General features: G+C 34.6%; 1 protein-coding gene across 2 annotated transcripts; it reads left to right on the top strand.

Annotated features, from left to right (window-relative positions):
• Positions 1-9,983: 9,983 nt before the first annotated feature.
• Positions 9,984-37,807, top strand: Mtpap (mitochondrial poly(A) polymerase). Of its 2 annotated transcripts, none has more exons than XM_027928549.2 (9): positions 9,984-10,161; positions 14,803-14,975; positions 15,489-15,722; positions 17,189-17,413; positions 21,926-22,137; positions 25,679-25,905; positions 35,322-35,414; positions 35,569-35,642; positions 37,094-37,807. In XM_027928549.2, exons 1-9 carry the CDS (start codon positions 10,005-10,007, stop codon positions 37,454-37,456), a joined length of 1,758 nt encoding a protein of 585 aa, XP_027784350.1. In that variant the 5' UTR covers positions 9,984-10,004; the 3' UTR covers positions 37,457-37,807. The 2 variants fall into 2 exon arrangements, with proteins under 2 accessions (XP_027784350.1, XP_071456040.1); XM_071599939.1 differs by lacking the exon at positions 9,984-10,161 and adding an exon at positions 11,896-12,004.
• Positions 37,808-56,214: the final 18,407 nt, after the last annotated feature.

Raw genomic sequence — 56,214 nt, 5'->3', positions numbered from 1 at the left:
GTGCATGTTTTAAATTTAGTTGAACCTTCATGTTTTCTGAACATCAGCAATTGCCAGTGGTCCTGGTTAACACAAAGCATGTCCATAGGATAGCGAAGATACAAAACCTTTTCAATGAACACATTTTTTGTTTTTTAGATCAGAGCTGTGACAGAAGAGTTTCTTTTGGTCCTAATAGACATATTTCCCATAATTTGAGCCCTGCCCCAAATCTCGGAAGTTTATGGGTTACCTTTTATTTAAAGATTGGGGATTTTAGTCAACTAGTTACTATTTTTTTTCTCTGCTTTCAGACTTTCTGACCTTGGACAAGTTATTTAATCTCTTTGTTCCTCAAGTGTCTTGCTAATAAAATTAGGGATGATAATAACAATTATTTCATATTCTAATTTAAAATATTTTATAATAAAATGATCATATCTATTCTAATATGAACATATTTCACATTTTAGTATGTTTAAAATCAGAATGTGTCTCACCACTTACAATAAACAAGCCCTGTGCCTTAATTGAATTAACAGCATCTTTTTTTCTTCCTTTTTTTGGTGGTACTGCAGCCTCATATATGTGAGGAAGATACTCTTATCATGGAACTACATCCCCAGCCCCAGCTGCAGCATTTTTCCTTTTTTGTGTGTGTGTGGGAGGGATTTACTGAGGATTGAACTCAGCAACACTGAACCACTGAGCCACAGGCTGAGGCTGGCTTTGAATCCACCATCCTCCTGTCTCAGCCTCCAGAGCTGCTGATATTACAAGCATGTGCCACTGTGCCCAGCCCTTTTTTTTTTTTTTTTTTTTTTTTGTGATGGACACAATACCTTTATTTGTTTTTATCCAGAGCTGGGGATCGAACTCAGTGCCTGACATATACTAGGCAAGTGCTCTTACCACCGAGCTACAACCACAGCCCCTGCATTTTTCTTATGGATGCAGAAAATAAATAATAGTTTTTTTTTTAATGATGTCTTAGAACTAGGATAGATATGATGACACTGTATCCTAGGGTTTTGTGGAGATTAACTGAGTCAAGAAACAAAAATGCTCAGAACCATGACTAGCTAATACTAATCACTTTATTATAATCTCACCTGTGTATAGGTTGTGAATTAACTCATCCTCCCCTTGTTGGGCCTGAAGATTGTTCCCATTTTCCTATCATATATGGCATTGAATATCCTTGTATGTCCAGCTTTATATGGATCTCTAATTAGGACAGATTTCTTGAAGTGGAATTACTAAATCCAAAAATCATGGACATATTTATGGGATGGACTCAGAATCATAGTGATTAGGAAGTCAGTCAAACCTGGGTTAGAAACACCACTTTCTCTGACCTTGGCCATTTTACTTAACCCTTTTCAGTTTTTGCATCCATAAAATGAGAATGATAATAATAACATTCATAGGCATCTTTTGATGTTTAAGTAAGATGATGTAATTGGATATAACATAATATTGGCCACATAGTAAATTCGTTTTATTGAGACATCAAGAGGGGTGCACAGCATCTCTTCATCCCAGCTTTGGATGAGAACTCATTGGATTGTGTAAAACCACCGGTTGTCAACAGTGACTCTGTGTGGCCATAAGAGAAATTGCAGCAGCACAAAATAGACACGAGTTGTTAGAAATAGATTGATCAACTCATTAATTAAAAAAAAATTAGTTATTGATAGACCTTTATTTATTTAAGTATATGCAATGCTGAGAATCAAACCCAGCACCTCACATATGCCAGGCACTACATGTGTGCGCTACCACTCAGTCACAGCACCAACCCCCAACTCATTAATTCTTTTTCTTGGTCATTTGGATGGTAGAAGGTTGTGCCAGGGATCTTGAGTAATCTAATACAGATTCACCTCAGGAGAGAGAAATGATCCTGCCAACTTGCATATGAGATTCTAAGTGGTTTCTTTAAAGATCAAAGAGGATGATCATCACATTTGGATCATGTGTGTGTGTGTGTGTGTGTGTGTGTGTGTGTGTAGCTGTGCCCCATCTGCATGGTTTCAGTTACCCATGATCAACTCCCATCTGAAAACATTAAATGGAAAATAAACAATTCGTAAGTTTTAAATTGTGTGCTGTTCTGAATAGCATGAGGAAATCTCATGCCATCCTGTAAGGTTCCATCACCATCTTCCCTGGACGTGAATTAGCCCTTTGTCCAGCTGTGTATCCACACTGTGTATATCACCCACCCATTAGTGACTTAGTAGCTGTCTATTAGTGCTTGCATTCAAGTAATTGTTATTTTACTTAATAAAGGCTCCAAAGTACAAGATAGTGATGCTAAAATTGAATACATTAAGCAAGAGGCTTGTCTGATGATGCATATACATATTGAATAAATCTCATTTCAGAGAACATCATACCAATCTATTAGGCAATTCCATGGTTTCTACAATCTACTCAAATATTAAATAAAATACGACTTCTTTTTTTTTTCTTTGTATCAGGGATTGAAACCTGGGGCACTTACCACTAAATCATATACCAAGTCCCCACTTTTAAAAAATGTTTTATTTAGGGACAGGGACTCTCTGAGTTACTAAGGGCTTTGCTAAATTGCTGAAGCTGTCTTTGAACTCACAATCCTCTTGTCTCAGCCTCCCAAGCCACTGGTATTACAGGCATGAGCAACTGCGCCCCTCAAGAAAATATGATTATAAAATAAGCTTCTACTTTTTAAAGAAGAGGTTTCACATATCCTTTACCTGAAATTCTTAGAACCATAACTTCATTGAATTTTGGATTTTTTTTCATACTTGGAATATATGTACATACACACACACACATCCTGATATATCTTGCCAATGGAACCCAAGTCTAAACACAAAATTCATCCATGTTTCATACACACCTTATATGCACATAGCCTTAAAGTAATTTTATAAAATATTTTTAGTATGGCTGCATTTTGGCTGTGACCTACTAAATGAGGTTAGGTGTGAAATTTTCCATTTTGGCATCATGTTGCAGTTTTGGGGGTATTTCAAATTTCAGATTAGGGATGTATTGAATAGAATATCTAAAACAAAAAAATAGAGCTTTAAGTAGCAGTTGAAAATTATTATTGGCAGCAAGATCATAAAACACAAAAATATGGTGTGAATGGTCAGTTGGAATTATAATAAATTTGAAATAGGTATTTTTAAAGTCAACCATTTTTTTCTGTACCAGGGATTGAACCCAATGGCACTTAACCACTGAGCTACATACATCTCCAGCCCCTTTTAAAAATGTTTTATTTTGACACAAGTTCTCATTAAGTTGGTTAGGGTCTCATTAAATTGCTAAGGTTGGCTTGGAACTTGGAATCTTCCTGGCTCAGCTTCCCAGGCTGCTGGGATTACAGGTTTGTGCCACTACATGGACTCTTAACCATGTATCTTGAACATAGTTTCAGATAAAGAACCTCCCCATTCCTTTAGGTTGTGTTTTATCTCTTTTTAAAAATCAGCTTCAAGATCAAGAAAATATATCTACAGCATGTATTACTGTAAATGTCTTTCTGCACCCAAGGCTATATGCATTTGTAATTTGCATATAAAAATAATTTGTAGTTATTGTCAAAGCGTCTGAAGAAGATTTTTTAAGTCTTCCTCTTTAAGTAGTTCAAAAAAACTTGGACACAGACCACATTTGAATTTTCTTTGCATATCCTGGCTTCAAAAATAATGGAAGGCAAATTTTAATCTCTCTTCAAGATTAAATTCCAAATTGGTAGAATATCAACATATTTCTTGAAGAACTAATGTCAGTGAATTCTTTAATAATTTTAAATTTTATTATAATAAAAAGTCTGTTTAAATGGAAGAAAATGACTATTGAACCAAGTTAAAATGAAAGACAATAAGTAATCAAGCATGTTTTCAAGTTCATGAACATATGTTGTCAGCAAAAGTTCTTTATATTTTAGGCTATACATATATGTTATACCCCCACACACACACATACACACATACCAGGGATTGAACTCAGGGGCACTTAACCACTAAGCCACATTCCCATCCCTTTTTTACATTTTATTTAGAGACAGGATCTCACTGAATTGCTTAGGGCCTCTCTAAGTTGCTGAGGCTGTCTTTGAACTCTCAGTCCTCCTGCCTCAGCCTCCACAGCTGCTGGGATTACAGGTATGTGCCACCATGCCTGGCTAGGCTATATTTAAAGTGTTGCAAACCTGCTGCTATGCTGTTCAAACAGGATTGAATAAGTCATAACTCTAAAATCAAACTGCTCACAGTACTGATGTGTATACACACACACACATAGATGTATACATTTACCTACTCTTATAAGTCAATGACTCATTCCTACTGCTGTCCTTCACTCACCCCCCCCCCCACCTCTCTCTTGGAACAAATACTTTCTATGTCTTCTCTTTTCATAGCATTTACAGCTAGACCACACTTACCTATCAGCTAGTGAGTTCTCGGCAGAGGATGGACTCCGTGGGGCATAAATATTATTTATGCTTTATGTAACCTGCATACATACAACTTTCTAGTTACTGGCACATAATTTTAACAGAATATGTCTTAATTGAATTCTAAGTGCTTGTGTTGTGAGTAAAGAGAAGATCCTGTGTTCCCCTTCTTGCTGGACAAAAGAAAGATGTTGAGGGGCTGGGGCTGTAGCTCCATGGCAGAGCACTTGCCTAGCGCACAGAAGGCACTGGGTTCAATCCCTAGCCCCACATTAAAAAAATAAACAACAACAAAAAAATAAAGTCATGCATGCTGTCTATCTACAACTACAAAAAAAAAAAAAAAAAAAAGATGTTGAATTCCTTCCCTGATGCCACTTATGTTTCTGGTAGAGGCAGGACTACAACCAACGAGTCCTGATTCCTTTACACTATCATTTACAGCGCCCTTTACACTATCCCTTGGTGCTTCTGCCTGATCTTCAGTTAATATTTAAGGGCTGCTCTTGTGCAAGGAGCTGGGCTAAGCCCTGAAGAACAGCTTTTGTGGTGAATGGACACATGAAATAAATGTCAACATATATTTCCACTTACTCAATATATAAGTAAATTTTTTTACAAGGATTAGTCTAAAAAGCCAGTGAAAAGGGCTTGAGAGCTTTCCGCATTAGTGTGAACAGAAAGGCTGTGTACATTTCCCTTCCATGATTTTAAAGATAAAAAGCACAATTTCAAAGAATTTCATAGCGCATGTCTATCAAAACTTCAAGAAATTATAGGTTTGCTGTATTCTACTAGTAACATTTACCTTGAAACCTTTGCGGGCTGACCAGAAATACATTATTTGTTGATGTTGGCCTTCAACATGAAAATCCTCCTTAGTGACTCAAGCAAAAACTAGGATCTTAAAGACCATTAGTTAGATAACAATGTAATTTATCATTCAAACCAGAACACGTTTGAGAGTAAAAGTGGGTACTACTGGTAAGTACATGGGCATGACCTGAATATATGGTCACACAAGTCTTAAATCACATGTTCCCAATTTATCTATAGACTAGCTTACCTTAAAATGAATATTTTAAGTGAAATAGGAGCACAATCCAAGAATTTGTTACTTTTCTACTGGCTTTCCAATCTAGAATAACACTTTTTTATTCTTTTTTCTTTATTTATATATGACAGCAGAATGCATTACAATTCTTATTACACATATAGAGCACAATTTTTCATATTTCTATTTGTACACAAAGTATAGTCACACCAATTCGTGTCTTTATACATGTACTTTGGATAATAATGATCATCACATTCTACATCATTTATAACCCCATGCCCCTCCCTTCCCCTCCAACAACTCTGCCCTATCTAGAGTTTGTCTATAGAGTTAGAGAAGATAATGCTAAGTGAAGTTAGCCAATCCCAGAAATCCAAATGCTGAATGTTTTCTTTGACATAAGGAATCTGATGCAGAGTGGGATAGGGAAAGGGAGCATGAGAGGGATAGACAAACTCTTTTTTCTTTTTAATGATAAAAAAAAATATATTTTTTAAAAGCCAATAAGTTAAAAGTCCCTCTAGGTACCTCAGCTTCTAATTTCCCTCCTCAGCTATAGCCACTGGGGACAGGGTGGACAGTAACCTTCTCATTTCCAATGTGTGTGTGCGTGCACACACATATATACAAAACAGTGAGCTGCCACTCATGCAGCTGTATTTCAGAGAATCTTTTAAATAGAAGATAAGTATGTTGGCTTAGTGGTGTGAAATACACTGAATCTGATAATTATGATTTGATGTCAAGATAATATTTATAATAATTATAAGTTTTAGTTTCCTAGGCAGAGTACCACAAACTGGGTGCTTTCAAATAACAGAAATATATTATCTTATAGGTGGGGAGACTTGCAGTCTTGTCTCAGAAGTCCTGTGCAGCTGCATAACTCCATTCTCTGGCTTGCCATCTGAGATGTTCTCCCAGTGTGTTCCTGTCCTCACAAGTTCATATTCTGACAAAGACAGCAGTTACATGGGATTAGAGGCCCACTCTACTCCATTAGGACCTCATCTTAATTACATTTGCAATAACCCAATTTCCAAAAGAAGGTCACATTCTGAGTACTGTGGGTTAGGAGTTCAACGTATCTTTTTTTTAGAGAGGGACACAATACCATCCATATCAGCAAGTTATCTTTGTACACCAATAAATTTAGGCTGTAAAAAACTGAGAGTTTTTTCTTCTCATGTTTGAGAGAATCTACATGGATTCTGATAGAGAAAAACTTGAATGAACTGACCGTAGTTCAGTCAGTTCTCCAACTCACTGAAAAAAAATTTATTTGCACTAGTCTTTTTCTTTTTTAGTTATAGATAGACACAATATCTTTATTTTTTTAAATTTATTTTTATGTGGTGCTGAGGATCAAACCTAGTGCCTCAAATGTGTGAGGCAAGCACTCTCCTACTGAGCCGCAACCCCAGCCCTGCACTAGTCTTTTTAAAAGAGTAATTATTACATAAAAATAATCAGGTATCATGAGTATAACTTTTTATTAAATGAAGTATATACAAAACAATATTTATAAATATGTGTACAGACAGAATAATTCTAATAAATACCCATGGCCCCACAATACAGTTTTAAAAAATAAAATACAATTATTCTTCTTGAATTTTTAATTATCTAAAATTTTTTAAAGCATTTTTCACTTAAGATATATTTTCAGCATGTTTGTTTTTAATGACAAAATTAATATTGGTATATGTTGTTTATTATAAAAATATATAATTCAAAATTATTTGGGGTAAAAATTAAAAAGTCTTCCCATGTCAGCGATATCTTCTATGTGTACATAAACCTTTGGAATAGTGACAGGGAGTTCCATATTATGTCTTTATCCTAGTTTACATAATCAATCATGTGTTTCCATTTTCCTGCTATTATGAATAATGCTGCAGTGAACAACCTTCTACAAATAACATGATCACTTTTGCAAGTATATAAGGTAAACTCCGAAAGGTAGAAATGATGAATAAAAAGCATGAAAATACCTTTGAAATTCATATGAATTTGAGTTGGATTCCTGGTATGTGAAATGAAAATGGTTCTAAGTAAAATAATTGCTGTAACAGTCTCCAGGAAATCAACAAGTCAACACTTGAACCCAAATTTTAATATTCTAGTCTACAACTCATTTGATTATATTCCATAAAAATATGGACTCTCATCACAAAAGCAATCAGGGAAAGTCCCACAATGCTAGGCCACCAGATGAAATTTCCTGGGGTAAGAACTTCAGTATGTATGATGATTTTCTTTTAATCACATAACAATTATTCCACTTCAATAGATGAGGGGGAAATATGACAAAATCCAAGACTCTTTCATGATAAAAACTCTAAGTAAACAGAGAAGTGAACTTCAACCTGGTAAAGGGAATCTACAAAACATCCACAGCTAACATCATACCTAATGGTAAAAGACTGAAAGTTTCCCCCTAAGATCAAGACCAATACAAGGATGTGCATTCTCTACTTCTATTCAACATTGTACTGGAGGTTCTAGCCAGGGCAATTAGGCAAGAAAATGAAATTAAAGCTTTCAGACCTGTGTTCAGAATACATACAGAACCCTTTAAACTCAATAACAACAAAAAAAGTGAGGAAAGGATCTGAATAGCCCTTTCTCAAAAAAGAAAAGGAGAAACCCGAATGTCCAACGATTAAATTTTAAAAATGCTCAACATTCACAGTGAAATGCAAATAAAAAAATATAATACAACACTCTCACTTACTTGGATGGCTAAAATTAAAAACAAAGCAGAAAATAAGTATTGGCAAAGATGTGCAGAAATTGGAGCCATCAAACATGATGGTGGGAATGAAAATGGTATAGCCCATTTGGGATTTTGCCTGAGATTTCCTTAAAAAGTTAAACATTGTTACCCTTTGGTCCAGCCCTCTACTCTTAGGTATATACCCAAGAAAAGTGAAAATGTACATTCACACACAAAAAAAATTGTTCATGACTGCATTATTTATAGTAACCAAAAGGTGGAAACAACCCCAATATTCATTACATGGTGAATCAATAACAATACATGGCATGTTAATACTATGAAATATTATTTGGCCAAAGAAAGGAATGAAGTGCAGAGCTGATAGATGTTACAACATGGATGAACCTTGACAACATCATTCTAAGTGAAAGAAATTAGTCTCAAAAATCTCATATTGCATTTACATGTCACATCCAAAACAGGCAATTCCATCGAGAAAGACAATATATAAGTAGGTGCTTAGGGTTGTGAGGAATGGGGTGACTGAGGTGACAGCTACAGGAAACTTCTTTTTGAGGTAATGAAAATGTTCTAACAATGATTAGTGATTATTGTAAAACTGTGAATACAGTAAAAAAGTCATCGGGTGTAATACTAAAAAAACCCACAAACGGTACATCTTAATATACAAATTAAATATCAATAAAGCTATCATTAAAAAAAGGAAAAAATAAACACTATCCACCTGTGTTTTAACTCCAATATCTGCTCCTGACTAGCTAGGTAACTTTATGAGTATCACTTAACTTTCTTACGCCTAGTTTCCCTGTAAATAAATGGAGATAATAATGTTTTCTGTCTCACATCATTGTTATAAAGATTAAGAGAGACAACATGTATAAGAAAAGTGTCTAGTTAAAAAAATGTTGTGCCATTTACTATACCCTAAGTTATTATTGAAATCATTGCACAAATACCTTACCTCCCATTACTCCATCATTATAAATGACAGGGATCAAAGTCTCTGAAGTTCTTTCTTAGGAGGAGTTTTAACTACACTGCGTTCAAGACATGATATGTCAAGAGCTTTGTAATGTTTTGAACAACTAATAATAATTTAAAAAAAAAGACATCTTAGAAATTAGGTGCCGTGTTCATTTTGAAATTTTCAGTCTTGTCTGCTTTTCTCCCCACTCGTGGCGTGTATAGGAATTAGCTTTTTGAAACTTTCCTCTTTTATGAGAGGGGGTGGTAAAGAAATGTAGTCCAATTAGAAATTTGCACTTAGAAACAAAAGGAGAAATTATTCAGGGGAAGGGGAACAAAGAATGAACTCAAAACGGAGCCAGTCATATAAATCATTTTATAGTCACATACAAACCGATAAGAATTGTAACGCTTTTGAAAATAAACAAAACTCATCTTTTGTAGGAGACAAAACAATAATATTGGGAATAGGACCTTGGTCTGACTTCTGAATCTCATTAATTTTCCTTTTCTGTAAAATGAGAATGAGCTGTAAAAATTAAGTTACACTTTTCAAAGTGGAAATAATACTACTTACCTCACAAGAATACAGTGAGACATACAAACACTTAAATTTGGATAACATAAATGTGCTCGAAACTTCAGGCGATTTTCTGGCTTCAGTTTCTTGTTTTATAAGCCAACGTTTTCCTTCTAGTTTGGCCCTTGAGGCTTCCCGTTGTTTTTGTCTCAGAACGCATGCGCAAAAAAAAAAAAAGAAACCATTGACCTTTGAGCTTGGCCCTTCCGCTCCTTTAACTATGGCGGTTCGCGGCGTGGGGCGCTTGACCTGCCTGTCCCTGTGTGCCCAAAGAAACGCTCGATTCCAGCGTCCTGTTTTTAGGCCTCTCAGTTGTCCAGGAACTGTAGCCGCAGACTTCAGAAGAGAAGAGCAGCCCTCTGGGAGCGCGGCGACAGGTAATGGCTCTGGGTCGTCGGTTCGCCATACCTCCGTCCCACCGCGAGCCAAGAAAGGGAAGAGACTGGGCATCGCGGAGAACCCGTTGGCGTGTGGAAATGGCCGTGGATCCTTTGGCACAGCTAAGGCTGTGTCCCGCCCGCCTTTCATTTCACGAGGGAGACCTAAGGCCGCCTCCTTTGCTGAAGTTGCTTGTGTGCCGTTTTGAGGGTCCGCTCCTGTGTACAATAATGAGATTGCCTAAGCCTCAGTGAAGCTCAGCAGGACTACAGTTAGCCAGCCCATAATAATATGCCTCCTGTCAATCAAAATCCCTAAGATGTTGCCGAAGGCCGAATGTAGTGAAGCCTAGTGAATTACCAGGACTTCTGGCTCCCAGAAATAGGGCTCTACTGATAAAATTTTCGGCTGTTTAGTTTTGGGCTGTTTTGAGCAAACTCTGTTTTGTAACACATTTTCATTCACTGTTATGGGTGGCACGAGTGTTCTAAATTTGTATATGCTTCTTTGTGTATTGAAAAGCCCATTCTTACTCAACCCCTCTTGTGGCCCAAGAGCTTGTGTATGCTATTTATAATTCTTAAAACAATCTTGCTACAGATATATGCTTGTCTTCATTTTACAGGTAATAGGAAGAGGCTTAAAGAACTAAATAGCTTTTGCATGACATACAACTTAGATCTTAAGTTGCCAAAGAAGTATTTATTTTTACCATTTCTTGGAGCTAACGTTTTAAGAGATGAAGTTATTTCTAGCCGCAGTTCAAAAGCATATTAAACAAGTAGAATATTGTTCTTTTATAAGTTATTGTCTTCATAAGACTCATGGACAGAGTGCAAATACTCATTACATCTCATTGAAATATTGATTGGATTCTATTTAGTAGAAGCTGTTCCATAGAAAATTTTTCATTAGTCCTGCAAATTTGAGTAAGGATTTTGCCAAAAATGCTACTGTAATTTAATATTTGTATAGTGCTTTAAGTTTGAAAGTATTTTCATGTGCTCTTTGAGATCTTCCATACCTGTGGACTAGGTATGAAAGGAATTATTATTTACTACATTTTATAGTTGAGAAGACAGACTAGTTCAGCTGGCTTATTCAGTTCTTCCCCATTTACATATGGCACAGATTAAAGTAAAACCCACTTTTGATTTCAGGGCTTTCCTCTTCACTTAGTGGCAAGAGAATAAGAGTGTTATTCAGGACTCTTTTGAATGCAGGTGGCAAAACTTAACTCAAATTAACTTATTAATTCCCATGTTCCTAGATGTGGGACACCTGTAAAACTTTAAATTGAGAGCAAATATACCACCATGGTAGCTTTTGAAATAAAGGTTGTACTTTTTAGAGTTCTATTATTTTGAAAAATAGGTGAATGTGTTTGAAATGCATATATGTATACATGTATATGTTTATATGTAAGGGATGCCTAAGCTGTAGATTATGATTTCCAGCCTATTTTAATGCACCCGTGTCAACTTCATTGACATTCACAGAATTGAAAGCTTGGGACTTAATGGGTTAAGTAGAATAGAGAAGATATACCAACCCAGGTAATCCAGCTCCAGAAACACGTTTTTATTGCTTTAAGGTCTGTTTGATTAATGTAGTAGTCCGTGTGAGCCTCATCAGGTATTATTTGGTGGCCTTGTAATTTCAGATTCTTCTACATGAGGTTTTTATGGTGGGGATGATAATGGGCAACTCTGTTCACATGCTTGCAGCTTTTCCAAAAGAAAGAGTAAACTTTTACCTGAATTTGACAAATTCCATGAAAGAGCTTTCCATTGATGATTTGCCCACCCTTTGGACCAAAAGGAAGTTTCCAAAAATTGTCTGGTAATCTTGGCCTGGCTCATGGGGTGGGAGTAAGTGTGATGGGTAGGATAATTGTATTGACACTTCTACAACTACACTGTGTGTGTGTGTGTGTGTGTGTGTGTGTTTTAAACAGGGGTGTGCTGATATCAGAACAGGTGGGGATGCATACCAAGCAGCCAAACAACAGCTAAATTCTATAGGAGGCTGTGCAGTATATTAGATGTTTGTTTTTATGAAACTTTTTTGTTGTTAAATCTGTAATGATACCTGCTGTGCCTATCTAAAGGTTCTTAGGAGTTTCAGAAGAGAACATATATGTGACTGACTGGAAAACTGTCAAGTGCTGCTCAAAGAGAAGATGTCATAGTGTATTTGAAGGCAACGTTTAGCTTTTAGGTTCTCATTATAATGTTTTTTTTTTTTGTGTGTGTGTTTTTGTTTTTTTCTTCTTTCCCAGGCTATAAATCGTCCCTTTATGTATAGTAATTCTCTATTATAGTTTCTAGTCTTTCTGCTACTTCTTTCTGAGTGCTCCCTGGCTTATTAATATTCATATCCATTATATTTAGAATGGAATATATTTCCCATATGTGTCCTGACCAGAAAATAGCAAAGGAATGCTATTATCCCTTGGATTAAATGTCTTAAAGAACTACTGCTAGTTAATTTATATAGTGTCTTTATTTTGTTTTAATATGCTTTGAAAATGTCTGGTTAGTTATCATTAGGGTAAGAGGTTCTGAGGAGCATTTATACTTTTACATTATAAACTTTTGTACTATTTGACTTTACTTTTATAGTAAGCAGGTGAGCATCTGTGTAGACTCCGTGAAATCAGAGGCAAGAATGTATACAAGTGGTAATTACAACTGAAAAAGTATCAAGATGGACTAAGCAGAGCTTGTAGCATAAGAAGAGAAGGAAATAGGGACCGGTAGGAAGGAGGACAATCAGCAGGGACTGGTAGGAAGGAGGACAATCAGTAGACTGAAATCAGATTAAACAAGAATAGAGATGTCTGTGTCCTAAACATGGAAAAAGATGTTCTTCTGTATTGTTAAATAAATGTTTATTTATTTAACTGCTGAGACCTCTAGTGTTAAATATATATTTAAATTGTAGTAATAAACAACGCTACAATTACATTCCTTCATAGAAGCTGAGGTAAGGTAATACAGAGATGTAAGAGATTCTACCATGGATAGTCAGAAATCTTTACAGACCTGAGCAAAATTTGAAGGATGAATGGGAATTTACCAGATATAAAATGAGAAGATGGGCATTTCAATAGAGGGAGAAGACAAAAGAGAGTCCATAGTATGTGACAGTATCATGTGTTTACACTGCTGTGTATGAAAAGTGCAAAGGGAAGAATAGTAGAAACTGACATTGAAGAGGGAAGATGGGACAAAGTGTGAGGAACTTTATAACTGTGCTGTGGAATTTGGACTTGATCTTAAAGGTAATGAAGAAACTGTTTAAGGATTTTAAACAGGCAAATTAAAGAATCAAGGCTTTTATAAAAATATATTTTTAGATGTTGATGGACCTTTATTTTATTCATTTATTAAATGCCATGCTGAGGATTGAAACCAGTGCCTCACACGTGCTCGACAAGTGCTCTAACGCTGAGCCATAACCCCAGCCCAGAATCAAGGCTTTTTAAAAAACAATTTTATAAAGATTATGTTGGCAGCAGCATGGAGATTCACTTGAGAAAGACAAAGCTGGAATGACTGAGAACAAATTCGGAGTCAAGCTATTGTGACAATACAGGACTGAAATAAGAGTTTAGCATTAAAGAATTGATACTGGGAATGGAGAGAAAGGCTTATATTCAAAAGGATGTATTTTCAGCATCTAGTACACTACGAATATCAAACACTTTGGTTTGATCGCATGTTAAAAATGATGAGCAGGTCAGGGACAAGAATTTTCTGATTTGCCATTAGAGATTTGCCCTTTAGCTAATACTTCACGATTCAGCCAGCTTCTACTGTCAATAACCCATATTTATCTGTCTTGTCCATGAAGATGTCTTGGAGTTGCTGAAATTCAGTGATAGTGTAGGTGGAATATTTCCTTGATCCATCAGTTTTGTGGCTGTTTGAAAGAAAATGAGGCTAAAAACTCCTGATTTCCATATAGCTAAAAGAAGCACTTTAAGCTACTTAACTGGAAATTAAATATCTTGGAGGCAAAATGAGTTGTTAAAAAAGAAAATTAGTGTTTGGCTTTAATGTTTTCTTAGAACTTGAGTGATTTCTTTTTTCTTTATATATGTAGTTCATTTGTTGATCTTCCTTTTGTGGCCAGTAGATGATTAATATTTATTTCTTGACTATCACAGTTCTTCATCCTCTGTTTGTAAAACTCCTTGTCTGTAGAAAGGTACTTAAATGGGGGGTGGGGAGAGAAAATGCCCCAAATCCTTAGTGAAATTATTATGAGCTCTTCTTGGGTAGCAACTAGGTTTTAAATTCTTTAATTTCTCTATAATATAGGTCATATGATAGATAATAACTTAATTGTTAGAGACTGATCAAGACCCTTGAAAAAGAAAAAAAATCCTTAAAAACTTAATTCACTGTATTGAACTTATAAACTCATTGTCTCAATACATTAGGCTTATGATAATTTCTTGTGGGAATGCACCTATCATTGTATTAAGATGACTTTAATTCTTCAGGATAAATACTGAGGAGTGGTATAGCTGGGTCATATCATGGTTCTATGCCTAGTCTTTCAAAGTATGTTATAAATTTTACATGTAAGTATATATATATGTCATGGAAATGTTTTTGTTTCATTCATAGGCTCTGAAGACAGAAGTCCCAAAAAGAGATTCACTGAGGTGCAAAAAGAAAGACGAGAACAGGCACAGCGAACTGTTTTAATTCATTGCCCAAATAAAATCAGTGAAAAAAAGTTTCTCAAGTATTTATCCCAACATGGACCTATTAATAATCATTTCTTCTATGAGAGCTTTGTACGTATTTGAAAAACAATCTAATTTAATGTTCATGCTTTTGAAAGGTAGATGTTTTTTCTTGTTGACTTTTTGTAATATGGTAAAGTTAGATTTTCTTTTTATGTCCTACATCTTGCCTCATCTAAATTTTTTAATTAGGTTTTTCTTTTGACATGAGAATAAAAATTCATAACAGCAGTATTTTAGAATTATAAATAACATTTGAATGATCCGCTTATTTGAATACTTTTGATAATCTAATATGCTAGATAAAGTGCAATGGGAGGGAATCTTTGTTTTACCTTTTAATTTTCAATTTCAGCATTCTTTAAAGTTTCTCTTAACTGAAATCTTTGTTTTCTTAATCTATTTATAATGACCAAAACAAATGCTCATGTTAGAATCATATCATTTGTAGATTTTTAAAAAGTAGTTTTTATAGCATTATGATAATTATTTTGACGATACTATATTAAACATTTCATTCTGAAGTGCGTTTTGTTTTTCTCCTTTTTTGTATTTTTGGTATAGGGTCTCTACGCTGTTGTAGAATTTTGCCAAAAGGAAAGTATACGTTCACTGCAGAATGGAACTCATACTCCAAGCATGGTCACAGAGGCTGCAATTCCATTCAGGTCACGTTTCTTCAATTTAAAGCTAAAGAATCCATCAAACCAGACTTCTGAACGGCCATGTATACAGTCAAGTAATCAGTTGCCTCCTTCAAGCAAGAAGCTTTTTGAATTACTTTGTTATGCAGAAAGTGTAAGTTTATAGGTATACTTTAAAAATATTTATGACATTATTATAGAAATTCTTACAAAATATGCACACTGTAGTATTGTTTAATGGGTATAGAGCTTTAGTTTTACAAGATGGAAAGGGTTGTGGAGATGGATGGTGGGATGGATGCATATGCACAACATGAAGAAGAGTTTTCTTCCATTTCTAGCTTTCTAGGAATTTCATCAAGGCTGAACACATCAAGTAAATGTCAGGTTTTTCACACTTCAGATTATTTGTCTTGATAATTGGTATATGATCTTGAGATCATACAATTTTTCTCCTTATGTCTTTTTCACAGAATAAACCTAAACTTAAAGTATATTTTTAAAAAATGCATTAGTATTATTTTTTTTGCCAATTTTTTACAGCTTTACTGTTAATAAATTGGATTATATAAAAAATTCAAACTACAGAATATGTTAAGAGTGAAAGTAATCCTCCATTCCACACCCCATGCCCTCTTGTACTCCTCAGAGGTAATCAGTCTTCCAAAATTTTGGGCCTTTTTGGATGATTCAAATTTTCTTTCTGTTTTCAACATAATGAACGTTGTGGCCAGTGGATGATTAATATTTATTTCTTGACTATCGTAGTTCTTGTCTTTGTCCTCTGTGTTTGTAAAACTAAACAACATGGGGCTTGCAAAAAGTAGTTTTAATAATGAATGTAAATTGTACTTGGTATTATGTAAATTTTTAAAGTGCTTATTTCTAGTTTTGTCTCTTTTCTTTGTCCTAATATTGTTTTATCTTGATTTTTCTAGACTCTTGAACGTTTAGCTAGTTTTGTAGCCCTTAGAAAGAATCAATTCATGGTTTTATTAAAATATTGCCATTTTTTGGTTTGATTTTCTAACTTTTGAATTCTGTACTTCTAATATATACATTTATTTTCACTTTTTTTGAGTTGAATGTTTAGTTCACTTATTTTCAAATATTGTTTTTAAGTAAGGGAATTTGAAGTTATGATTTTTTTTTCTTTTTTACTTTAAATACTAAAACGTAGCATACAATTTCAAAGTCTGATTATTTTAACACCAATCTTCTGGTGAATGTACAGGTTGATTATAGATATGTAAGCCTTGGGTTTTTATGACTTGAGTTGTTGGTTGCTTCTGATGTTTCTTGCTCTTTAACATTGGTTTCCTAGTTTTGTGATTGTTTTGACCTCCTCTGGAGCACTTTGCTTACTTTTTGTTTTCCTAAAACAGCTTTCTACTCATTTCTTGCAAAAAGTAGTTTTAATTTTAGTCAGCTTTTATTTTGCTAGTGTTTTCAGTGCTTTTTTAAAAAATTGTTTTTTTAAAAAAACCTACTTTTAAGACTGAAAGAAAAAAAGTGTATTTTTAAGGTACGTCTCTAAAGCCGTCTTTAGAAGTAAAATGACAATTATTTATATGACCTGTACATTTTCTATATTTTGTGGGTTTTGTTTTGGCCAGCTAGATAGATGATCAGTTAAACACTCTCCTGAAGGAATTCCAGCTAACAGAGGAAAACACCAGGCTCCGGTACCTCACCTGTTCTCTTATTGAGGACATAGCAGCTGCATATTTTCCAGACTGTGCAGTCAGACCATTTGGCTCTTCAGTGAACACTTTTGGGAAATTGGGATGTGATTTAGACATGTTTTTGGATTTAGATGAAATTGGAAAACTCAGCACTCATAAGGTAATTGTATTTTTGTTTTTCATTACTATAATCATTTAAAGTTAGGAAATTAGAAAAGTGAAATCTTTGGACTTAATAAAATTTTAACTTTATTTTTAAACAGTAACATTGTGATTAAAGAATGTGATTTATTTGCTATTGATTCTTAGGAATTGTAAAGTCTTTGTATTCATTTTATATAGGGAATCACTTATTGTCACTACTCTATGCATAATTTGTTTTTTTTTAAAAAAAGCATTCTTTTCAATGGTGCATCGGTTTTTCCTTTAGGTAAGGTTGCTTATGTTACATTGTATGCATCTTAACTAATGTTTTTATCTGTGATCTTCCTATTGAAATATTTCTAAATCTCCTTTTTGGCTAAGTTTTTCTTGTTTTGATTTTTATTTTATTCAAAGGCTTTGTTCTTTAGTTTCAGCCTTTATTGTTAAGTTTGGGGTGCTTCTTATAAATAGTAGGATACTTAAGATTTTTTGAAAATATGTGCTTAAGAGTTTTTTAAGATATATGCTAATTAAAGATCATAATAGCTTTGCTATGGAAACATTAGCAATGAAATATAGTGTAGAAATTAATGACTCTTAAATTCATCCAGTTCTTAAAGCCTTATTTTGTACATTAGTGAACTCTTCTGTTGCTTCCTGTTACTTTGTTATCTTTTTTGGCACTCCACTTTGTTGTTTAACTCCTTGTGTACTTGTTTTATTCTTCTGCCTAAATTGCGAGGAGTCAGGTAGAGTGTGTTAGACTTTTTGGTATGTCTACAGCACTGTGTATGCTACCCTATGTGCAACAGTTACCAAACTGATTATTTGCTGATAAATAAATGAAGGTTATTTACTAAGTAGATTTTAGATTTATCCATTATCTCAATGCATGAGAGATGCGTACATGTGAAATGTGTCATTTAACAATCATTTTAGCATAAAAATCCTAAGCTAAAATCTGGCTTTCATTTTACCTTCAGCCTTGCTTTTTCTAGTAGGTCTCTGGCTCCTAAAGGATTTATGTAATAGAAGTAAAAATTAATGGCTGAGTCCTATTTTCTGTTGTATAGATGAGTGGTATGTGCAATGTGCCTCTTTATTAGATTATCTGCATTTAGGTAGTGTTAGAGGAATAGCAAATATTAGTAGGAATTGTCTGTTGAGTTAACTGTTCCTTTTTTTTTTTTTTTTTTGCAGTTTTTATTTGTTTTAATTAGTTACACATGACAGTACAATGACCTTGACATATCATACATTTGAATCAGATGGGATATAATTTCTCATTTTTCTGAGTGTACAGGTTGCAGATTCATATTGGTCATGCAGTCACATATATACACACAGTAATAATAATGTCTGTTTCATTCTACTATCCTTCCTATCTCCCCATCCTCTCCTCTCCCCTCCCATCACTTCTCTCTACCTAATCTAAGGTAACGCTATTCTCTCTCCCTTTTTTTTTCTCACATCTTCATTACATGTGTTTTGTATAATGATGAGGGTCTCCTTCCACCATCCATGCGAGTTAACTGTTTCTAAAGAATTTTTCTCTCTCAAATAAGTAAAAAGTGGAAAAACTTCTTAATTGAAGAATAGTTTTTGAGAGTATTCTACTTTTGCTCTTTATAGTTTTTTTTTTTTTCATCATCTAAATCTTCTACAATTGCATTGTTTTATTTCTGTGCACTGTCAATTTATTTAATTACCCCATGTGGTTCTTGTTCTCTTGTTTTTTATGTCTGTCAGATCAGGCTGATTTATGCTTTAGTAATAAATAACCCCCAAATCTCAGTGACTTAACCACATTGACTGTTAACCAAAGTGACAGCAAGAGGTTAACAGTCAATGTGGTAGGATATCACATTCCTGTGTTTTGCTTTGGCCAAAAAAAATGTTAGCAAAGGCTTCATCTGTCACTTCTAGGCATAATTCATAATTAAGTTCATAATTCTCCAATTTTCTGTCTGTATTTCCGTTACTCAGATCTGGTTTTTGTAGTAGTATTTTCGCTTCTGTTACCTCAAAGATTTTATTCTTTCATTTATAGTATTAATTTTGTAAAAATCTAATTATCACTTTTCTTGGGAGTAAGTCTAACCCTTCCTATGCTTGAGCTTTTGAGGCCTACATTACTCCTCTATCATCAAGTATGATAGTCCACTTCCAATTAATATTCTTTTACCATCTTGAGATGATTTGACCCAGATTGGGTTTTTTCTTTTGGTCCTGTTTAATATTCATGGAAAATGTTTCTCTTTCTTTGTTTTCCTGTAAAGGTACCCCATGCTTAATTTGCTGGTTGTTTTTGTTTGTCCTATTTTTTATTTAAATTTGTATGTGTTTGTATTTTAAAATAGAGTGGACTAGGGAAAAATATTAAAGATGTTAAACCAAAATGATTAAGCCAGAGTTTTGAAACTTTAATGTTTTTTAAGGAAAATGTGTTTTTATTCCCTTTAATAAAAAAGCATTCTAGTAAATAGGAATCTTTCTAGAGGGCAAAACTTAATAGAGAAATATAACATGTTTATAGGTGTTGTTTGTCTACATGTAATATTTGTATGTTTATTTAATCTATTTTTTCTGATTATAGAGTAGTAGATAACAAAAACATACACTGTGACTATCTCTGCTGATCTAGTCATCTCCAGGAATAACTACTGTGAATATGTACAATGTGTTTTATTACAGGATTTTTTTCTTTTGTATATATAAGTGCTTTTTTAAAAAACAATACTAACTCTTACAATTTGTAGAGTATAATTTAATCTATAGATTGTAACTTGATTTTTTTCCTGTTAATAGTGTCTTGAAATTCAGTCTACTACTTCATCCATGTCAGTGACTGCATAGTATTCTTTTAAATGATTGTATCTTAATTAACTTAACCAGTCCTCTGTTAGACAATTAGGGTGCTATCTTATCTTCTAACCTTTATTGCCAGTTATTTTAGTTAATGTTCCTTGGTTGTACACAACAGAAAGAAGCTCAAGCTAGTTTAACTAAAACCCAGAGTGAATAGTGTGGATGAGTCTTAGGAATGTTCTGGAATAAGGAAGTATAAACTAAAAAGAACCCATGAAGTATCTGTTTCTCTTCATATATTTGCTTCATTTATCTCTTTCTTTAACCCCCTTCACTCTACCCTCTCACTTCTGTTGATTTTCTTTACTTTTTCATGCTTGTGGTATAGAATATGTGCCCCAAAGCTTCAGAGTTACATATTTCAACTACATGGTTATCTCTCAGTCTTAGTTTTAATTTCTAGTATAGATCTCTGGGTGAATGCATGGTATGCTCCTAAAGTGCTTAGATAGATTAGCTCTCCATGATTTGTCTACTCAGCTGAGAAGAATTGGGTAGATTTCCGTGATAAACGTTGTTGCGGACTTAATCCCTTTAGGGGAGTGTGTTCTAGAAGAGGGGAATCTTATTAAGGTAGTTAGAGTTACCAAAAGAATTTACCACATGAACAGTGCTTTAGAGAATGGACATCTTTGTGAATTGACTCATTTATGAAACTGTTTATTTAAAATAATTTCCTATATACATTCAGCATTTCAATAGATACTGACAATTTCTATAAAAAGTATGTCTGAGTTTACACTGCCACCAATATTATATTCATTTCCCTATACCTACCAGTGCTGGAAGTCAGCTTTTGACAGATTGTTAAATGAAAAATTTCATTGCTTATCTTTTTTTGCCCATTAACAATGGCATCTTCCCCTCCTCCATTTGTATGAACTCTTCATGAATTACAACATCTACAATGCCACTGTTAACCTGCTTTGTGTGATGTGTATTACTGCTTTGTTTTGTATTTTATCTAGTATTGAATGTATGCTTTACTTTAATGTTATCAGTTTTTTATGTAACCGTATTACTTCTTTTGTATAATTTGGAATTTAGTGTCATACTTAGAGAATCCTTTGCTGTTGTAATATTTCATATCTTCTGCTACTTTACTGGTGCACCTTTACATTTTAGTTTTTGATCCATGTTGAATTCAATTTGGTTTTAAGACTAAGGATGTAGTCTATTTTTTAAAATGTCTTCTGGAGTCATCTGTAGAAGAGGGATTTTTCTCTACTATATATAGTTCATTTTATTCAACATCAAAAATTCCTATACATAATTGAGTCTATGTATATTAGTTTCTTTTATACTCTTTTACTCTTGTAGGCTTATAATTTTAGCTATTAAAATGTAATGGCTAACTGGGAGAGGGCAAATATATGTTCACTGAATTTATAGAATAAGTAGTTGTATGTATAGTATTGCTTTAGAAGTTAATTAGAAAAAGCCATTGATTTTTCAAGTATTTTATATTCTGGAGAAACAAAAGGCAACTAAGGATATTTTAAGCCAGCTTTTGGCAGTGATTGAATGAAGACTTTTATTTTGTAGATTTGTTTCCTTTTTGCCAGATATAATTTAGGGCAACCTTCTACAAGAAAAGTTTACAAATAAATTCCTTCTTACAAAAACCCCTTATTTACAGATTTTTTTTTTTCTTATTTAGAACATAGGAAATTTTTTGGTGGAATTTCAAGTGAAAAATGTTCCTTCAGAAAGAATTGCAACTCAGAAGATCCTTTCTGTGATAGGAGAATGCCTTGACCACTTTGGCCCCAGTTGTGTGGGTGTACAAAAAATATTAAATGCTCGGTGTCCGCTTGTGAGATTCTCCCACCAGGCCTCTGGATTTCAGTGTGATTTGACTACTAACAATAGGTATGATCTCTTAAGTTATCATCTTAAATATGAACTTTGTAAGTTATTAGTTCAGTTTTTTCATATACAGGAACAATGGCTTTGGATTCATTAGGACATACTTCAATACTAATTTTTTAAAAATTCAAAGAGATTGAAAAGTAGGAAATCTTTTGTGTTATATCTATTGATTATTTGGCGTTCCTGAACAAAGTATTGCATTAAAATGTCAGCTTACCTAACATCATAGGAGAAGATCTATATTTCTTTGTTCTAACTGATGTTGTAAAATGTACCTATTTATAGCATAAGTCTTCAAAAGTATACTTAGAAATAAAGTAGCACCTTGAGTTTGACCTTTGAATTGCCTCCAGTTTTGTGTACTAAATAAATATGGTTTATGCTATTGGGTCAAGAAGAGTTCTGTATAGCTTAAGACTTCTGCAGGATGTTTTCTTTTAAAAAAAAAAAAGTGAGATGGGAATGACAATTTTTTATATAATGATTACTTTTTCTAAGTTGGAAATAGGAAAAACTTCTCAATTCAGGAGTTTATTTCTTAACTCTAGTAGTCTCATTGGATGAGTTTGATTTTAATATACTATCTATTACATGAATAATCATAACTGAAAATAGATGCAGAAAATTCAGTCTAGAGCAGTTTAAACTCAAGTGTTCACTAACAAAAGCTAACTATAAGTATTTCTGAATTTCTTTCAAGTAGCCCACAGAATAAAGTCTTTTGGTTTCTTGCCACTTTTTTCCCCCCACTATTCGAGAGTGAACCCAGGGTTGCTTTACCATTGAGCTACATCCCCAGTCCTGTTTTGTTTTGAGAAATTCCTAAATTGCTAAGGCTGACCTTAACTTGTCATCTTCCTACCTCAGCTTTGTGAGTTGGTGGAAATTATAGGCATACATCACTGCATCCAGCTCTTGCCAAGTTTTAATATAATAATTAAATGTCTGTTTTTTTGTCTTATATATTTTCTTTATAGTATGTAAAATGACATGTCTTTTTGTAAGTTTGTTGTAGGTTTTTAAGAACTAGTCTTATTCTTTCTTCATGGTTTTATTTGCTTGCATTGTTTATACCAGATATTTTACACTATTGATATTTGTTTTTCAGCTTAATTTAGCTGTATTTACACATAGAAAACAATCACCATATATTTCTAATTTTCTATTTCTTCTATTTTAAATTCAGATGTAAATGCTGTAATGGTAATTTAGTGACAGTTTAAGTCAATACTCTTAAGTGATTTTGTGCCCTCTGTAGGTTCTTTGAGAAATTACAAGATACATTTTGATCAGTAGGAACTTAATCTCAAAATATTTCTGATTAATAATTCTTCAGATTTGTATTTTAAAATTTTGACTAGGAAACTTACTGAAAATAGGGTTTGGGTTTGGTTCCTTTTTCTTTTTTTTGGTACAAGGGTTTGAACCCAAGAGCACTTAACCACTGAGCCACATCTCCAGCCCTTTTTATTTTTTGAGACAGGGTCTCACTGAGTTGCTTAGGGCCTTGCTAAGTTTCTGAGGCTGGCCCTGAACTTGCAATCTGCCTTCCTCAGCCTCCAGAGTCACTGGGATTATAGGCATGTTCCATCATGCCCAGCTTGAGTTTGGTTTCTTAATAGGCATTTTACCTTCAGAGAGGTTTGATTTTTATAAATATTGGAATTTATTTGGGCTGTTTTAGAAATTATAAGAATTTTAAGATTAAATACTTACAGAATGTTTTTCTCTGTGTATGGGCTAATTCTTCTGCCAAAGGACTGAATGAACTACGTGTGATGTGTCTGTGTCTTTATTGATGGTTATAAAGTTATTTAAATAATGTTTAGGAACTTTGATTTTAAAATTCTGAGTTTTTGAGTAGAAGACACATGAACAAATTCACATAAATACAGTTATTTCATAACATAAAGGCACCATAAACATACATTGGAGAAAAAGATAGCTTAGTCAACAAATGTTACTGGGAAAACTGGAAATCCATATGTAGCAGAATGAAATTAAATCCCAATCTCTCACCCTGCCCAAAACTCAACTCAAAGGAGATCAAGGACCTAGGCATTAGACAGAGACCCTGTGCCTACCAGAAAGAAATAGGCCCAGTTTCCATCATATTGTCTTAGGAATTGAATTCTTCAACAAGACTCCTGAACCGTAAGAACTAAAATCAAGAATCAATAAATGGGATGGTATTAAATTAAAAACCTTCTTCATAACAAAGGAAACAATCAAGAGCATGAAGAGAGAGCCTACAGAATGGGAGAAAATCTTTGCAACCTGCACCTCAGGTAGACCATTAATCTCCAGGATATATGAAGAACTCAAAAAACTTAGCACCAAAAAAAAAAAAAAAAACCAACCAAATAACCACCCCTCTCCAAAAAAAGAAAAACCCAAATAACCCAATCAGTAAACAGGCTAAGGAACTCAACAACAAACACTTCACAGAAGAAGAAATATGAATGGTCAACAAATATGTGAAAAAATGTTCAATATCACTAGCAATTAGAGCAATGTAAATTAAAACTACACTGAATGAGATTCCATCTCACTTCAGTCAGAACAACAATTACCAAGAATACAAGTAACAAATGTTGGCAAGGATGTGGGGGAAAAGATACATTCATACATTGCTGGTGGAACTGCAAGTGGTGTAGTCACTCTGGAAAGCAGTAAGGAGACTCGAAAATTTGGAATGGAACCACCATTTGACTCATCTATCCCACTCCTGGCATGTACCCAAAGGATTTAAAGTCAACATACTACAGTGATATGGCCACATCAATGTTCACAGCAGCTCACTTCACAATTTTAAGCTATGGAATCAACCTAGATGCCCTTTAATAGATGAATGGATAAAGAAATTGTGGTATATATACACAATGGAATAGTAATATTACTCAGCCATAAAGAAGAATGAAATTAGGGTATTTGCTGTTAGATGGATGGAACTGGAGACTGTCATGCTAAGCGAGATAAGCCAGTCCCAGAAAACCAAAGGCTCTGATGTGCAGATGCTAACATACAATAAGAGGTGGGGTTGGGGAGAATAGAAGTTCATTGGATTAGACAAAGGGCAATGAAGAGATCGGAGTGGGGATAGGAATAGGAAAAAGAGTGGAATGAATGGGATATAACTTTCCTATGTTCATATGTGAATACATGATAACTCTACACCATGTACAACCACAAGAATGGGAAGTTATACTCCATATATGTATAATATGTCACAGTATATTCTACTGTCATGTGTATCTAAAAAGAACAAGTAAAAAAAACATTAAAAATCTGAGCTTTAAAATTTCATTGTGATTGTCAGTTTTTAAAAGGATGTTTTAATGGTAATAAGTGTATTTGATATTAGACCATTTACATTGAATTTTATGTTGCTGATACCTAATGCTTCTGATTATTTCATCATGGTGTTCTCGGTACATTCAGATGTAGTAAGGTATTTAGATAATTTCACATTTGTATGTTTACTTGAAACTTGGATAGTAACTTTGGGGGCTGAAAATTCTTTTTGTTTTCTTTTTTGAAGGATTGCCTTGAAAAGTTCTGAACTCCTTTATATCTATGGTGCCTTAGATTCAAGAGTAAGAGCCTTGGTGTTCAGTGTGCGATGTTGGGCTCGAGCACATTCCTTAACGACTAGTATTCCTGGTGCTTGGATTACAAATTTCTCTCTTACAGTGATGGTCATCTTTTTTCTCCAGCAAAGATCACCCCCTATACTTCCAACACTAGATTCCCTAAAAACCCTAGCAGGTAAGACTACAAGCAGTCTTCTGAATTTTCTCTTTTGACATTATGAATGAAGTTAAATTGCCATGCATTATTAAAGCCCTAAATATCTGATTTTTAGTCGTATAAAGTTATCTTTAAATCCAAAAGTTAAATTGTGGATCTGAAGGTTAAGTGCTCTTTTATTCTTTTTAATGGCCACCAGGGGTCATGAGAAGATTTGATTTACAGAGCCGGGGCTTTTCCAAATTTTGAGAGTTCTGTTTTATTTGTGTCAACTGCCTAGGTTGTTTACAATAGTCATGGGACAAATCAGAGCCTCTCCCTTAGTTGACTGAGTTAAAAAAAAAAAAAAAAAAAAAAAAATTTCCCAAATACAGCTTTTGATTGGAGCACAGTTTCAGAGGTGGCTTTCTAAATATGAATTCTTTCCAGAATTATAGTAAAATATTGTAGTTCTAATTTCTGAAAGGAAGATAATTAAGGGATTAATATATTGGAAATATATATATATATATATATATATATATATATATATATGTATATATATATATATATATATATACACATACACACACACTTCTATCTTTTATCCATCCTACATATTGTTGCCAGATAATTATTTTAAGTTCATCCTTGAATTTTCCCTGTCTGCAGTAACATTAAAGGGGATTTTATTCTCTTTGTAATGAATCTCAAACTATTTAGTGTGGCACTTAAAACCTTTAGATATCTAGCTACAATACAGTTTTCCAGTCTCGTTTTTCCACTGTTTGTCTTCATGTGTTTCCACAATCCAACCAATGCTGTGATTAGTCTCATGACATTTTATCTTGGTGTTTTTCTGCCTGGAACGTCTCCTCTCATAATAAACAGTTTATTCTGTGCTGCCTTCCCATATTATCCAAATTAGAAGTAATCCCTTCCTGTGAACACTTGTAAGTGTTAGTATAGTTTGAAATTGGGCTTTTAAGAAAGCTGTGATAAGTTAATGGAAAGTAGGAAGTTTTCAGAGGGGTAGGATGATACTCATGTGTGTCACTTTTGAAGTTGAAATAAAGAGCAACATCCATGCCTGTGCTCATTTCATCCCTTGGTATCATCTATTCAGTTAGTGTTTGTTGATCATTAGGTGTCAGGTGTTATTTTTGGAGCAGTGGGAATGTAGATGATGTTCTACTGAAAAGGTAAGGTATACTCAAACAAAGTACTGGTAGAATCTTACTAATAAGCAACCTATAAGTAACCTTTCTTTTATTACTGCTGTGTGTGTGCACTGATGCTTAGTATAAATCATTGTGGGGAAAAATCATGAAATTTTTTGAGTTCAAAAACAGAGAAAAAGTTACAAAAAGGAGGAATAACTGAGGCAGGTTTAAGTTAGGGGCCGAGTACTATGAGCATCCTAATTGTTCTCTTCTAGTATTACAAATATTTCCTACTCTACCTGAGTCAGTTCCTTGTTGTCCCTCCTTTTAGGACTTATAGTCTTTTCCCCTGTAGTTTGCATCCTACCATCTGTTCTTACCTAACAAAGTATCTTTTCAAAAAGACCTATCTGATAGTGTTAGGTCTTTTGAAATCCCTCAAAAAAATTTTTAAAGTAGGGCTGTGTTTATGGCTCTGTGGTAGAGCAAGCGCTTGCCTAGCATGTGTGAAGTACTGGGTTTCAATTTTCAGAACCACGTAAAAATAAATTAATAAAGGTCTGTCGACACTAAAAAAGCATTTTTTAAAAAAATTTTTAAGCTTAAAATCTTAATATTATTTCCAATAATTATTTTGGAAAAAATATGATTTGTGAACAAATTTAAAATTACATGTTGTTTTTATTTTAATCTATTGAAAAATAAGTTTTAAGAGAGGCTGGGGTTGTAGCACAGTGGTAGAGCACTTGCCTCATATGTGTGAGGCAGTGGGTTCGATCCTCAGCACCACATAAAAATAAATAAAGGGATTGTGTCCATCTGTAGAAGTAACTAAAAAAAATGAAAAAAAAAATTGTCTTTATTAATAGAGGACAGCATGAATCCTTGGAACACCTCCAGAACTTCTAGCACTGTTCTGAACTTAGGTTAACATAAAGCCCAAACTTTTCAGCATTGTATGTAGGCCCTTTGTGGTCTTCTCTTTTATCTCTTACATTGATTTCTGTGAGCACTCTAAACTTGCTGATGTCAGTTCTTTCATGCTTTTTCATATGTCTGCCTTTGTTTGTGATGGCCACCTCCTTACCTTCTGTTTTACCTGGAGAGCTTCCACAAGATTAGCCATGGAAGAAAGCAGACAAACCCAGTGCAGTGTAGATCTCGTTTGTTAGGTCCTCCCTGGCTGTCCTTCCTGCCTTCGAGAAGTAGTGTGCTCTTCTGTTGCCTTCTAAGTGCTCCATACCTGTACGGGAACAGCTGTTAGATTGTTGCTGTTCTTTTATCTGCCCAACTCAACTGGGTAAAGCTTTTACTACAGCAGACTGTCTTTGTTTGCCTTGGCATACAATTGAGTCTATAGTACAAGTTTAGTAAATATCTTTCAAACTTAATTGGATGAACATTTTAATATTTGTATTCAACAAGGTGGACTACAATGGGAACCTTTATATTATAGTTACTCTTGAGTTTTTCTGTTTCTTTGTGTTTCCTACTACTTTCCTCCATGTGTCTTATTTTCTTTTATCCTCCATCTTTTTTGGCTTTGCTACCTTTGTTAAATTTATTTCTGTGCTTAGTGCTTATATCTAATGTTTTCCTCTTATAAACATTGGTTGGTAAGAGTTTTGTTAGTCTGGGTCCTCAGTGATGAATTAAGAAGTTGAGGAAGAAATGACTGGGCAGTGTTATTATCAGTATTGATGCAGAGACCCCAGCAGAGAGGAGAGCTTTAATTTATGACCCAGGAACAATTTCTTGAAGGCTATCTTTATGCCAGGCATTTGGCTAAAAAATTGTATTCAGCATTTTGTTCTGTCCTCCCAGCAAACTTATGAGACAGTATTACTATTTTCATTTTGTAGCTGAGGAAAATAAGACTGAGAAGTTTTCTAAATTTCTTAAGGTCACATAACTAGAGGGTAATTAATAGAGCTAGGATTAAAACCCACACACTTTTCAGAACTTACACTTTTTAAACTGAAATATAAATACATGTTGAAGTGCATGTATACATACTAATTTTCACAAACGGAACATATCAGTAACCACCACCAGATTAGATAAAATGCTCTAGAAATTCCAGCTATGCTTCCTTTGAGGCCCTACTCCACCCCACCCTTCCTAACAGCACAGATTTTTAACTGTTTATAGATAGCATCATACGGGATGTATTCTTTTTGTGTCTTTGTCCTGCTTAACATTAGTTTTGGGAGATGCATACATATTTTTAGTGTATTTGTGAACTATTAGTTCTCCTTGGTATATAGTATTTCATTATATGGATGTGCCAAAAATGTTTTAATTCTATTTTTGGTGGGTAGCTGAGTAATTTGTAGTTTGAAACTATAACAAATATCCATTGATAGGAACTTTCTGGCACATATCTTTTGGTAAACATGGGCATTCATTTCTGTCAGGTATATATACTAGGAGTAGAATTCCTGAATCTTAGAATTTGGGTATATTCAGCTTTAGTGGATATTACCAAATAGTATTCCAAAGTATAAACTCCCATGCATATTATATATAAGTTCTAGCTTTTCTTTGTCTTTGCAGACATCTGATACTATATATAAGTTGGCTTTTCTTAGTGCTTGTGTAATGGCATCATGGTGTGCTTTTAATTTCCTTTTCTCTGTTGACTAATGAAGTTGAGCATCTTCTCATGTCCCTTTTTAGCCATTTGAGTACTTCATAAAAAGCTTCTGTAAGCCTTTGCCCATCTTGTTTTGGGATATTTGTAATATTCATTTGTGGGAACTCTTCATATATTCTGGTAATGAGTTCTTTTTGCGTGTGTGTGTGTGTGTGTGTGTGTGTATAATACTCAAATATATGCACACTGGTATTGACTTCACTCTTACTAGGGTTAACAATCTAATAATGAAAATAACATTTTAAAAATGTTTCATTTTTTTGTTGAAGTTACAGACACATAGAGTAAACTAATTTTACAAATTTCGTAACAGTAACTTACCTTCTGAACCTTTTCTTTCTACTTCTTTTATCTTGCTCCATGGGTGGCTAACTACTTTTAATTCTTTTAACTAATTTATTTCAGACATTAAACTTCTTATTTCTAAATCAAATGCTTGGATTACTTTCCTTTTTTTTTTTTAGATTTAGATACCCAAGACTTCCCTTTATGGAAGAGGAAGAATTAACTCTTTTGCTCCTGTAACCCCCACTGTGTACATATCCTTTCTATCCCTCAAATAGCAAAATTTTGCTATTTACTTATTATATTACATTATTATGAGTATATAAATGCTATTCATATCTAATCATGGTATAAAGTAAAATAAATTTTCCTGCCCAACTTTTTATATTGTTTGGAGCTAATGGTTTTCTTATTTTTGTTTTCCTGATTTGCTACATATTAACATTAACTCAATCTTAGACTTGTTACCAATTGTCTGTCTTTTCTCAGAAATGTTCAGAAGTATCATATGATCTATTCATGTTGTGGTCTTTGTCTAGACTCTTTAAAAAATAGTTTTTCCACTTTATTTTGTGTAGCCTCACATTGGAGTCTTTCCTTAGATGTCTGCTAAGCCTAAGCTTCTGTCCTCCACAGTTAGCATTGTTAATAAATAGGGCAGAACCACATGTTGGCCTCTCTCATTTAGTGATTGCTGACTCATGGCACCCTGGAAGGTTTAGACTTATTAGTAATTATAATAGAACTTGAATATAGCTCTTTATATAATTTTTAGCTATTCTAGTTACAGTAAATTTTCATTATAAAACAGAACATGATACGGGCTTTTTTTTTTAATAAGAGGTGTTAAGCCTTTATATGAACTTGATGTCTACTATATCCTTTATTCATGTTCTCATCAACCTCTACTTATTTATTAGAAGTGCTTGTGCACACACACATCAGATAGAGCACTAATCTCTAGGATATAAAGAACTCAAAAAACTTCACACCAAAAAACAACCCAATCAATAAATGGGCTAAGGAGCTGAACAGCCAAGTCTCAGAAGATAAACAGTAGATCATCAAATATATGAAAAAATGTTCAACATCTCTACTAATTAGAGAAATGCAAATCAAAACTACTCTTAAGATTTCGTCTCACACCAGTCAGAATGGCAGCTATAAAGAATACAAGCAACAATAAGTGTTGACAAAGATGTGGGGGGAAAGGCACACTCATACATTGCTGGTGGGACTGCAGCATGGTGCAACCACTCTGGAAAGCAGTATGGAGAGTCCTTGGAAAACTTGGAATGGAACCACCATTTGATCCAGCTATCCCACTCCTCAATCTATAGCCTAAAGACTTAAAAACAGCATTCTACAGTGATGCAGCTGCTTCATTGTTTATAGCAGCACAATTCGCAATTGCTAAACTCTGGAAGCAACCTAGATGCCCTTCAATAAATGAATGGATAAAGAAAATGTGGTGTATATACACAAAGGAATATTACTCAACATTAAAAGAGAAAATTATGGCATTTGTAGGTAAATGGATGGAGTTGGAGAATATCATGCCAAGCAAAATAAGACAATCTCAACAACAAAAAGAAAAAAAAAACCAGGGCCAAATGTTTTCTCTGATAAGCGGATGCTAATCCATACGGGAAGTGGGGCATGAGATGAGTGGAGGAACTTTGGATGGGGGAAAGGGGGCGGGGGCCAGGTGGGGAGCAAAGCGGTAGGAAAGATGGTGGAATGAGGCGGACATCATTATCCCAGGTTACATGTATGATTGCATGAATGTGTGACTCTACTTCATGCACAAGGAGAGAAGTAAAAAACTTTTGCTCCATTTGTGTACAATGAATTGAGCTTTCTACTGTCATGTATAACTTATTAGAACCAGGAAAAAAAAAAAGTATCTGACACAATGTTGCTTCTTGCTCCTTTGACCAGACAAATGAACATAAAAGGTTATACAGCCCATAAATATATTTACTGTAACCCTTAGTAATCTATTAATATCAGTTATTGCCAGTAGTGATCTCTGCAACAAATTATGAATTATTGTAGTATCATGTGGCTTCCTGAAAAATGTGGCTAAGTTTATCAATCTATATGTGACTCTGAGAATATTACTCAGTGACTTATTTTTAGTATGTATTGTGCTGAAAAAGTGATTACTGTATGAATCCATGAAAAGCTAGAGATTTCCAAAGAAATCAAGGGATTTAATAAGTACATATATTTCACTTTTCTTATGGTTTTTAAGTTCATGTAATGGGAGGTGTCATAGTTCTGCGTTAAATAAGTTGTGTCTATGTTTATTTTTCTCACCACTGAGTGTTCGTATTTACTTAGGAGTATTTGACATTGTTTCAAACAATATTTTTAAGAAGAAAATCAGTGGCACAGGATTAAACAGTAATGGGATGTCATCTTTGAATAGAGCAAGAATGGAGTTTCTAAGGCATTACTATCCAACAGAACTTAATATCTTTTTAAAAACTTCTTCTTTTTAGTTATACATGTCAGTAGAATGTATTTATAGTTGTACATGATGTGGAGTTACACTGGTTGTGTATTCACACATGAACATAGGAAAGTTATGGCCGATTCACTCTACTGTCTTTCCCATTTCCAATCCCCCTCACTTTCTCCATTCCCCCCTGTCCCCTATCCCAATCCACTGAACCTCCACTCCTCCTTCCCCCTGAGAATTGTGAGTCAGCATCAGCATATCAGAGAGAATATTCGGCCTTTGGTTTTTTTGGGATTGGTTTATTTCACTTAGCATGATAGTCTCCACTTTTCATCCATTTACTGGCAAATGCCAAAATTTCATTCTTTATGGCTGAGTAATATTACTATTCCATTGTGTATATATACCACAATTTCTTTATCCATTCATCTATTAAAGGGCATCTAGGTTGAATCCAGAGCTTAGAATTGTGAATTGAGCTGCTGTGAACATTGGTCACCGTGGTGTGTTGACTTTAAGTCCTTTGGGTGTATGCCAAGGAGTGGGATAGATGGGTCAAATGGTGGTTCCATTCCAAGTTTTTCTGAGTCTCCATGCTGCTTTCCAGAGTGACTACCCCACTTTGCAGTTCACCCAGCAATGTATGAATGTATCTTTTCCCCCCATCCTTGCCATCATTTATTGTTACTTGTATTCTTGGTAATTGCTGTTCTGACTGGAGTGAGATGGAATCTCAGTGTAGTTTAAATTGACATTGCTCTAATTGCTAGTAATGTTGAACATTTTTTTACATATTTGTTGACCACTCATATTTCTTCTTCTGTGAAGTGTCTGTTGAGTTCCTTAGCCTGTTTATTAATTGGGTTATTTGGGGGTTTTTTTGTTTTGTTTGTTTGTGTTTTTTTTGGTGTTAAGTTTTTTGAGTTCTTCATATATCCTGGAGATTAAATGGTCTATCTGAGGTGCAGGTTGCAAAGATTTTCTCCCATTCTGTAGGCTCTCTCCTCATGGTTCTTTTGCTGTGAAGAAGTTTTTTGGTTTGATACCATCCCATTTATTGCTTCTTGATTTGACTTCTTGTACTGTTAGGAGTCTTGTTGAAGAATTTGGTTCCTAAACCAACATGATGGAAATTTGGGCCTACTTTTTTTTCTAGTAGGCACTGGGTCTCTTCTAATGCCTTGGTCCTTGATCCACTTTGTGTTGAGATTTATGCAGGGTGAGAGAAGGTCTAATTTCATTTTCCAACAGAACCTTCTATGTTGGTGGAAATGTTCTGTATCTGTGCTGTATGATAGTTTTGCCCCTAGCCACCTAGACCTGTTAGGCATTGGAAAGATGGTTAATGTGGATGAAGAACTGAAATTTTAACAGCTGTAGGAAGCTAATGGCTGTTGGATTGGACTTACATGTGTTGTTTGGGTGTTAGTTACAATAAAAAAAATAAAAATTAAAAAAAAAAAATAAGGTGAAGCACTCAACAAAGCTGCTTGTTAGATTTGAGTGCCTTAGAGGTTTTGAAAAAATAAAGATGGCCTTATCTTGAATCGGAGAATAATTTTTTTCTTCAAATTTCAGTATTATCTGTTGAAATCCTTTCAGTGACAAGCAACACTCTATCGTCTTAGTTTTTAATGGTTGTACATTTCTGGAATGTTAGTAAAACTTCAATGGGAGAAATAGTCCTAAAAAGAGAAGCACCTGCTGAAAGATCATCAATATATGTCAGTGGTGCTGTGTTACAAAAAATACAAATTGTAGCTCACTTGAAATAATTAAACATGTACCCAGATCTCCTAAAAGTAGAAGAATATGTAAGATTCACTATTAAAATTAGTATGAGTCTAGAATAAAGTTTGAGAAGTCATCAGTAACAGAAATTAACAAAAAAAAAAAACCCACAAAAAAAGAGGAGACAGAAGTTTGAAGGAATCTTGTTTGTCTTTCTAATTTCTTTTTGGTATAAATATAGGCATTCAAAATCAAATATCAGTAATCATTCAGATTATTATGTGCCTGTTATGTGCTGTGCACACCTTTGTTGTGGGCTAGACAGGGAAGGAAGAGGGACAGTAATGAATAGTAGAGTGGCTCTTTAGTCCCAGGTTAGGGGTGAACACAGAGAAGCTCCAATGGAGGATGAAACTGAAAGAATGGAGGAGCAATACCTTAGAATTATGAAATGTGTTGAGATAGGAGGTAGCCATTGATTAGACTTTTGAATAATGTGAGCTTGCTCTAAAAACTGCGCTTTTTTATATGTTATAGAGTGGAAGGTGGATTAGAGTGTATAAGGGATTTCATCATGGCTATATATCATAATTAGGAAATGATTACCTCTAGATAATACTAGTAGAATAGTTGAATGCCTAAAATTAGTATGTCATTGAATTTGTTTTACTGGATTAACTGAATTTTAGCCACTCTGAAGTACTGCCTAGGCAAAGTGGTGCATGCATATAATCCTATAATCTCAGCATCTTGGGAGGCTGAAGCAGGAGGATTGCAAATTTGAGGCCAGCCTCAGCAAGTTAGCAAGATACTAAGCAACTTAGATCATGTCTTAAAATTAATAAGTTAAAAGGGCTGGGGATGTAGCTTAGTGGTAAAACACCTATGGATTCAATCCCCAGTCCCACTCCCCTCAAAAAAAAGAAAAGAAAAAAATGTAATGTTAATTTTACTGTAGTATAGTCTCAAATCTTTTTAAATCAAGTTTTAAATTTTATTAACTATAAACATATATAACTCTAATAATAGGACGTACACACACACACACACACACACACACATATATATAAAACTTTGATTTTTTAATCAGTTATTTTCTGAGGTAGGAAATATCTTTGAAGTATAATATGAAATATTTTAATTTCTATTTAAGATGCAGAAGATAAATGTATAATAGAAGGCAACAACTGTACATTTATTCGTGACTTGAATAAAATTAAACCTTCAGAAAACACAGAAACATTAGGTAAGTGCTTTATTTCTTTTTGGGTTCAACTTTCTTATTTTTATTTCTTTTTGGGTTCAACTTTCTTATTTTTATTACTTTATTTCTTTTTGGGTTCAACTTTATTTCTTTTGGGGTTCAACTTTCTTATTTTTATTACTTTATTTTCTTGCAGAATTACTACTGAAGGAATTTTTTGAATATTTTGGAAATTTCGCTTTCAATAAGAATTCCATAAATATTCGACAGGTAAATGTTTTAGTATATTTGATTATAAGTTATCTGGTGTTCTGCTGTAGTGATATTTTAAATTTAGTTTTCAGAGTATTCTAACAAATGTTTCATTATAATGTTAAAGTAATAGTAGTAAGGAGATTGATGTCCGTAGGAGTTGTCTAAGTTGCCTAAGCTTATTCATCTAGTTAATTGGAAGAGCAAAAGGCAACTCTTTCAACATCTGCCTCCATCACAGTGCTGTGGCACCTCTGACATCATTATATTCTTTAAAATGTGGAATTATATCCTGAAAAGTTTTCTGGAAAAGGTAATTTTACATACAGTTAAACTAGATTTGGGTTTCCATGCAGCAAATTTAATATGAAGTCCCAAGTTTTGATTTGAGCCCTTAGGAATTAATTTATTTAGAGTATATGAATTTATGATCGTGGTTCTTCTAATGATAGACTTTATTCTAAGAAAGAAAATCGCAGCAGAAACCTAGGCAAAATATGTTTACAATTAGGGAATGCTTGTGAAAGCTCTGGGCTTATTCTGTTTAGATCTGGCTTCATAAAGCAAAAACATACATATTCTTTTTTGTCATTTTTTTCACTCTCCTGTTGGGAGACTTTGTTAAAGTAAAAGTGTGGGGAGGAGAACGGGAAGGGACACTGAAAGCTCTGGAATGTGATCTAGAAGCAAAAGGTCACCAAACATATAGGTTCTTTTTCTTTTTTTGTATTTGAGGTTCAGAGATGGCAGGCAGGCATGACACCCACTGAGCAGCGGTATGAGAGAAGTTAGGGAATAGATAGGTGCTGCCAAGTCTGAAGAATCCAAATCTTTGGTTTTTTAATATTTATGTAATATCTGTGGTATCATTTGAAGGAGGAAAAAATAGATAGGATCACTACTGTTTATGTGATTCATGGTTTATATTTTTCTGAGGTAAGGTCTTAAGTGCAAGAACCTTACTATTGGATGTTTACGAATGTAATAGAACGAATAATCCTTTGTTCCTCTCTTTCTTTTTCATTTCATACTTGGAAAACTAATTTCTACATTTGAAGATTCTAATTTTTGTATTTTTCTGTGGCCACTGAAATAGATTTTTACCAAGATACATGTATCTTCATCTTATTTTCTATCATTTCTCTTCCTTTCATGTTATTTCAGATAAAGAGTTACATTATTTTAAATATATTTCTATTTTTAAACTAGTGCAGTTACCTGACATTAGAGCAGTAACATCATCATCCATAGATCATGAACCTAATTATTTTTCTCTAAAGATACTCATAAAACTAAAATGGGAAAGACAACAGAAGTGTACACATTGACATTCATATCACATGTATACCTACCTAACTCTCTTAGGGAAGGATTTATTTTTTACCCTGTGAAGTAATATTTTATGTGTTTTTGTCATTAAAACCCTTCATATACTTATACGTGTTTTTCTCCTGTATCATAATCTATAGGGAAGGGAACAAAATAAACCCGATTCTTCTCCTCTGCACATTCAGAACCCTTTTGAAACTTCTCTCAACATTAGCAAAAATGTAAGTCAAAGTCAGCTACAGAAATTTGTAGATTTGGCCAGAGAAAGTGCCTGGATTTTACAAGAGGAAGATAAAGATCGACCTTCTCCATCAAGTAACCAGCCCTGGGGGCTGGCAGCCCTACTGCTGTCATCCGTCACAAATAGTAAGTCCCTTGCCAAGAAGAAAAACAAAAGGCCTGCGAGTGAAAGAATTAGAAGCTTGTTAGACTCCATAAAAAGTAACAGTACAGAAAACGCCACAACCGCCAATGGGAAAAGAACAATTAGTACTCACACGTAATGGCTGCTGCTTTGCTTTAAGAACTGATTTTATCATACAAAATGGCCTGTGGACTACTGAGAAGAACAGATGTGACAGTTGACAGATCTCATCTTTTGTCATTCCTTTGCACAGCCTTTATCACTTGCCCCCTTAACTTTGTGGGATGTTTTCTGCCTGACCAAGCTGATACTAAGGTGGCATTTTATTACAACGTCAACTACAAGGAATGGACAAAAGAAGGTTGGAATGTACTTGACTAAATAAACTATACAAATTGAATAGTAAAGATGAGTTTTAGAATCTAACCCTTTAAAAGGACTTCTAGTTATATATGTATGGCAATGAATACAATAAAGCTTCAGAATTTGGGAGTGCTCTTTAATATGTATTTTTTATATTTCAAGCAACAAAGTACTCTTATTCACATATAAATTAAAAGTTGATACTGATATCCAAGAGTATTTATGTTTTTTTTTTTTAAAAGAGAGAGAGAGAGAATTTTTTAATATTTATTTTTTAGTTTTTGGCGGACACAACATCTTTGTTTGTATGTGGTGCTGAGGATCGAACCCGGGCCACACGCATGTCAGGTGAGCGCGCTACCGCTTGAGCCACATCCCCAGCCCAATATTTATGTTTTTTAAACATGAACCCAACCCATATACTGTGGTCATTACATTCAAGGTGTTCCAAATCAAATATATAAAAATATTATGATATTTTAAATAGTATTTAGTTTTTCTGTTTTAAAAAATAAAATTCTGTTTCTACTAAAATGTGATATGGTATTCCCAATAGCCCTTCACTTCTGTTATTTAGAACTTTCTTCTCCTTATAGGAAATACATGTAATTTTTATTACATTCAATGTAGAGTAACTTCAGTTGAAGAAACAAGTAGTGTAGTGTTTAAAAACAGACTTGAGCCATACTGGCTCATGGCAAATTACTGAGTCTTCTTGGGCCCTGGTTGTTTCATCTATAAGATGGGAATGATGATAGTACCCACTTCACTAGATTATTGTTGAATTTTTAAGTAAGATAACATAGGAATGTGCTATATCAAGAACCTGAAACACAGTATATGTTACCTATTGAATATTTTTTATCTAGTCACTCCTGTCAAGTGTTTGGGTGTGTAATTATTTTTCTCGCTACTTAAAAAATCATGTTTAGAGCTTGTTGGGTGGGGTTTTCAAAGGTTTTGCATTGAAATTTTTAATTCAAAAATTATAATGTATTCTGCTTGGTATAAGAAACTCAGTAATAGAATTGTTATGAAGCAAGTAAGTTCTCTGTCCATGAGGCTGTGCTGTTGGATTTCACATCTGAAACTAAACAAGTAATCAGTGTTCTTAATGCAGGCAGAGTCTAAACTAAAAGCCAGGTTTTAAATTGTTTTTTAATAAGTTTACTCTGTTGGGCTGGAAATCAATACTGATTTAAAAAATTCAAAAGCAACTATTTAAGGGTCTCTGGCTTTTTAAAAATTTTTTTCTATTCACAGATACTTTATCTGTCATTTTTGTAGTTTGCTGTTAAGTCTAAATTGGTTATTTAAGCACACAAAATATGTGTATATTAGCTTTCTTTTTGTAATTTACAGGACAGACTTGATAGTGTGGATCTATTTTACTTTTCAGAATACATTTAATTATGTGATGAATTTTAGTCTTTAAAGATTTTTTAAATGTACAGTTTTGAATTCTGTTTCATAAAATATGGACTACAGACAAATATGTTTTCTCATAACTTCAGTGTATTATATCCCCAAGTTTTAAAACATAATTTTTATTACATCATAGGAATAAAGTAGCAGTTATTTTTGCCATTGCTGTTATTTAATTAAAATTAAAATTTTTTCTCAAGTTTTTTTTTTTCCTAGTATTACTAGGCTTTGATTCAATAGCTTTCACCTATAATGAATTTTATTTTCAGTATGTGAAAGTAGTTTTAATATGCAATTACCTAAATCAAATTTATTTTAGCTGTATATCAATCCAGGTATTATAGCCCACTAGTATAATTCCTGATATTGTTACCTATATTTAGGAAATTAAAGAATTGGGCAGAGACATTCTAGGAAATGAGAATTAGCTTAAGTGTTCTAAGAAAACAACGTGTATTTTATCTCATTCACAAGCCTCCAGTGATCAGAAAATGGAAGGGAAAACAAGGACAGTTCAAATAAGACTTTGTCCCTGCTGTCATTTACTACTTATATCTTCTTTCATTTGCTTTACACCAGGTGAAAGCTGAAATATATCGTTTATTTCACATTTGTAGAATTTCCTTGGCCTTAAAAGTATAGCCATATTCAACCCCTTTACAGCCTGCTGGTGCCATGTTGTGGAAAACTACATTTGCCATACGTAAATAAACAAACTCAGTGATGCTTGGTGGCAAAGCCTGCAGAAAGAACATCCAGGCAGATGCAGCTTGTCCATATAACAACTCTCCCCTTTATGGAGTTTGATATTCAGTTGGTGAGTAGCTATGGGGTCTTAGTTAAGTCTCTTCAGTAAACATTACAGGAGTAGATCGTTCCAAGTGCTATTGAAAGGAAGAAACTATTTCTGGCACGGATGATCAGGAATAATGGGTCCATGGGAAGAGAGGCAGGGATTATCATTCTGGGATAAGGGAACAGTATAAATAGAAATCAGAAGGAGAGAAGCTTGTTTGGAGACCTGGAGGACCAGAATGCATGGCGTGTGGTTTTTACCATGATACAAGAATTAAGGTTGAATAAGTTCTAGAAAGACTGCCAATTGCAAGTTAAGGGGGTTGAATGTATTTTCAGTGGTAAATCATTGACAGATTTTGTGCAGGGGAATAATAAAAGTTGAAGCAATGTTTTTTGATTTGTTAGAGCCAAGTAGTTCTAGATCATGGGGTGTTTTGTTTTGTTTTTTTAAGCGAAGTTAAATACCATAGGTTCCATTATTAAGTTACATAGAATTTGACCATCAGTTTTCCACAGAGATTCCAAGCTGACTGCCTTACTTACCTCAGAAGCGTCTTCTTAGTGTTTAGTAAGAGAGTAAAGCTTGAGTAGTTTAAAGCTATCAACAGGAAATATCAGGTCATGACTTACATATGATTTTATATGTAAAGCTTGTTAATGAGAACTTCTTTACAGTATATACTTGGAAAGGATTTAAAACATGACTAGAAATCACTTTTCACCTTGGTATGATGTTGGAAAATTTATTTTAAGTACTTGAAAGGCTTATTTTGGTTTCCATGCTGAATTCAATTATTTGTAGATACAGATTTCAAAGAATATAAACATTACCACGTTCCTTTGGAATTCCCATGGAGCAACTCCCAGAAAGTGTCTGTTGTAGATAGAATCTTTAATCTGTAGTATCTATGATACAGGATGTATAAAATCACAGATTGTTTTTAAAAATATATTTCATACTTAAATGTGATTGCTTATGTTTTATGTTATCTTTGTGTATTCACCCACCTTTCAATACTCAGAGTGGTCAAAGCTACATTAAAGGCATTGTTTACTTTTTCTGTTTACTTATAGGTTAATGCATTTAAACTTCCCCTATCACCACTACCCATAAGCAAATTTCTAAACTTTCAAAATGCAGTGCTGAGATCTGTTTTAAAGAGAGTTTCAGACACAACTTGATGCTGTGAATAATGTACTGTTGTAAATATGTGGCATGGTAAAATACAGGTTGAGCGTCATGGTGTAGTATTCATGAAGTTTTTGACTTTGGAGCATTTCAGATTTTGGAGTTTTGATTTGGAATGCTTATATTCCAGAATCTGAGAAACTCAAGGGATAGTCAACCTGCACCTAATCCGGAATTGGTCAGGTCTAAGTTAATGAAAAATGAAATTCCACAATATTTTTGTCTGGTTTATTTTGAAGTTGCACTATTGAAAATTTACTATAATGGGTGCCATAGAATAAAATGAAACAAATTATGATAAATTAAATCTGCATTATGTTTCCTGACTCCAAAATTCTTCATCAAGTTCAACTTGTTATAATAGCCTTACTACATTTCTGAAGTTTTTCCTATTATATAAAATTATTGGTGTTTGGCTTAGGGTAATTCAGTTTAATGACTGTGGTTTTAATTAATGTTTGATAAGTTTATTAAACCAGGCCTTGAAGAGTGGATTGAAAGGTCATGTAATGATATGCTAGTTCTGTACTATCTTAGAAACTGACCTTAAAAGTTGGATTTGAAGATGGCTGATGTTTTGTGAGGAAAGCAGGCTTACTAATAATTTTATAAAACTTATTATGAAGAATGTTGAACATGGGCAAAAGTATACAGAAGAGTGTAATGAACTTGCATAAATACATTACCTATTTGATAGTTAACTCATATTGAGTTCTGTTTAATTTATAATCCCATTATTACCACTTTTGTATTATCTTAAGCAAATTCCACTTACTTTACCATTTCCTCTACATCAAATCTCTAAAACAATGTTAGTTCTAACATAATCCCCAAATCATTGTCATACCTAAATCAAACAAACAAACAGTAACCCTTTAGTTAATTATACCCAGTTACTGTTCAGGAGCCCACCTGTTTAATGGCTATCACAGTTGTTGTTTTCTCCTCAAGTGGATTTCTTTGAATCAGGATCCAATTACAGTCCACATAGAGTAACAGAGTAACATTAATTGGTTTCTTAATCCCTGATGCTCTCCATTAGTGCTTCACCTCTTTTATGTCTTGCAGGATTATGGACCTTGATTGTCTGTCTTATGGATTTTCCTACAACATGGATTTTAATTGTGTCAGCACATAATCATGTGTGAAAATGTTCATCATTACTTAATGATTTAAAATACTTGTAACTGGTTTTAGAAAATTCATTAATTTTCAAGTACAGGTTTGCCTTCATTCACCTTTATTCCATTAAGATTCTAGCTATGTAAGTTGGAACCTTTTGTTTAATTCCCTTTGTCTCTGACATGTTTTCCTATATTTTCTATCCTTTTTTCTGTCTTGATTCTGTTATTTTAATTTTAATTTTTTAATTTGTTTTAATTAGTTCTACATGACAATAGTATGCATTTTGACATATTGTACGCAAATGGAGCACAACTTTTCATTTCTCTGTCTGTACGTGGAGCAGAGTCACACCGGTAGTATGATCATACATGTGTGTAAGGTAATAATGTCTATCTCATTCTTACATCCTTCCCATCCGCACAGCCCCACTCTTCCCGTCACTCCCCTCTGCACAGTCCAAAGTTTCTGTTAATTTACATCTGACTTACATTATAGTTTTCCAAAATTTTCTTCATCTGTGTTTATTTATTTATTTTGGTGCTAGGGATTAAGCCCAGAGGCTCTTTGCCACTGAGCCACATCCCCAGCCCTTTTTATTTTTTATTTTGAAACAGGGTTTCACTGAGTTGCTTTCACCCTTGAAAAGTTGCTGAGGCTTGCCTTGAACTTGGTGATCTTCCTGTCTCAGCCTTCTGAGTCACTGGGATTACAGGCATGTGCCCCTTCTCCTGCTGTGTTTAATTCTTTAAATCGATTTATTGAATTTTCAATTTGAGTATTCCCCCCCAGTTCTAGACTTCCCATTTGGTACTTTTCCCAAAATTCCAGTTTTCTGTCAAAAATTTTAGTCAAAAGTTTGATGTCCTTTTATTACACAAACTTAAAAGTTTGTATGTCATAACTCAATTATCTGGTTCCCCTGTGAGTCTGCCTATTTTCATGATAATGATTCTCACTTAGTATATCTGGTGATGGTGCTGGTGATTATTTTGTGTGTTGACAGTATCTGGAAAATAGTAGGAATTACTTTGAAGAAGGATGATGTCATCTTCATGTTTATTTTTGCTTCTAGAAGATAGGAAGGGGTTTTTATGATCCTGTGTCACTGTTTCTTAAAGGGCTTGAGATAGATTCATTTCCAGATTCTAGCCCATCTTAATTCCCAGAGTTTTGCATTGTAGTAGGGAAGATCTCCTTCCTAAGCCTGGAGCATTCACAGGAGCTCTGTCTTGGGCCCAAACTCATTTTTGTCTGCTGTCTCAAAGAGTCCTTTGCAGCCTCTGCTCTGCTGTGAACTACCTCATCAGCAGATGTCCCTGGGAGAAAAACAGCCCAAAGGCTAGGCTTACCTGTATGCCTAAAAAATCCTGTAGATTTTTTACTGCTTCTTCAGCATCCTGATGCATTCAAGCAGCTATTTTTGTTGTTTTGCCCAGTTTTTCTAGTTTTTGCAGTGAGTCAATATGTATTAATTATCTAGTCTGCTGTTATTAGAAACCATTGAATTCTTTTTGTTTCCACCTTCTGATTCCTGTAAACTTTGTTTAAATCATACAAAAATGTATACTTTTCATTTAGTTTGCATCCTTGAAAGGAACTTCTCAATGATGTCTTACTTGCCAGTGCCTTATTCAGTTGGGCTTTGGATAACAGTACAAACATCTGGCTAGAATGAATGCCTAGTTTACCACTAAGGAAAGTAGGGTACTGCAAATGTTGTTCCATGCTCTGCTTCAGAAATCAGAAATTGCCGGCTTTTTATTTCTGGTCTGTGATTTTGTGCATGCCAATTCAAAGCTTAAATTTATACCATGTGTGAATATGTATATAAATGCCTAAATAAGAAAGGGGAAAATATCTTTTCCCAAGCATATTGAGACACCTCAAACAAAATGGGAAATACAAATTTTCTTCCAGCTTTCCAAAGTATTTATCTGGGTTGAGAACAAGAATGAAGCATTTTAATCTAAAATGCTTCCTGAAAATGTAATGATTTGTAAGAATTTAGAAAATATCTTTGGGGCTTTAAGTGTATGTTTTTATTAGGATGTCTTATTCATCAACAAAATTCTAGTGTATTTTTTACATAGATGAAATTATTTAGGTGTTTGTTTATTATAGTTGGGTTCTTTTGGTTTTTTGTGCTGAGCATTGAACCCAAAGGTACTCTGCCACCTATCTTCATCCCCAGCCCTTTAAAATTTTTATTTTGATACAAGATCTTACTAAGTTGCCCAGTCTGGCTTTGAATTTGCAATCCTACTTCAGCCTCCCATGTCCAGCTGGGTTAGTTTTGGTTTTTTTGTTTTGTTTTAAATAATGTATGATTATTTGACATTTGTAGTTTTTCAGCTATGCTATTAGCCTACGTTAGGGGACAAATTAACAGAATATCATCCTTTAACTTTAAAGTTAGTTTTCAACTTGTATTCATAGTTTCTGTATGTATTCTAGCATTAGTATATTGCCGGACTTCAAGTACTGAACTATTTAATAAAATCATGTAAGACTGGAATTATTTGATGTTTTATCTTGATTGTTCTGAACAAAGACAGTGCTTTAGACTTCTTGATGCTTTAGAATGAGAGTTTTGTTTGAATCTAAATGTGGTTGAAATTTTTCTTAATTTTAAAGCTTTTATAGTTCCAATTTTCTAAGCAATATTAGCCGTATTTGATCTTCTAGATGAAGAATGATTTGACTATGATTAAATATGTGCAGTACCATCCCGGAATAAGTTTTATTCATAGATTAATAAAATATGTGGAGCATGAGTTAGGAGGAAATATTTTAGGGCATTAAATTTAGTTACATAAGCTACAATCTGTTTTAAATTCTCTTCAACTAAAATCTGTTTTGCTTTAAAAAGAAAAAAAGTTCAAATTACACTGGGAAATGTAGAGTATTTATTTTTTAAGACCATCAGAAACATATTCAATCACATTTTAGGGAACTTTTGAAATATTAATTTTAACCTCTCAACTTAATGGTCATTGTCATCACTATCTAATTTTCTAATCTGCACTTATAAGTACTTAAGAATGCTTGATTTGGTAACATAGTACCTCCTTGGTTCAAATGTACTTTCCTCTGATGTGGAATGAATCGTAAAAGACCGACCACAATGCTGGCACACATTTAGTAATCAATAAACACTGCTTTCTTTCCCTTACCCTTTCACATTCTTAGCTCATGATTTTAATGGTATTGAGAAAATGGTGTCAAGAAAAATTTAAGAGGTCGGCTTCCATTCTAAAAGTTTTGAATTAATGCATAATGTTACAGGCAGACTTCTGTGGTGGCCTTTAGGATTCCCGACAACCTGAATATATATTCTATGTAATCATTTCCTTTTGCATGTGATTACAACCTCTGTATATGAATTCTCACTCCATGATTTGGTTGCATTAAGTGGCAAAGGTGATGCTATAAATATCTCTGTGATTTATGATTCAAGTGGTCTGGAGAAATAGAGTCATTCTGTCTTTGAGGAAGTAAGCTCCATGTCGAGAGTCATTCTGGCTTTGAGGAAGTAAGCTCCATGTCGTAAAAGGGCCTCATGGCTAGCCCCTAGAAGCTGAGAGTAGTTCCTGGCAACACCCAACCATAAGTCAGAAATACCAGTCTCTGCCAAAAGGAAACACAATTTTACTCACAACAAGGTTGCTCTCAGAATATGGTTTGGATCTGTAATGTTTCCCAAATGCTCATGTTTTGAAGGTTTGGTCCCCTGTGCAACAATATTCAGAGGTGGGGATTTGGAGAAGTGAATGGATCATGAAGGCTCTCACTTCATCAATGGGATAATCTATTGACGGATTCATACCAATGGCATTTGGAAGTAGTGGAAATCCTAAGGCTGGGGCCTAGTTGAAGGAAGTAGGTCTCTGGAGGCATTTTTTGGAAGGGTATATCTTGTCCCAGGCCCATTCCTTGCTCATTCTCTGTTTCCTGGCAGTCATGAGGTGAGCAACTTTTCTCTCTATGCCCTTTTGCCGTGATATTCTGTCTCACCATGAACTGAAACCTCTGTAATTGTGAGCCAAAAATCTTTTCTCTGTAGTTGTTTTTTCTCAGGTGTTTTGTCAACGGTGATGAAAAGCTGATTAGCGCAGCTGGTATCATGAAAACTACTGTTAAAGTCAAAAAGGGAAAAGCAAAGGCTCAAATATTGTCCTCATTAGATATGTAGACTCAGTCAAGTCCACTGCTACTAGCCATCTGATATGCAGATGTGGTGGGATCAACAAAAGAAATTAAAAAAAAAAAAAAGTCGAGAAACTGGCTACTAAGATGGGCAAGGGCTACTTCAAGTATGCCTGAGTCAAGGACAAACTGAAAGCTGACTGAGCCTAATATCACCATTGAGATCTGCCTGTGGAAATTGGAGACATGCAAACAGTAGTCCCTGCAAGTAGTTATCTGTAGTCTGGCTCAGAGGTTTCATTTACCCAAAGTCAACTATGATGCAAAAGTATTGTGGGAAATTCCAGAGATAATTCATAAGTTTTACTTTGTGTGTTCTGAGTGCCTTGATGAAATCTCATGCTGTTCCACTTTGTCCTGTCAGGACTTGGATCATCCCTTTTTCCAGTGAATCCAAACATTATGCTACTTGCTCTTAGTCACTTAGTAGCCATCTTGGTTATCAGATAATTATCAGAGTATTAACAGTACTTGTGTTTAACTCTTACATAAAAATGAGCTCAAAGCACAAGAGTGGTAATTTGGATTGTGCATGTGCCCTTCTGGCTTTTATCAGTTTGTGAAACAATTTTTTTTTTTTTTTTGACCAGGGATTGAAACCGGGGGGCTTAACGACCGAGCCACATCCCCAGCCTTTTTCTTTTTGGGGGGAGGGCAGGGTCTTGCTAGGTTTTGGGGGACCTCACTAAGTTGCTGAGGCCGGCTTTGAACTCAGGGTCCTCCTGCCTCAGCCTCCAGAGCCACTGAGATTATAAGTGTGTGCCATTGTGCCTGTTGAAACAATTTTTGATGTTTAACAAAATGCATTCCATTTAGCCAGAAGAGAAATGAAGAAATTGTTAAAGATGTCATTACCTACACTGAGAAAAATGGGCTATAAGTACTTCTATTATTGTAGCATTTACGTCAACTTCTAGTGAAAATGGTAACAACATACTGGAGCCAAGTGTTGACATGCCTGGACTCAAGGAATAGAAAGTCACCTATGAAGATGGCAGTGCCAGTGGAACACAATGCTCTGGATTGCATCCTCCCACCAGCTCATTCAACTGACAAGCCTTTCTATCTGCCCCTCCAGGATGCCTGTGAAACCGAGGGTATTGGTACTATCTATCCTGCAGGCTGGGGTTTTCAAACCTTGCCCCAGTTCACATTACAAGTGAACGAACTGAAGTCTATTGAAATGAATCATGAAGCTTTGACCTAAGCTTTTCTTAGGGAACATGGGTTTCATTGTAAAGAATGTGTCTTTCAGACAGTAGAATGTATCGGACATAAGAATGGGGAGTTATACTTCATGTATGTATAATGTCAAATAAAAATTTGAAAAAAAGTGTCTTTCAAAGATATTCATCATGGCAGATGTGGTTGGTGACAGGAGAAAATGACTCAGCAATGGCTAGCATCTGGCCAAAATGAACCAAGTCAGTGCTGGACCTGCACCTACGTTAGATGCTCACATTGCCTGTGAGTTTTCTGAAATTAAAGAGATGATAGATTGTTGTTCTATAGGAAGGCCCAAGATGGTCCCAAATTCTTAAAACCTGGTAATGCTACCATCATTGACATGGTTTCTAGCAAGTCCATGGGTGCTGAGCTTTTCTCTGACTATCCTTCTCTGGTCATTTTGTTGTTCCTTGATATAAGACAGCTGCTGTAGAGGTCATCAAAGCAATGGACAAAAAGGTTGCCAGTCTTGACAAGGTCCCCAAATCTGTCCAGAAAGCTAGGAGGATAAATGAAAATCATTCATAGTACTTGCCGCCTGGTCTTAATCAGTGTTAGAATGGTCTTGAAATATGTGTCTCAATTGACCACTCAAGTTTGTTAATGATCATACTTTATAAAATTTTCCGGAGGAAAGAAGAGTATCTTGTGAACATTTGTTTTTTTGTGTGTATGTGGTCATTCTAAGTTATTTTTATAATAAGCACTTTTTACTGGAAACACTTGGCCCAAAATGTGTTGCAGAATTTTGAGACCTATTAAAAACAAATTTTAATGAGAAAAAAAAAGAGGGATTGGGGGAAGACTGAGATAATACATATAGAGCTTTTAAAAGGACCGTGAGCTTCAGGTGAGGTCACACCCAGGCCAACACCTTAATTTTAATCTTCCAAAACCCAGAGCAGAGGACCAGGTAAATCATTCTCTGACTCCTGAGCTACAGAAACTGAGAGAAAATAAATGTGCCTTGGCCGAGACTCCTAAATTTGTGGTCATCTGTTGTACAGTAATAGAAAATGAAACACATGGGAAAACTTTTCCTTTTGAAAACTCAAATCATTTTTTAATTCATTTTACAATATAAATGTGTTGGGACTGGAAATAAGAGGATGAGGTTCAGATACTTGGAACATAAGTGGACAACCCAGGGTCACTAGGTATGATAGATTGTCTCCAACTCTACCTAGATTCTAATGCCAAGACACTAGATACCTTACTTTATGTGGCTGGAAGACACTGCAGTTGTGATTAAGGTAAGGCCTTGAGATGGATTATTGGATAGATTTGATGTAACACAGGTGTCCTTATAAAGTCTGGCAAGTCAGAGCTACGGGGGAAAAATGTGATAAGGGGAGATAGATACTGTTTGAAGATGCTACATTGCTGACTTTGAAGATGGAGGAAGGTAGTATGAGGCAAGAAGTGCAGATGGCCCCTTGAGGCTTGAAAAGACTGAGAAACATTCTGTAGAGCCTGCACAAGTAATGTAGCCCTGCCAACACCCTGCTCGAAGACATCTGACCTCTCTAACTGCAAAATAACAAATTTGTGTATTTTAAGTCACAATGTTGATTGGAATTGATGAGGCAACAGGAAAAAATGCATTAGATTTCTGATAGGAACTTCTTACATGGAAGAAACAAAAACAAAGTGATTGGTAGGACAGAAACTAGAAGGAGAAAGAGCATCTCAAGGATAAAAACTTCTAACGTACTTGTTGAGTAAGTGAAGGTATGCATCTGCAAACCCTTGGAAAAAGACAATAATTCTTGAAAATTGAAATATAATAAAATTTTAAAACAACATAAGCATTGATGGATAAAGTTAAGGAAACTTAGCAGAAAGATCAAAAGATTGGGGCTGGGGATGTGGCTCAAGTGGTAGCGTGCTTGCCTAGCATGCGTGAGGCACTGGGTTCGATTCTCAGCACCACATAATAAAAAAAGGATATTAATAAATTAAAAAATATTATATATATATATATATATATATATATATATATATATCAAAAGATAATAAAGGAAAAAAGGAGGTAAGAAAAAGGAGCTAAGCAAGGGGTCCAAAATCTGAACAATAAACCCCATCATCATCAACAACAAATTGCCAGAATGGAAGGATATGAGCCACCAGGTTGACAGTATTCACCAAATAACCAGCATGATGGGTAAAAACAGATGCACTAGTGCACATTGCCATGAACTTTAAATGGGAGCTATTAGACGATCCCATAGGCCTCCAGAGGCAGGGGAAACAGAAACCGATGCCAATGAAAGAAAGAATACTGTTGAGAAAAGGAGTAGGATTGATCTTTTGCAAAGCAAGATAATGGTCAGTGCCTTCAAAGTACTGATGGAAACGGTGCCAACCTGGAATTCTGTGCCTGGCACAATAAATACTTTTACAGAAGTACCCTAGCATGCCACTGAGGGTGTCTTCTACCCAAATGGAGGAACAAATCCAGAAAGAGGAAGATGGGATTCAGAGGGCAAAGGGGTGGATGTGGAGACTAAAATATTGGAGAAAATTGGAAGAGCATACCATAATGATGGGTAGGGGAAGATCTCAAAATATGCCTGAAGCATGATTCTTGGAACTCCTCTAACAACAACTGCTCAAGATGAAATTAACCTTTTAAATTAAAGTATATTAGTATTTTAAAAACATATCTAAAGTGTTTCACTTTGCCGAAATCAAGTTTGTTTATTTTGGCACTGGGGATTGAATTTAGGGCCTTGCACATACTGGGCAAGCATTCTACCACTAAGCTACATGCCCAGCTGTCTTTTATTTTATTTTTATTTACTTATTTAGTTTTAAAATTTTTCTTGTAGTTGTAAGTGGACAGAATGTCTTTATTTGTATGTGGTGCTGAGGATTGAACCCAGGGCCTCACACATGCTAGGCAAGTGCTTTGCCACTGAGCTATAGTCCCAACCCTTTATTTTATTTTTGAGATAGGATCTCGCTAAAATACTTAGGCTGGCCTCAAACTTTGAATCCTCCTGCCTCAGCCTCCCAAGTAACTGGGATTATAGGCATGCACCACCATACCTAGCTACAATTTCTTTTTAAACTTTATACCCTTCACCAAAATAAAAACCATTATTGAACCCAGTGTGCTTAACCACTTAGCCACATCCCCAGCCCTTTTTTATATTTTATTTAGAGACAGGGTCTTAATGAGTTGCTCAAGGGCTCACTAAGTTGCTGAGACTGGCTTCGAATTTTTGATCCTCCTGCCTCAGCCTCCCGAGCCATGGGATTACAGGCGAATGCCACCATACCCAGCTACAAATAGTGTAATTATTACCTCCAAGAGCTTCATGTTACATATTTGTAATTCTTCCTTCCTGGTCCTCCTCCCCACCTCTCTTCCATTCCCTAGCCAACCACGTACCTGCTTTCTTAATTATAGACATTTACATATTCTAAAAAATGTGAGAAGATAGAATCTAAATCTTTTATTAATCTGCATAATTATTTTAGATTAATCCATATTTTTACATGTACTGATTGTTCAATCCTTTTTTAAAAATTGTTATTAGTTATTGATGGATCTTTATTTATTCATTTATTTGTTTATATGTGGTGCTCAGGATCCAACCCAGTACCTCACACATGCTAGGCAAGCGCTCTACCACTGAGCCACAACCTCAGCCCCAATCCTTTTAATTCCTAAATAATATTCTGTTTTCTGAAGCATTAGAGTTTTTTCCAATTTTGGGCTATTATTTAAATAAAGCTGCCATGTACATTCATGTACAAGTCTTTATATGAACATACACTTCCTTTTCTCTTGGACAAGTAATTTTGGGTAAAATGGTGCAAAATAGGAACAGTTTGGTTCCTTAAACATCAAGCAGAATTACCATATTGTCCAGGAGTTCCTCTCCCAGGTATAAACCCCCCAAAATTGAAAATAGATTTGTTTGATTAAACAAATACTTGTGCCTAAACATTCATAACAGTGCTATTCCACCCAGTAGCCAAAGAGTGGACTAATCAATGTAGAAACAAAACATGGAATGTCAATACAATGGAATATTATTCAGCAGTAAAAAGGAATGAAGTATTGATACATTCTACAAGATGGATAAGCCTGGAAAGCATTATGTAAAATCCAAGGAACCAGCTACAAATGGCCACACATCATGTGGTCCCATTGATACGATTATCCAGAATAGGCCAAGCAAAGCAGATGAGAGGTTTTCAGGAGCATGGCGGAGAGGGGGATGGAATGTGACTGCTTAATTTTATGAGATTCCTTTTGGAGTGACAAAACATTGGAACTAGTTAGTAGTGATGGTCACAACATTAGGAACATATGAATTGCCACAAAATTCTGCATTTGACAAATGATTAATATGGTGGAATATTATGTTATTTGAATTTTACCACAATATGAAAATCACTTGTCCATGTATGTTTGGATCTTTTTTTGGACTCTCCATTCTTTTCTATTAAGGTACATGTCTATTCTTTCACCAATATTATTTAATTAAATTTATGATAAATTTTTAAATCAGATATTGTTCATCTTCCAGGTAAGAGAGAGAGAGAGAGAGAGAGAGAGAGAGAGAGAGAGAGGAGAGAGAGAGAGAGAAAGAAAGAAAAGAAAAGAAAGAAAATAAGTTCTAGATCCTTGTATTGAATTTTAGAATAACCAAGCCAATTTTCACCAAAGAAAGAAAGAAAGAAACAAGTTTGGTGGGAGTTTCTTTGCAATTTCATTGACTCTATAAATAAGATCTTATTGAGTTTTCTGATTTATGAACATAGTTTATCACTCTATTTGTTTAGGTTTTTTGTTTTTTTACTTTTAAATTATATTTTTTATATTCCCCACACATTACTGTAGGATGCACTAGAGGAATTTTCATTTTTCATCTAATAATAGTGTTTTTTCCTACTGCAATTGTGATTTGGTAGTAAACAGATTATCTCTCAGCATGATTTTATACCTTTCAGGAAGAAGCCTTACACAATTTTATCACATTTATCCCTTAGTATTTTTTAAGATTTTTTTTTTGAGTGGTACTTTTTAAAATTTCAATTTCTGAATGGTTATGATGTATAGAAACTATATTTTTATATATTAGTCATTTTTGTGGATTCCATTGGAATTTCTGCATGTCATCTATAAACACAGTGGGGTTGTTTTTGTTTTTTGCTTTTAATCCAGATACTTTGATTTCTTTTTTGATTTATTATCCTGGCAAAAACTTCCAGTACAGTGTAGAATAGAATCACCAAACGTGGACAACATTATCTTGGTCTTTAACTTAGTGAGAAAGAATTCATCCTTTCACCATTATGTTTGAGGTTAACTCTAGGGATTTTGTCGATGCCCTGTTTGGGTTTGGGGTCATAATTTTTCAACATACTAAGGTTCAGATTTTATTAATAAACCCTGCTTTTCATCAGTTACTTTGTAAAACAAATATTGGTAACCTTATAACTATCCAAGAAAAAAAGGCATTTCTTTGACTTTGTAAAGATGATTTTAATGACGATAAAGATATTAATTGAAAAAAAAGGCATTCTAGCCCTTTTTAGCACACTCTAAAATAAAATAGCTTTAGGCTGATCTTAATGAATAATCATATTTTGTCTCTTTTCCCCCTAAAGAGGGAAAAATTAATTTTGAGTGTGTTAATAATTGCTCATTACTAGTAAATTGTTTTTCATGTTTCAAGAAAAAATCATTGTGTTCACTAGGCCACTGTGGACTTAATGAATTACAGTGGTAACAGTGACATTGAGTGAAAATTTAGAAGGCATTCTAACTACGAATCTGAAAATAGAATGTCCAGAAGTATAGTTTTAGATTTTCTTTTGCAACATAAAATTTTTAGTCTAAAACATAATTGTAAATAGCAGGAAACTCCTAAATTTGGACATTAATTTTTTTTATGTTTAATGAAAAATAATTTTGCTTGTCTTTGTCTTTGCTCTCTTTCTCTGAAAAGGCTTTAAAACATTCCATTTATTTATTCATTTATTTTTTTCAGTGCTGGGGCTTGAATCCAGGGCCACTCATCAAATACATTCCCAACCCCACTCATTTAAATGAGAAGAGGTCTTAAATGACAGAAAAGTAGAAAACTGATGGCCTAATAACACTGATGTGAAAAAAAGAACTCACAATCCTTGGTGGATGCTGCTTTAATTTTGCTAGTAGGGAGCACAGTAAGGATGAATGACTCTAGATGTATCACTAGAAAAACAAAACCTTCAGACATTATAAAGTAATATGACTTGGTCCTGAAATGCATTGATAAGCCATAATACTTTTTAATAAACCACTCATTATAAGTCATATTTTTTGGCATAAATATTAATCTATAAGGAGTTTATAATTGTTATTAAAAAACAATTTGCGGACTGGGATTGTGGCTCAGCAGTAGAGCGCTCACTTAGCACAGGCGGGACCCGGGTTCGATTCTCAGCACTACATAAAAAAAATAAAGGCATTGTGTTGTTGTGTCCATCTACAAAAAAAAAAAAAAAAAAAAAAAGATTCTCTCTCTCTCTCTCTCTCTCTCAAAAAAAAAAAAACAATTTGCATGATTGTTCTTAGGAAAAGTTTAGAAGTGAACTTAATAGTAATATTGGCTAATAAGAATTAAAACATAGTATATTGATACAGCAAACCTCTGCTATTTTGTGCTTTTGACAGCTCATCTTAAAAGCAGATAGTCCAACTGGATATTGATCAATAAGTAGGTCAGAATTATAATGTCTTATTGGTCAATAGATAGAATTATAATGTCTGTCAAATAATTGAAGTTAATGTCCTAATTTTGATTGGGTGGTTTTAGAATGGTGAACAGATTAGCAAGTGAACATAGAGCCAAATCAAGAGATGCGAACCAAGAAGATGGCAGTTTGGTCATGTAAGAGAATCTCCCAGTCTCTTCTGTGTCCACTTTATTCCTCAGGAGGCAAAGGATTAAACTTAAAAGAACAATACTCACTTTCTGGGCAGAGAAGGCTAGTCAGCTAAGAAGGCATCTGGAGGGCTGGTTGAATGGCATCTATGTTACAAAATCTATTCAATATGACCAAAACAAAAGCAGCATTTGGTAAGAAAAATTCTGTTAAAAAAAACAAACAATGATTTCTGTGTCCTGCTGCTGAAGCAGGCTGTGCTACTGCTACAGGTAGAAATCTTGGTCTTAAAGAGGCTGGTGTTCCCTTAGATGTAAAGGCAAAATTAGGGCTGTGATTCGGCACTAAAATAGTGGCTTCACGGAGATTTCTAAAGGTCATTAAAATGATAATTTTTCTCATATGTATCCAAAAGATTTAAGAACAATACAGGCCCATGTCATCGTGCACATTCCTTCTCTACTCTGAGAATGGGTCATTGGTCACTGTGTAGAGGAAACACCTCTGAAGCCTTATTTGGGGAATTGGCCTATGTGTCTTGTGTGCTGTGGATTTAATTCACTCTGGGATTTGTAGGGTCTTGTTATATTGTAAAAACGCACTACAGGGGCTGGGGATGTAGCTCAGTGGTAGAGCACTTGGCTAGCATGCGCAAGGGCCCGGGTTCCATCCCCAGCACTGGGGGAAAATATATATATATAACATAACAGTTCACGATTCTTTTTGTCTGAAAATGCCTTCTGATTCATCTTCCAGTTTATTATTATTTTGTAGCTAAGAGTTTCTCTTTAAGTCCAAACCATAAAATGTCAAGTTTTTTAACCTAGATATAAATCCTGAATTTGATTCCTTGATTTCCTCACTGTCCAGCTCCAATCCATCAGCACGTCCTGTGAGCCACTCTCCAGCACCACTCCAGACCTATGTACTTACCATCTCCACCACTGCTGTCCCAGCTCAAAGCAGCATCTCCATCCAGCTCTCCTCACGTCGATGTGGATTCCCCCTTTCATTTATACACACTAGTTAGAGTTAGTCTACCCTCACTGCCATAACTGAATACCAAGACTGGGCTTAAACTAGAAAAATGTATTTCTCGCAGTTCTTGGTCCCATACTAAGGCTGGGTTCTTGATTTTTTTTGTTTGTTTCGTGGATTGAACCTAGGAACACTTAACCCCTGAGCCACATCCCCAGCCCCCCTTTTTCTATTTTTATAATTTTTATGTTGAGACAGGGTCTTGCTAAGTTGTTTAGGGCCTCACTAAATTTCTGAGGCTTTGAACTTGTGATACTCCTGCCTCAGCCTCCTGAGCTGCTGGGATTATCGGCATGCACCATCAGGCGTGGCTTCAAGGCTGGATTCTGAAACACCAGGACTGGTTTCTGGTGAGGTCTCTCACTAGAATTAGGGAAGGGGACCCATAGTGTAGTCCATAACAGATTGATCTTTTTAAAGCTAAAATCGGTCATGTTTATTCCCCGATTAAAACTCCCCATTACTCTGAGAATGAAATCCAGACTCCTCAACTTGCCTTACAAAGTTCTAACTAGTCCCCAGCTGCCCATCTTACCCAGAGCCACCATGTCACAACTCCAGGAGCCTTGGTTGTCATGCAATACAATAATTCAGAGACTCCTCATTCGTTCTACTTTCTATACAGTCAGGAAGGT

The sequence above is a fragment of the Marmota flaviventris genome, chromosome 12, assembly GCF_047511675.1.
Source record: "Marmota flaviventris isolate mMarFla1 chromosome 12, mMarFla1.hap1, whole genome shotgun sequence".
NCBI lineage: Eukaryota > Metazoa > Chordata > Mammalia > Rodentia > Sciuridae > Marmota > Marmota flaviventris.
This window is presented reverse-complemented; position numbering and strand designations above follow the sequence as displayed.

Bases quoted from the DNA above. Each gene is read 5' to 3' on its own strand.
- Mtpap (XM_027928549.2), top strand. From the start codon at position 10,005: ATGGCGGTTCGCGGCGTGGGGCGCTTGACCTGCCTGTCCCTGTGTGCC. The intron at 22,138-25,678 runs GTATGATCTCTT...TCTTTTTTGAAG, and splicing joins GATTTGACTACTAACAATAG to GATTGCCTTGAAAAGTTCTG. The intron at 35,643-37,093 runs GTAAATGTTTTA...CATAATCTATAG, and splicing joins ATTCCATAAATATTCGACAG to GGAAGGGAACAAAATAAACC.